The sequence below is a fragment of the Emys orbicularis genome, chromosome 9, assembly GCF_028017835.1.
Source record: "Emys orbicularis isolate rEmyOrb1 chromosome 9, rEmyOrb1.hap1, whole genome shotgun sequence".
Classification (NCBI taxonomy): Eukaryota; Metazoa; Chordata; order Testudines; family Emydidae; genus Emys; species Emys orbicularis.
Genome location: NC_088691.1, coordinates 50,221,550 through 50,293,638, shown reverse-complemented (window position 1 = coordinate 50,293,638; position 72,089 = coordinate 50,221,550). Strand labels below are relative to the sequence as shown.

At 48.1% G+C, this 72,089-nt stretch overlaps 1 protein-coding gene across 1 annotated transcript; it reads right to left on the bottom strand.

Annotated features, from left to right (window-relative positions):
• Positions 1–47,960: 47,960 nt before the first annotated feature.
• Positions 47,961–58,076, bottom strand: GAL3ST2 (galactose-3-O-sulfotransferase 2). Its single transcript, XM_065411394.1, has 3 exons — positions 58,065–58,076; positions 50,298–50,546; positions 47,961–48,785 (listed from the first exon to the last, which is right to left on the bottom strand). Exons 1-3 carry the CDS (start codon positions 58,074–58,076, stop codon positions 47,961–47,963), a joined length of 1,086 nt encoding a protein of 361 aa, XP_065267466.1.
• Between the last annotated feature and the right edge of the window lie 14,013 nt (positions 58,077–72,089).

Below are 72,089 nucleotides of genomic sequence, written 5' to 3'. Positions count from 1 at the left end.
CTTTCCTTCCCGCCTCACCCAAGCCCCCGTCCCAGTTTCATCCCCTAACTGTGTAGTTGCTAATAAAAAATACATTTCTGTTAATTACTGTTTCCATCATGTTCTTTTAGAGGAGAGTGTGTTTGAAGGGGGGGAAGGGGGTTGGTAATTGGACAGGACAGTCACCTTTACCAGGGTACAGACGCGGGGGCAGGTTCAGCAGCAGGTCACACACACATTGCAGTCACTAGGCACCCTGGTCAGTCTGGGAGGTGGTTTTCATGTTCTGTGTGGGGGAGGGCTATGTGACTTTGTGGCGGGGGAGGGCGGTTAGAGATCTTATGCAGCGGTCCTTTTCCTGGATCACAGAGCCACGCAGCAGGGGATCTGTAACCGTCCTCCCCCGCCACAAAGTCACATAGCCCCCCCACACAGAGTCCCGAAAAGGAGGGGTGGCAGGCTCCGTTGAAACAACCAGTCCACCACTGCGGACCACTCTAGGAGCAGGAGCCTGTCATTCCTCGAGTTTAGCAGCATTCTTTCCAGCACTACGCCCGCTCCCCACCACAGTCTGCGTCCCAGTTTCAACACTTTACCACTAAACCCGTAATAAAGAAAACGGTGTTCATTAACGAAGTTCCATTTATTTTATTTTTAAACGTGTGTTGGAAGGGGGGGGACGGGGTGAACGGGGTATGTAACTGGAGAGGATAGTCAACATTAACTGGGTAAAGAAACGGGGGCAGGTTCAGCTTCTCTTTAAACAAACTTAATAGTCACAGGTTACCCTGCTCACTGAGGAACCTAGCTTTCAAAGCCTCCCGGATGCACAGCGCGTCCCGCTGGGCTCTTCTAATCGCACGGCTGTCTGGCTGGGCGTAATCAGCAGCCAGGCGATTTGCCTCAACCTCCCACCCCGCCATAAAGGTCTCCCCCTTGCTCTCACAGAGATTGTGGAGCACACAGCAAGCTGCAATAACAATGGGGATATTGGTTTCGCTGAGATCAGAGTGAGTCAGTAAGCTACTCCATCTGCCCTTGAGACATCCAAAAGCACACTCCACCACCATTCTGCACTTGCTCAGACGGTAGTTGAAGAGTTCTTTTTCAGTGTCCAGGGCGCCTGTATAGGGCTTCATGAGCCAGGGCATTAGCGGGTAGGCTGGGTCCCCGAGGATCACTATAGGCATCTCCACATCCCCAACAGTTATTTTGTGGTCCGGGAAGTAAATACCTTCCTGCAGCTGTCTAAACAGACCAGAGTTCCTGAAAACACGAGCGTCATGAACCTTGCCCGGCCATTCGACGTTGATGTTGGTAAAACGTCCCCTATGGTCCACCAGTGCTTGCAGCACCATTGAAAAGTAGCCCTTTCGGTTAATGTACTGGCTGGCCTGGTTGTCCAGTCCCAGGATAGGGATGTGAGTTCCATCTATAGCCCCACCGCAGTTTGGGAATCCCATCGCGGCGAAGCCATCTATGATGACCTGCACATTTCCAAGGGTCACTACCTTTGAGAGCAGTACCTTAACGATTGCGTTGGCTACTTGCATCACAGCAACCCCCACGGTAGATTTGCCGACGCCAAAGTGGTTCGCGACTGACCGGTAGCTGTCTGGCGTTGCAAGCTTCCAGAGGGCTATGGCCACTCGCTTCTGGACAGTCAGGGCTGCTCGCATCCGGGTGTCCTTGCGCTTCAGGGCAGGGGACAGCAACTCACAAAGTTCCAGGAAAGTTCCCTTCTGCATCCGAAAGTTTCACAGCCACTGTGATTCATCCCAGACCTGCAGCACTATACGGTCCCACCAGTCCATGCTTGTTTCCCGGGCCCAGAATCGCCGTTCCACAGCATCAGCATGACCCATTGCCACCATGATGTTCACGGCGCGGGGTCCCATGCTTTGTGAGAGGTCTGTGCCACTCTCAAACTTCATGTCCTCACCGCGCTGCCGTAGCCTCCTCGCCCGATTTCTCAGCATCTGCCTCTGGAAAAGGTGGACGATAAGGTGCGAGGTGTTGACAACGGCCATAACTGCAGCGATGGTCACAGCGGGCTCCATGCTCGCAGTGCTGTGGCGTCCGCGCTGTCACTCACCAGAAAAGCGCACGAAATGAAATGATTGCCCTCCGGCGCTTTCAGGGAGGGAGGGCGGGAGTGACGGTTGGATGACGACAGTTACCCAAAACCACCCTCGACACATTTTTTTCCCCAGCAGGCATTGGGGGCTCGACCCAGAATTCCAATGGGCAGCGGGGACTGCGGGAACTGTGGGATAGCTGCCCACAGTGCACCGCTTCCAATGTCGATGCTTGCCCCGTTAGTGTGGACTCACAAAGTCGAATTACTGCCCTTAGTGTGGATACACACGTTTGACTTTGTAATATTGATGCCACATATTCGATTTAAGTAAAAGCGAACTACTCTCATAGTGTAGACATACCCTTAGATGCCTGGCTACGCCCAGCAGGCTATCAAGTGCCACACACTTCAGGTGTCCCTCCCCCCACTGCCTTGCTACTCCTGCCCTCTGCCTTGGAGCCCCTGGCCAGCTGCTCCTGGGAGCCTCCTGCTTGCTGTGCGGGAGGGGGTGCAGGAGGGAAGGAAGGACACTTATGTCAGGGTGTCCCCTCCTCCCGCCCCTGTACCCCATCTCCATAGAGCCGGGGGGACACGACAGGGGTCAGGACAGAGCTGGCTGGCAGCTGTTGCTGGGTCTGAACAAGCAGGGAGCAGGCTTCAGACTGCTGAGTGTGATCTACTTAAAAGGGCAGTCTCTCTCTCTCTCTCTCTCTCTCTCTCTCACACACACACACACACACACACAAACACAAACACACATACACACTGTGTCTGTCTCACACACAGTGTGTGTCTCAGTCTCACTCACACACGCACAAACACTCTGTCTTTCACACTCACCTCCCAACACATACTTGTATTATTGTTGTTGTTGTTACTTAATACTTCTTTCAAAGTGTGTTATTTTAGTGTTTTGACTGATCTATGCACTTCATAATTTTTATTTCTTTCTTACACTTAAATATAATTCTTTGATTAGTGAGTTCTAAAATGCCTAACCTGTCCTGGCTGGAGTACTTATCCCTATGGTAACTTTTTAAAAATATATATTATATCTAGGTTTTTTGTTTCTACTGGTGGCACACATTACCTTGATATGGTACACATAACAAAATTCATTCCACACATGGATTAGAGGGAACACTGTCTGGTTCTATTCAATATCTTCATAAATTACTTTGATAATGGCATAAAAAGCACAGTCTGTGAATGATGCCAAGCTAGGAGGAATTGAACATGCTTTGGAGGACAGGATTAGAATTCAAAGAGATCTTGACAAACTGGAGAAATGGTCTGCAATAAATAGGCAGAAATTCAATAAGGACAAATGCAAAGTACTACGCTTAGGAAAGAATAATCAATTGCACAAATACAAAATGGGAAATGACTGCCTAGAACAGAGTATTGCAGAAAGCGATCTGGGCATTATAGTGGATCACAAACTAAGTATGAGTCAACAATGTAATACTGTTGCACCAAAAGGGATGTGTTAGCAGAAGTGGTGTAAGTAAGAAACGAGAAATAATTCTTCCATTCTACTCAGCACTGATAAGGCCTCAACTGGAATATTGTGTCCAGTTCAGGGTACCATACTTCAGGAAAGATGTAAACTAATTGGAAAAAGTCCAAAGGAGAGCAACAAAAATGATTAAAGGCTTAGAAAACATGACCTATGAAATAAGATTGAAAAAATAGGTTTTGTTTAATCTGGAGAAGTGAAGACTGAGAGGGGACATGATAGTCTTCAAGCATATAAAAGGTTTTTTATAAAGAGGAGGGTGATAAATTGTTCTTCTTAACCACTGAGGACAGGACAAGAAGTAATGGGCTTATATTGAAGCAAGGGAGATTTAGGTTACATATTGGGAAAAACTTCCTAACTGTCAGGGACAGGGTAGTTAGACACTGAAACAAATTACCTAGAGAGGTGTGGAATCTCTGTCACTGGAGATTTTTAAGAATAAGTTAAACAAACACCTATCAGAGATGGTCTTGATAGTACTTAGTCCTGCCTCTGTGCAGGGGACTGGACTAGAAGTATCAAGGTCCCTTCCAGTCAGGGCCGGCTCTAGCGTTTTTGTCGCCCCAAGCAGCAAAACAAACAAAAAAAAAGCCGCAATTGCAGCGATTGGCGGCAAGTCCGCGGCAGCTCTACAGCCGCTTAATTCTACAGCGGCAATTCTGTGGCAGGTCCTTCACTCCAAGAGGGAGTGACGGCCCCGCCGCTGAATTGCCGCCGAAGGGCCGGACGTGCCACCCCTCTCTTCATTGGCCTCACCAGGCACCTGTTTGCTACGCTGGTGCCTGGAGCCGGCCCTGCTTCCAGTGCTACATTTCTATGATTCCATTTCCAGAAAAGGAATTTACAAGGTAGAGAGATTGCAGAGCAGGCTGAGCTGGAAAAATCCAAGATGGTGGCAGTCATATATTTCTTGTATACGGTAGGTTACAGGGCTGTTACTAGCAGGTCAGGCTTCTGTACCAGATATGGACAGATGCACAAAATATATCTTCCATAAGATCCTTTGATGCTCTACCAGGTATAGAAAAGTCAGAGAGGTCACTGTAGTAATTTTAGGGGGTCATAAACTACTGATCTTCCAGGATCTGGCAGCCACCACTCCAAAACACAGAAGGGAGCTAGCTGAACTCATAGCAGCGTTATGGGAAACTCAAAATACAGATGGATTTTTCCCTTTGTAATAGAATGCTAAACTGTATTATGCTGTTCAGCCACTAGGTGGCGCTGTGTGCTAAAATACCTGATTTTAAACATCAGAGGGGTAGCCGTGTTAGTCTGAATCTGTAAAAAGCAACAGAGGGTCCGGTGGCACCTTTAAGACTAACAGAAGTATTGGGAGCATAAGCTTTCGTGGGTAAGAACCTCACTTCTTCAGATGCAAGACTTCTTGCATCTGAAGAAGTGAGGTTCTTACCCACGAAAGCTTATGCTCCCAATACTTCTGTTAGTCTTAAAGGTGCCACAGGACCCTCTGTTGCTTTTTACTGATTTTAAACAAACCTCGGCTGTACCCGGCAGATCCTTAATGAACCTTATGATGAAGAGCTGAGGTGTAGAAGCTAGGTCTGTGACCAGCCCATCTCTGGTACGGGAGTATGACACCTTTTATCTCCTCTTCATCCACAAGGGATAGGCATACAAGAGACAAAAGAGAAGGGATTAGGACCCTCAAAAGAGTAAACCTTGCAGAAGGCTGTCCAGACTCTCTGGGGGACAGACATCAAACCAGCAAACCAAGATAAGGATTAGCAGTTAGTCAAACCTAGAAGAAAGAGACTGCTGTGACAGGATCCCTGGAGAACCACCTGGAACTGTGGGACTGCTGTGCCCTTAACTTTCCAGCCTGGGCTGTCTCTTACAATGCTATGCCAGTGAGAAGCCACAAAGTCCTCCAGACTCTGTGATCACTCAGCCATCAGCATGTGGAGACCCACACCCAGCTAAATAACATGAATGCTCTCTAAGCCACTCATGAATCACAGAGAGGCACCAGCCAATCACCCCAGACCCCAGCCTTGCACCCCAGAAATATATCATCTTACACTGCTCAAGACTCCTTTGGATGGTGCAAGCTCATTAATTAGTTCACTACTCCAACAAAGGATAGTGGATGTGCAACAGCCATTTTTAACCTGAGCTGAGATTCCCCAAGCACATCAACCAAAACCACACTGTTTTAGGTAAAATATGAAACAGATTTATTAACTACAGGAAGATAGATTGTAAGTGATTATAACTAGCAGACATAAAGATCAAAGTTGGTTACATAAGAAATTAAAATAAAATTGCAGTCTAGATTCTACAGACTAAGCAAGATTTGAATCAAGTAATTTCTCACCCTAATAGATGTTACAGGCAATCTACAGCTCTTAATACTCAGGCTGGATCCCAGTTCCCAGCCTGGGACCAGTCTCCCCAGTTCAAACTCTTTGTCTTCTAGCTGATCTTTCAGGTGTTGAGATGGGGGAGGAGAGAGGCCAAATGATGATGCTAGAAAGATCCTTGCTGTGACGTGGGGTTTAGGCAGCCCCCACTGTGTACATGCCCTCTCTAAGGAGTCTCTGTGAGAGTGGATTTTTCTTGATGGGCCATCAGCACATGTCTGACTGATCCTGATGTAAATCTGGCTTAGTAACTGTTCCTTTGTTGCCACTGAAGGCCTGGCTGTGGGCATCTCCCACCCTCACAACATGTTTCAGTAACACACACATAGCAAAACTTCATAACTTCACATACAATGATAGTACATAAAAATTAATATCCTGTTGAATTGTAACAGATCACAACCTTTTAAATAATAAAATATGGAGATATACCTATCTCATAGAACTGGAAGGGACCTTGAAAGGTCATTAAGCCCAGTCCTCTGCCTTCACTAGCAGGACCAATTGTTTTGCCCCCTCAAGGATTGAGCTCACAACCCTGGGTTTAGCAGGCCAATGCTCAAATCACTGAGCTACCCCCCCACCCAGCATGCATTGTACAAAACACATCATAGTTATGTCACAATGGTGAATATGGGGGCCCAGGGTGCTACTTTGAGGTACAGTGTCACAATCACCAAAAAAGCAGGAACAGGAAATTCAAGAAAAAGGTTCATAAGGAGATGGATGTCCAAGATGAATCTGAGGAAGAGGAAGGAAAGTAATGAGAGCACAAGAAACAAAGCAGTGTGTCCACTTTGCTTATGAAGCTTAGTGTCTTTCCCCCCACCGCCAGATATTGGTCCTTTTCAAAAAGGAACAGTGCCGCAGTTTCACACGGGGTGGGTCAGTGTAACATCCCCCTAGAGATAACCATAAGGAGGAGGAGCAGGCAGGTTAGCTGGATTTTTCTCCCCAGTAGAGGCTTGAGGGATTTTTTGGGGGGGTGGGGAGAAGGGATTGGGGCAATTAGACTAATGTTCTAATGTTTAACTTGATCTTTATATTGAATGTGTCACTTTTCGATGATTGAAGGGGGAGTGGACAGGCTGGTTAGCAACTGGTATCAAGGCAAAGCGGGAGGGGAGATAAAGTCATAAGGGGGAGGAAAATTGATTAGGAGTAATTAAAATAAAAAATCTTTAATTCATTCTTTAGATCCAAACAATGTTCTGAATTAAAGATTTTTTATTTTAATTACTCCTAAATTACGCCTTAATTACTCCTAATCAATTTTCCTCCCCCTTATGACTTTAAGTTGGTCATTGTTTCTATGTCTTCCTCTAGAACAAGCAGCGGGGCAAATTTTCCGCCGATCATTGCTTGGAATGACTCTACAATGTTTTAGTCTCTGAGTCTTTCTAAGTCAAACTTGGTTCTAGTGAACTTTGGCTTGATGATTTTCCTTAGCTGCAGCCAAAAATTTAGCATCACAAGGTCGTGATCACTTCCAATATCAGCACCAGGGAAGTTCCTTGTGTTAGCTCTGTTAAACCCAGAATAAAATCGGTTTTGCACCATGATGTAGTCGATCTGGCTGTGATGTAGACCATTAGGTGCGTGCCATGTTGATCGTCTGGATGCTTTATGTGCTTCTAATGTGTTTGCAAGAACCAGATTGTTATAGCTGGCAAACTCCAAAAGTCTCAATCCTCTCGTTGGTTACCGCATTACAGAAAGGGCCACAATAATCTCGCCAATCTGCCTGTACCCACTTTAGCATTCCAATCTCCTTGGTCATATGTTGGTCATAAGCTTATTCTTACCATTAAACAACTATATGCCAAGGCCAGCAGTGCAGTTCTTGTCAAGGGTACAATAAGGGAGTGGTTGCGCACCACTGTTGGAATACGGCAAGGCTGCCTTCTTTCGCCCACACTGTTCAACATCTACTTGGAGCGCATAATGACTGATGTGCGCCCTAGAAGAGCACATATGCATAGTCAGCACTGGGGGGTGAACAATCTCAAATCTTCGGTTCGCTGATGACATTGATGGCCTGGAAGGCAACGAAGATGAACTTGCCAACCTTGTGAAACGATTTGATGAAACCTCCACAAAATATGGCATGGAAATCAGTGCAGAGAAAACCAAGCTGATGACAAACAAACGTCATGGGATCAGCTCACATATCACTGTCAGTGGACAAGTGCTGGAGACAGTGAAACGGTTCAAGTATTCGGGGGCAGTCATCACTGATGAAGGAACCAAGGCAGAAATTCGGGCAAGAACTGCGCAAACGACAGCAGCAGTGGCAAAGCTAAAGCCAATTTTGAGGAATAAGAACATCTCCCTGGAATCCAAACTAAAACTGCTGCATGCATTGGTCATCTCCATTTTTCTGTACGCGTGCAAAACATGGACCCTTATGGCAGAACTTGAACAGAAAATACAGGTAGTAGAGATGAAATCCTTCTGTAAAATCCTGGGCATCTCCTACATCGACCACGTCACTAATGAAGAGGTCCACAACATTATCACCCAATGCACTGGGTCATATGAAGACCTCCTGACAACCGTGAAGAAGCACAAGCTGAAGTGATATGGCCATGTAACAAGATCATCTGGCCTATCCAATATGGTATGATGGGATAGCCTAATTTTGGCAATTAATTGGTCTTTGACTATTAGCGGTAAATATGCCCAATGGCCTGTGATGGGATGTTAGATGGGGTAGGATCTGAGTTACTACAGAGAATTCTTTCCTGGGCATCTGGCTGGTGAGTCTTGCCCACATGCTCAGGGTTTAGCTGATCACCATATTTGGGGTCGGGAAGGCATTTTCCTCCAGGGCAGATTGGCAGAGGCCCTGGGGATTTTTTGCCTTCCTCTGCAGCGTGGGGCATGGGTCACTTGCTGGAAGATTCTCTGTACCTTGAAGTCTTTAAACCATGATTTGAGGACTTCAATGGCTCAGACATAGGTTTGATACAGGAGTGGGTGGGTGAGATTCTGTGGCCTGCGTTGTGCAGGAGGTCAGACTAGATGATCATAATGGTCCCTTCTGACCTTAAAGTCTATGATTCTCCAAGGGACAGTACCGGGGAACAGAAGAAGAGGTAGACAGAAAAAGAGATAGATTGACAACATAAAAGAGTGGACAGGAATGGACTTCGCGGAGAATTGTCACAATTGTCAGGGGTGGAGACAATTGGTTGATTGCTCATCAATGATGGTGCCCCAACGACCAATGCAGTTATGGGAGTGATGATGATGATGATGATGATGATGATGATAGGGGTTTTATTTCCGAGAGTCAGCTGGCCATAAGCCAATAAAGGAATATTTAGCTAAAGCTAACATACCAGAACTAGAACACACAGACCTAGAAGCCCTGGAGGAAGATATTAAACAAGAGGAAGTCCAAGAGGCTATTAAGTCCCTTCAATAGGTAAATGGCCAGGCCCTGATTGATTTCCTCCAGAATTTTACAAATGTTTTAGGATATAACTAGGGCTCTACCAAATTCATGGTCCATGAATTCATGGCTATCCTCTGACTCTTCTTCCATTCCTACCTATAAAAAACAAAAATATTTAACCATAAATATTTATAGAACATTTGTAATTTTTCATCAATTTGTTATAAAAATGGCCTTCCTTTAAAGCCGGCAACAAATTTTTTCGCATGCTATCCTTTTCCTCTTTTACAAATGGCCATGACTCCATAAAGTCTTCTTGTTTCTTTGGTTCAATTTCAGGATGAAACGCGGAGTTCGGCAACAGGTCTGCCTCTTTAGCAAAATAAGTGTAAATGGGTCTTCTCTTCTGAACATGAGCTGGGGCACCCACGGGCAATTCCAGCTTCTTGGTGTCTGTAGGCATCTTTAAAAGGATATAGCCGTTGTGTCTAGGCTTCCAATTTTAAAACCCCCTTTTGCAAAAATATGTGGTTTTATACACAGTCAAATGCTCATTGGCAAGAGTTTTTCAAATAATCCGCCTCACAATAGTCCGTTTCTGAAAGGCTCTTGTTTTAAAATCTTGGTATGAAAGGATTGGTTCAAAAAGTGCATTCTGTGATATAGCTGTAAAACAGCTACAGATTGGTCCACCGAAAGGTGGGGCTAGCTCCCAAGGTTCACCGCCCAGAACAGCTTTCATTTCACTACCGCCAGTAGGTGGGGTAGGATGTTTCGCTCTGCATGTGTTCAGTAACACAGCCTCTCTTATTGCTTTATATTTTTTTATTCTCTAAAACTTTTTTCTTTGCTCTGTGCTTATTTTTTCCTTTCTTTCTATTATTTAAAAATCATCTCTCCTTACTAAACCTAACCAAACAATCTTTCTTCTCTTTCTTTCCTTTTTTCCTCTAAACCTTACCAAAGCTTTCTTTTTTTAATCTTTAAGCTCTCACACTCTATTCTTTCAACCTTTTTCTCTAAACAGTCAACCAAAATGTATCAAAGCACAAGCATGCAACATTCCCCTATGTAAGCAGAGTCAGGATGAGCTCTACCCTGACATCTGGTGGTGAATTATGGCGAGTGTGGAAAAGAACTTCAGGGGCTGATCTTGTTTGCATAGACACACCCACCCGCCTAGCATGAGCCCACAGCATCCAAAAGTGGTTACTTTGGCTGGTGTGGGATCCCCAGTTTCTCTGTTATTGGGGCAGGAAGAATGAAGTGTTGTTACCCTGATTATGTGAATCAAGGCCAGTGGAACTGTTGTATGACAGAGGGACTCACCATTAACTAAGTAGCACTTGCTAGACAAGGGGCATGGGTTCCAAAACCCAGTGCATTGAGAGAGGTTGGGGATGGATATTTGTTTCTGATGGCATGGGTCCCCTTTTGAGGGTCTGACATACCAATTGCACCATCTCCTCTTTCTACTGTTGAATAGTAGAGCTAATTTTGATTCTATTAAGAGTCTAGTTACAGGCTGCTATGCTGAATTCACTTTGGCCCAGTAGTGCACCAGCACTGGGGCTCACTGCTATAAGCTGAGGTCACTGGGTCCTGTGTTAACTAGTGGGAGAACCTGAAGATTTATTGCTAAGCAGCTGGCAGAGCAGAGCAGTTTGTGGGACGGTTGGTGGGGCCCATGGGACAGCGAGTGGAGCGGAGCTGTTTGTGGGACGGCGAGCGGAGTGGAGCCGTTTGTGGGATGGCTGGAGGCATGGAGTGGCTGGTGGTGAAGGCTGCAGCAGAACCCTATGGAGAGGCAGGGCAGTCAGCCTCGGACCATGTAAGGTGCCCCTTAATACCCCGTGTGCCCCTTTCTCCCCCCCCATTTCCACCCAGGGTGGAGGAGGGGTAAGACTCTGCAGATCAACTTTTGAACTCTGGGGCTGCACTGACCAGGGACAGAGACGTTTGAGGTGTTGGACTTTTGGGACTTTGGGGGTGGGTCTTTTGCTCATGGTTTGTGTTATGAATCCTGTTTGTGGTGTTTTCCCAATTTAATGCTGATGTTGTTTACCTCATGTTATTAAACATTTTCTGCTACACTCAGACTCCGTGCTTGCGAGAGGGGAAGTATTGCCTCTTAGAGGTGCCCAGGGGGTGGTATGTAATTGTCCCAGGTCACTGGGTGGGGGCTCGAGCCGGTTTTGCATTGCGTTATTGAAACGGAACTCCTAGATACTGAACCCGGCCCTTGTTGCTGCCAACTCAGATGGGCAGAAGAGTTACATTTTTGGTGGCTCGTCTGGGATCCCTGGGTCAGTACCCCTCGCAAGCACCTGTTGAGTGTTCCACTGCATTGGGAAACAATTGTGTTTATATTTTGAGGAAATTACTGATTGTATAATGGCTAATATGTCAGGTTTGTTGGGCCCCGGCCCTGCAGCCTCTAGCTCAGGGGCCGCAGCCGCAGCCTCAGCCAATGATTGGGCAAAAGCACTGGGGCAAATGTTGGAAAAGGTTGTGCTGTCCCATGCTACGTCAAACTCTTGTTGTAAGTTAAGGTTATTTGCTGGGGAAGAGGAGTTTGAACCCTGGTTGGAGCATACCACTGAAATGCTGCAGGAGTGGGCCGTACTCGATGCAGAAAAGCGAAGATGTCTAATAGAGAGCCTTAGTGGCCCAGCATTAGATGTGATTCGCACCCTGAAGCTCATTGACCCTGGGGTCAGTGTGAAGGACTGCCTAGAGGCCCTTGATCATACCTTTGGGAGCGTAGAGGGCCCTGAAGACAGTTACTGTAAGTTCCTTAATTCCCAACAGCAAAATGGTGAGAAGATTTCAGCCTATATACAGAGGCTGGAGAGACTACTTCAGAGAGCTGTCATGAGGGGAGCAGTGACTGCTGAACAGATGGATCAGACCAGACTGGCTCAAGTTGTAAGAGGGACTCAGTATCAGAACCTGATTCTACTTCATCTCCGACTAAGAGAACAACAGGAACATCCCCCAAGTTACTCCCAGCTGATAAAGGGGGTCAGAGAAGAGGAGGAAAGGCAAGCTGCCAGCGAGTTTTGGGAAGCCCAAACATTGGAGCCAGCCAGCACAACACAACTGCAAACAGCCAGTGTATTGATGGTGAGCACCACAGAGGAACTTGCCCAACAAATGCAGGTCCTGACAGAACGGATAGCTGAACTGCAATGCACCATTGACCGAGCTAAGACTTCCAGGAATAAGGAGCCTCTGACTGTGGTGATGGAGAAGTCAGCATTTAGAGCCACCATCCCACCCAGGCGAAGATGGAAAGGACAATTCTTCTGCTACCGATGTGGTCAGGATGGACACAGTGCTGCCAAGTGCCATAATGAAGAAAACCCCTCCTTAGTGTATGGAAAGCTGAGAATCAGTTGGGAGAGATCCGGTAGCTGCCAGAGGGTCTGGGGATGGGGATCACCCAGGCCTGCAGGATTTGAAGATTCCCCCAGAAAAGACCGTCCAGCTGGGATCCCCGCAGGACTGATAGGGCCTCGAGCAGAGGTCACGGTGAGGATTGAAGGGGCGGAGTGTAAAGCCGTGCTTGACACTGGATCTCAAGTGACTATTATATTTCAGTCATTCTACCAACAGATGATTAGGCACCTGCCTATACAGCCACTGACTGGCAGTGGTCTGTGTGGCCTCAGCATGGATGAATACCCCTACCAAGGGTATGTCATAGTGCACCTAGAATTCCCAGAGGTGGTTGCTGGGGTAAGGGAAGAGGTAGACACAGCTGCCTTAATATGTCCTGACCCTAAAGGGACTTCTGATGTGTCTGTGCTGATAGGGACCAACTCCAGTCTCTTCAAGGTGCTTGCGGATTACTGCAGACGACGGGCTGGGGACCAGTACCTGTATACCCTGATGATCCATACGCTTTGTGCTGAAGCCTATAGGAAGCTTGAGAGTGCTAAAAAGGAGACATCTGAGCTACCGATTGGGGCACTGAAGTACATGGGCACAACCCCCTTAGTAGTGCCTGCAAGGACGGAGCAAGAAGTGCTTGTCATGAGTACCAGGCTGAAAGGCAGTAAAGGGGCATTAGCAATGGTAGAGCAGCCGGTTGAATGAGAGCTCCCAGAAGGAGTGCTGGTCCCCAGTGGAGTCATAACCCTACCTGCTGAAGCCCAGGAAAAGGTGACTATACTGATTGCTAATGAAACAAGTCGAGATGTTGTTGTGAAGCAAGGACAAAAGATAGCAGACCTCTTCGAGCCTGAATCAATTGTAAAACCCCAGTGTGAGACTCAAGTTCAGACAATAGACCCAGCAAAGTTTGACTTTGGAGATTTACCATTGTCCGAGGAGTGGAAAGATCGCCTGAGGAGAAAAATTTGTGAAAGATCCAAGGTATTCTTATTGCATGAGTGGGATGTGGGATGTGCAAAAGGAGTAGAGCACAACATCAGACTACATGACTCTCGACCTTTCAGGGAGAGATCTAGGAGGATTGCTCTCTCCGAGGTGGAAGATGTGCAACAACATCTTCAGGAGCTGGCTGCGAATGGCATCATTACAGAGTCCCGCAGCCCATACGCCTCACCCATTGTGGTGGTCCATAAAAAGAATGGGAAAATCTGGATGTGTATTGACTACCGCACCCTAAACCGCCGTACTGTGGTTGACCAGTACACAATGCCCCGAGTCCAAGATGCCTTAGACTGTTTGCTGGGAAGCCAGTGGTTCTCTGTGTTGGATCTTCGGAGTGGATACTACCAGATCCCTCTGGGTGAAGAAGATAAGGAGAAGACAGCCTTCATCTGCCCATTAGGATTTTATCAGTTCGAACGCATGCCCCAAGGGATTTCTGGAGCACCTGCCACATTTCAACGTCTTATGGAGAAAGTTGTGGGAGACATGAATTTACTGCAAGTGTTAGTTTATTTGGATGACCTGATTGTGTTTGGAAGAACCTTGGAGGAGCATGAAGAAAGACTTCTTAAAGTGCTTGATAGGTTGGAGGATTATGGTTTGAAGCTTTCAATTGACAAATGCCAGTTCTGCAGGACCTCAGTGAAGTATGTGGGTCACATCGTGTCCCAAGAGGGTGTGAGTACTGATCCCGATAAAATGGAAGCACTCACTACATGGCCATGTCCAAGTAACTACAGAGAACTCAAGACCTTTCTTGGGTTTAGTGGCTACTACCGCAGATTTGTGAAAAACTATGCTACGATTGTAAAACCTCTGAATGATCTTACCAGGGGATACCAGTCCAGCAAGAACAAATCTAAGACCAAGAATAAGGGGAGATCCCCAAAGCCTCCTGGTGCAGAGACACTATGGCCCCTTTGAACCATTTGGGCCACGGTGGGATGAGAGATGTGAAAGGGCTTTTCGAGAATTCATTACTTGCCTAACTCATGCTCCGGTCCTAGTCTTCGCTGACCCAAGCAAGCCATTTATCCTGCATACTGATGCCAGTTTGGAGGGTCTGGGAGCAGTACTGTACCAGGAGGTGGAAGGCAAACATAAACCTGTAGCCTTTGCCGGCCGAGGACTGTCTGATAGTGAAACTCACTATCCCACCCACTAGCTGGAGTTCTTGGCCTTGAAATGGGCCATCACTGAGAAATTTCGAGACTACTTGTATGGTGCTCAGTTCCAGGTGTGGACAGACAACAACCCACTGACTTATGTGTTAACAAGTGCTAAGCTGGATGCTACAGGGCAAAGATGGGTGGCTGCTTTGGCTAGCTATGACTTCAGCATTCAATACCGATCAGGGAGAAGCAATGTAGATGCAGATGCATTGTCCAGGCGTCCACAGGCACCAGGAGTTGCTGTGATACCCACAGATGGAGTGAAAGCTATTTGCAGTGTGAGTCACCAAGATCCAGAGGCACATGAGAGCCTTCATGGATGTGCTGCAGAAGCTTTGGGCCTTCCCCCTGAATGCGTGCCTTCTGCTTTAGTGAACTATATTGCATTGGACCAATCTCCATTGCCCATGCTCAATGCGGCTGACTGGCAGGAAGCCCAGCTGTAAGATATTGACATTCGTGATACACTACTTGCCAAAAGGGAGAGGCGAAGCCCAGCTGCAGTTGTCCCACCTAACCCAGAGGGTAAACTACTGTTGAGAGAATGGACCAAACTAAAACTGATTCAGAGAGTGCTACACCGAGTGACCACCGACCCTTTACAAAAGCAATGAGCTCAACTAGTGTTGCCGAAAGAGTACAGAGCCCTGGCCATGAGGGCCCTGCATGATGACTTTGGACATTTAGGGATGGAGAGGACCCTGGAACTTATTCGTAGTAGGTTCTATTGGCCCCGAATGGCTGAAGATGTTCGCAGGAAATGTGAGACCTGTGCTCGATGTGTTCAAAGGAAAACTCTGCCCACGAGGGCTGCATATCTGAAGAACATTACCAGCAACAAACCTCTGGAGATGGTATACATTGATTTCTTGTCTTTAGAAGTAGACAAGAGGAATATTGGGAACATTCTAGTAGTGACTGACCATTATACGTGATATGCGCAGGCATATCCCACGCATGATCAGAGGGCCACCACTGTCACTTGAGTACTGTGGGGAAAATATTTCTCAGTTTATGGATTCCCAGCCCGGATACACTCGGATCAGGGGCGGGACTTTGAGAGTCACCTTCTGAAGGAGGTGCTGAGGATAGCGGGAATTAAAAAGTCTAGAACAACACCTTATCACCTGCAAGGTGATCCCCAGCCAGAGAGGTTCAACCGGCACTTTGATGGGCACTTTGTGGCCAGAGCAGAAGGCAATCTGGAGCAAACATGTCGCATTTTTGGTGCACGCCTACAATGCCACAAAGAACGATGCTACGGGAGTCACCCCATAACTCTTAATGTTTGGGCGAGAACCAAGATTACCCATAGACCTGTGCTTTGGTGTATCAGAGGATGGAGATAGCTATGAAACTCATCAGCAATATGTATCCCGACTAAGAGAAAAGCTGCGGGATGCTTATCACTTAGCTACATCTGCGGCTTGGAAGAACACAGACCGCAACAAACATCGATATGATGCTAGGGTACGTCTGCAAGAGCTCCAGCCGGGGGACAGAGTCCTGCTGTGAAATTTGGGTATTGCTGGCAAACACAAGATAGCTGACAGATGGAAGGCAATACCTTACTTGGTGATGGAAAAGCTAGGAGACCTGCCGGTCTACAAGATCAAACCTGAAGAGGGTCAAGGGCAGACAAAGACAGTGCATAGAAACCTTTTGCTCCCTGTTGGGGAATTGGTAGGCACCCCTTATGAGATGGGCCACAACAGGGCAACCGGGCAGAATGAAGGTGCTGGACCAAACCTCCAACGTGGACAGCCGGCCCCCTACAGCTAACCTACCCCTATGCAGCACATCCGAGAGTGAGTCTGAAGAGGAAGACACAACCATGGTGTATCCTGGGATGGAGACAAGATTTCAGTCTCGATCAGCTGAATCAAAAGAGAGCTCCTCCTCTTCCGCCCTAAACCCCATGGCAGAAGTATTTAGGCCCATTCCTGACAGCCCTGAGGCACTGGTGGAACCCCCGTGTGATGACACACACAGGTTATTGGACAGTGGAGACATACAGGTGGAGGATGTCCTGGGCACCTTGGACCCTCCACTGTTAGAACTAGAAATGCAGGGGCCTATGCCAGTAGCCGAGGGGCCCTCAAAGGAAACCTCTCCATCTGTCACTCAAGAGGATGTCCCCCCTACCATGGCAACAGAGATTCTCAATAGATGAGACAGGGTAATAAGACCAGTAAAACGGTTAACTTATGATGCACCTGGGGTGACTAGTGAGGAGCCAATACATTTAGCACACAGGCTTGTGGAAGCTGAAGTGGGCTATCTGAGGCCCTTTGGAGGGAACCAGTTAGTTGGTATAATAGGGAGTGTGATTTGTCGGGACGACAAATTCTCGGCTGGGGGGAGGATGTAAGCAGAGTCAGGATGAGCTCTACCCTGACATCTGGTGGTGAATTATGGCGAGTGTGGAAAAGAACTTCAGGGGCTGATCTTGTTTGCATAGGCACACCCACCCGCCTAGCATGAGCCCACAGCATCCAAAAGTGGTTACTTTGGCTGGTGTGGGATCCCCAGTTTCTCTGTTATTGGGGCAGGAAGAATAAAGTGTTGTTACCCTGATTATGTGAATCAAGGCCAGTGGAACTGTTGTATGACAGAGGGACTCACCATTAACTAAGTAGCACTTGCTAGACAAGGGGCATGGGTTCCAAAACCCAGTGCATTGTGAGAGGCTGGGGCCAGATATTTGTTTCTGATGGCATAGGTCCCTTTTGAGGGCCTGAAACATCAATTGCACCATCTTCTCTTTCCACCGTTAAATAGTAGAGCTAATTTTGATTCCATTAAGAGTCTAGTTACAGGCTACTATGCTGAATTCACTTTGGGCCAATGGTGCACCAGCACTGGGGCTCCCTACTACAAGCTGAGATTACCGAGTGCTGTGTTAACTAGTGGGAGAGCCTGAAGATTTATTGCTAAGCAGCTGGCAGAGTAGAGCAGTTTGTGGGATGGTTGGTGTGGCCTACGGGACGGTGAGCGGAGCTGAGCAGTTTGCGGGACGGTTGGTGCAGTCCATGGGACGGTGAGCGGAGCAGTTTGCGGGATGGTTGGCGTGGCCCATGGGACGGCGAGTGGAGCCGAGCGGAGCGGAGCAGTTTGTGGGATGGCTGGAGCGGCTCAGGGGATGGCTGGAGGCGTGGAGTGGCTGGTGGAGTGGAGTGGCTCGTGGTGAAGGCTGCAGCAGAACCCCATGGAGAGGCAGGGCAGTCAGCCTCGGACCATGTAAGGTGCCCCTTAATACCCCGTGTGCCCCTTTCTCCCCCCGCCCCCCATTTCCACCCAACTTTTGAACTCTGGGGCTGCACTGACCAGGGACAGAGACTTTTGGGTTGTTGGACTTTTGGGTGATTTTTGGGTTGCTGGGCTCAAGAGACCTTTGGGGTGTTGGACTTTTGGGACTTTGGGGGTGGGTCTTTTGCTCATGGTTTGTGTTATGAATCCTGTTTGTGGTGTTTTCCCAATTTAATGCTGATGTCATTTACCTCATGTTATTAAACATTTTCTGCTACACTCAGACTCTGTGCTTGCGAGAGGGGAAGTATTGCCTCTTAGAGGCACCCAGGGGGTGGTATGTAATTGTCCCAGGTTACTGGGTGGGGGCTCGAGCCGGTTTTGCATTGCGTTATTGAAACGGAACCCCTAGATACTGAACCCGGCCCTTGTTGCTGCCAACTCAGATGGGCAGAACGGTTACACCTATTCAAACGTAAAAAATAATCAGGTAAACCTCGACACCAATGGAAATAGGAACAGAGGGTGGGACATCAGGCCTAAATGGGGCATGGAAACCTGTCAAAAATACATGGTGATGAATGCTATTGAGGTATATACTACTGCCATGGTATTGCCACCCTTACTTCTGCACTGCCTACAGAGCTGGATGGCTGGAGAGTGGCAGCTGCTGGCCAGGCACGAGCTCTGAAGGCAGTGCCCCTGCAGGAGCAGTGCAGAAGTAAGGGTGGCAATACCATACCATGCCATTCTTATATCTGTGCTGCTGCCTTCAGAGCTGGGCAGCTGGAGAGTGGCGGTTGCTGGCTCAGGGCCCAGCTCTGAAGGCAGCAGCACAGAAGTAAGGGTGGCAATACCATACCATGCCATCCTTACTTCTTCACTGCTGCTGGTGGTGGCGCAGCCTTCAGAGCTGGGCTCCCGGCCAGCATCTGCTGTGCTCCAGCCGCCCAGCTCTTAAGGCAGTGCCGCCACCAGCAGCAGCAGTGCAGAAGTAAAGGTGGCAATACCATGACCCCTCTACAATAATCTTGCACCCCCAAAAAAACTGCTTTGGGGTCAGGACCCCTACAGTTACAACACTGTGAAATTTCAGTTTTAAATATCTGAAATCATTAAATTTATGATTTTTTAAATCCTATGAACATGAAATTGACCAAAATGGACCATGAATTTGGTAGGGCCCTATCCATGAGTTTATTTAGCTTAACAAAGAGAAGGTTACTTGATTAAAGACTAAATATCTACATGGGGAACAAATATTTAATAATGGGTTCTTCAATCTAGCAGACAAAGGTATAACATGATCCAATGGAAATTGAAGCTAGACAAATTCAGACTGGAAATAAAGTGCGATTTAACAGTGAGATTAATTAACCATTGGAACAATTCACCAAGGGAGGTGGTGGATGCTTTTAAACCAAGATTGGTTTTTTTTCTAAATGATCTGCTCTAGGAATTATTGTGGGGAAGTCCTATGGCCTCTGCTATACAGGAGGTCAGACAGATGGTCACAATGCTCCCTTCTGGTCTTAGAATCTAATGGAGTCAATTGATCAGAAATAATTAGAATAGGAATCAAAGAACACAAATTCCCTTATATGCAGATGATGTCATGGTATTTTTTATTAATCCAGCTCACACACAACTAGAATTGCAAGAGGAAATCTTAAAATTTGGTGACATGTCAGGATTTAAAATAAACTATGACAAGTCAGAACTTCTGCTTGTAGGTGTGGGAGAAATATCCAAAAGATAAATACAAATGGGTAACTACTTCAATCAGGTACCTGGGAATATGCATTTCTAAAAGATGGCAAGTCTTGTATCATATTAATTATACTCTTCTAATTAAGAATATCAAAACAGATCTGGAGAATTTGCCAAAATGAGATTTCATTGTTAGGCAAAATTGCAGCGATATTTTTAAAATATATATCTTACCCCTAATTAGTTTCTGTTTCTAGAGGCACTCTTGGTTTCAGATCCAGAAAGTCTTAGATCAGTGGCAATCATTTGGGGGAAATAAGAACTCCAGGGTTAACTAATCTGTTTTACCATGGCCAGGGTAAAAGGGAGGATTGACTCTACCAAACATTAACCACTGTTATTAAGCTAGTCATAACAGAAATTTGATGTACTGGGTAATACCAAACCCCGATAAGCACTGCATAAAGCCCACCTGTTGTGCAATCAAACACCACATGACCCTTTGGGTAAATAAAACATATAGGCCAAAAGTCAGTATATAATCACCCTTTTATGCAAGCAACAATAGAAATTTGGGTTATTTTATTTAGAAAGCTAAACCCATACCCATACCCAAAGTAGATAATATAGAATTAAATCGCAATAAAAGCCTGGGAAGTTTTGACATTTGGGAACTTATAGGTATATCAGAATGTAGCTAACTGTTTAGAGCCAATACATCTAGATAACTTTATGAAATACAACTTCCAAGATGCACCAAAATTCCAGTATACCTATACCTACAACTGAGATTTTTCAAAGAGGCAAACCTAAGCAGAAAATTGATAGATTTTAGAAAACTACTCACTACACCCATGAAACACAAAGCTTATGCTCTATTATATACAGAGTAATCTCTAACTGTTCCTTAGAGGAAATAACTATGTTCATGAAAAGCTGTCAAGTTGACATAGGCACAGATACCAAAACTGAGGAATGGAAGAACATATGGAGCAATGCTTCGCTCACATCAATAAACCCATTAATAAAAGAAAATGACATTAAAATTATTTATCAGTGGTACCTAACTCCCCTTAAAATTAAATTAATTTATGGTACAGGAACAGGTTAATGCAGAAGAGAATGTAATGAAATGGGAGGGTTTCTCCACATATGGTGGACGTGCCCAAAAGCTGACATTTTGGACAGCCATTGAGATTGCATAAGGGAGATAACACCGTCAGCTATCAAATAACCTCTTATTATTTTTATAGAATTGTCCTGAAAACGCTGCACCTTACAAAAGTCATAAAGATTTGCTCACTCACCTCCTAGTTGTTCCTAGAAATACCACATAGCAAGCTCGTGGAAGAAGAGTGACTCCTCTAAATCTATTGACGTATCTCAGGAAGTGTGGGAAATTCTGGTACTGGAAAACTTCACTCATGTTAATCCATCAAGTCAGAGTCTTACAGAGGAGAAGGAAAAAAGACAACTCTTTAAAAATCCAGTGGACATTTTGGAGTTTGCTGGAAGAGGTTCATCATACACCATCAATTCTGATAATTTGAGAACTTTTTTTTGAATACTAAGGAAGGGAAAAACTCCTTCAACATTAGTCAAAATTAAACTCAAATTTAAGATATTAAAAGAAGGAAAATAGAGGGTATGGGAAGAGACAAGCTTAATGTTGCATAGAGTTTTGATTGGACCGCTAACAAACAGATTATGCATCTAAATGTAAGAACAACAGAAGTTTGGACATAAACATGAGCTAATGAAACACTTGAACTGATACTATCAACTGACAAAGCAGAAGAGGAAGACAGAGTAGAAAAGCATCAATCACAATATGTGAGCAATATCACAAATTTGAAGAAAGCAACTTGTAACAGGTCTCATCAATACAGCTTTAGGGACTTCCATAGGGTAATTTATAATCAAATAATGTAAATAGAGAAACTTAGTGTCTATAATAGAAATCTTCTAACTTGTTTTATGAAAAGAGTGGATCTGTTGTGACAGAGGGCCAGGGAGTTTTTCGCCTTCCTTGCAGCCCCTTCAAGCCACAGTGGGTTAAGTAGGAACATGCATAGAACTTAACTGAAACAATGAGGAGTCTGGTGGCATTTTAAAGACTAACAGATTTATTTAAACTTATGCCCAAATAAAACTGTTAGTCTTGAAGATGCCACTGGACTCCTCATTATTTTTGTGGTTACAGACTAACACGGCTACCTCTCTGATACTTAGTACCTAACTGAGGGTATGTCTACACTACGAAATTAGGTTGAATTTATAGAAGCCGGTTTTATAGAAATCGGTTGTATACAGCCGATTGTGTGTGTCCCCACATAAAATGCTCTAAGTGCATTAAGTCGGCGGACCGCGTCCACAGTACCGAGGCTAGCGTCGACTTCCGGAGCGTTGCACTGTGGGTAGCTATCCCACAGTTCCCGCAGTCTCCGCCGCCCATTGGAATTCTGGGTTGAGATCCCAATGCCTGAATGATGCAAAACAGTGTCGCGGGGGGTTCTGGGTACATGTCGTCAGGCACCTCCCCCTCCGTCAGAGCAACGGCAGACAATCAATTCGCGCCTTTTTACCTGGGTTACCTGTGCAGACATCATACCACGCCAAGCATGGAGCCCGCTCAGCTCAGCTCAGCTCACCGTCACCATATGTCCTCTGGGTGCCGGCAGACATGGTACTGCATTGCTACACAGCAGCAGCTAATTGCCTTTTGGCAGTAGACGGTGCAGTATGACTGGTAGCCTTCATCGGCGATCTGGGTGCTGGCAGACGTGGGGCTGCATTGCACACAGCAGCAGCCCCTTGCCTTTTGGTAGAAGATGGTATATTACGACTGGTATCCGTTGTCATCGTACTGCAGTGGCTGTCAATCATGGGCACCTGGGCAGACATGCTCAGTCCTATCGAACTGTCTTGATGATGATGGCTATCAGTCGTAGTATGCTATTTTCTGCCAAGCGCCCAGTATTTTCTGCCAAGCACCCAGAAGATGCCGAGGGCTATCAGTCATGCTGCACCGTCGTCTGCCAGCTTAAGATGTAAAAAATAGATTTGTTCTGTATTCATTTGCTTCCCCCTCCCTCCGTGAAATCAACAGCCTGCTAAACCCAGGGTTTTGAGTTCAATCTTTGGGGGGGGGCCATTCTGTGTGACAGTTGTTTGTGTTTCTCCCTGATGCACAGCCACCTTTGTTGATTTTAATTCCCTGTACCTGTACGCCATGTCGTCACTCGCCCCTCCCTCCCTCCCTCCGTCCGTCAGATACTAGTTTCGCGCCTTTTTTCAGACCAGACGCCATAGCACTGGGATCATGGAGTCCGCTCAGATCACCGCAGCAATTATGAACACTATGAACACCACGCGCATTGTCCTGGAGTATATGCAGAGCCAGGACATGCCAAAGCAAAACCAGGACCAGCCGAGGAGGCGATTGCAGCGCGGCGACGAGAGTGATGAGGAAATTGACATGGACATAGACCTCTCAGAAGGCACAGGCCCCAGCAATGTACAAATCATGGTGTTACTGGGGCAGGTTCATGCCGTGGAACGCCAATTCTGGGCCCGGGAAACAAGCACAGACTGGTGGGACCGCATCGTGCTGCAGGTGCTGCAGGTGTGGGATGATTCCCAGTGGCTGCGAAACTTTCGCATGCATAAGGGCACTTTCATGGAACTTTGTGACTTGCTTTCCCCTGCCCTGAAGCGCCAGAATACCAGGATGAGAGCAGCCCTCACAGTTGAGAAGCGAGTGGCGATAGCCCTGTGGAAGCTTGCAACGCCAGACAGCTACCAGTCAGTCGGGAATCAATTTGGAGTGGGCAAATCTACTGTGGTGGCTGCTGTGATCCAAGTTGCCAGGGCAATGAAAGACCTGGTGATATCAAGGGTAGTGACTCTGGGAAAAGTGCAGGCCATAGTGGATGGCTTTGCTACAATGGGATTCCCAAACTGTGGTGGGGCCATAGACGGAACCCATATCCCTATCTTGTCACCGGAGCACCAAGCCACCGAGTACATAAACCGCAAGGGGTACTTTTCAATGCTGCTGCAAGCCCTGGTGGATCACAATGGACGTTTCACCAACATCAACGTGGGATGGCCGGGAAAGGTACATGATGCTCGCGTCTTCAGGCACTCTGCTCTGTTTCGAAAGCTGGAGGAAGGGACTTTCTTCCCAGACCAGAAAATAACCGTTGGGGATGTTGAAATGCCTATCGTGATCCTTGGGGACCCAACCTACCCCTTAATGCCATGGCTCATGAAGCCGTACACAGGCAGCCTGGACAGTAGTCAGGACCTGTTCAACTACAGGCTGAGCAAGTGCCGAATGGTGGTGGAATGTGCATTTGGACGTTTAAAAGCGCGCTGGCGCAGCTTACTGACTTGCTCAGACCTCAGCGAAAAGAATATCCCCATTGTTATTGCTGCTTGCTGTGCGCTCCACAATATCTGTGAGAGTAAGGGGGAGACATTTATGGGGGGGTGGGAGGTTGAGGCAAATCGCCTGGCCGCTGATTACGTGCAGCCAGACACCAGGGCGGTTAGAAGAGCACAGCAGGGCGCGGTGCGCATCAGAGAAGCTTTGAAAACGAGTTTTGTGACTGGCTAGGCTACGGTGTGAAATTTCTGTTTGTTTCTCCTTGATGAACCCTCCGCCCCCCCCCCACCCGGTTCACTCTACTTCCCTGTAAACCAACCACCCCACCCTCCCCTCCCCCCTTCGAGCACCACTTGCAGAGGCAATAAAGTCATTGTTACTTCACATTCATGCATTCTTTATTAATTCATCACACAACTAGGGGGATAATTGTCAAGGTAGCCCGGGATGGGTGCGGGAGGAGGGAAGGAAAAGGACACACTGCAGTTTAAAACTTTAACTCTTATTGAAGGCCAGCCTTCTGATGCTCGGGTAATCATCTGGGGTGGAGTGACTGGGTGGCCGGAGGCCCCCCCCACCGTGTTCTTGGGCGTCTGGCTGAGGAGGCTATGGAACTTGGGGAGGAGGGCTGTTGGTTACACAGGGGCTGTAGCGGCGGTCTCTGCTCCTGCTGCCTTTCCTGCAGCTCAACCATACGCTGGAGCCTATCAGTTTGATGCTCTAGCAGCCGGAGCATCGACTCTTGCCTTCTGTCTGCAAGCTGACGCCACCTATCATCTTCAGCCCGCCACTTGCTCTGTTCATCCCGCGATTCAACCCGCCACCTCTCCTCTCGTTCATACTGTGCTTTTCTGTAGTCTGACATTGACTGCCTCCACGCATTCTGCTGTGCTCTTTCAGCGTGGGAGGACATCTGGAGCTCCATGAACATATCATCCCGAGTCCGCCGTTTTCTCCTTCTAATCTTCACTAGCCTCTGTGAAGGAGAAACATTTGCAGCTGGTGGAGGAGAAGGGAGAGGTGGTTAAAAAAGACACATTTTAGAGAACAATGGGTACACTCTTTCACGTTAAATTTTGCTGTTCACATTACACAGCACATGTGCTTTCGTTACAAGGTCGCATTTTTCCTCTTATATTGAGGGCCTGCCGGTTTGGTGTGAGAGATCACTCACGCAGTGCCAGGCCACAGATTTCGGCTTGCAGGCAGCCATGGTAAGTCACAGTCTTTTGGCTTTTTTAACCTTCTTAACATGTGGGAATGGTTTCAAACAGTAGCGCCCTCATTTCCCATACCAAGCACCCGTTGGGTTGGCCATTTAAAATGGGTTTGCAATGTAAAAGGAGGGGCTGCGGTTTACGGGTTAACATGCAGTACAAACCCAACTAACCCCCCTCCCCCACACACACCCAATTATCGGGGATGATCACTTCACCCCTCCCCCCCACCGCGTGGCTAACAGCGGGGAACATTTCTGTTCAGCAGAGCAGGAAGGGGCACCTCTGAATGTCCCCTTAATAAAATCACCCCATTTCAACCAGGTGACCGTGAATGATATTACTCTCCTGAGGATAACAAAGAGCGATAAGGAATGGATGTTGTCTGCATGCCAGCAAACACCGGGACCATACGCTGCCATGCTTTGTTATGCAATGATTCCAGACTACGTGCTACTGGCCTGGCGTGGTAAAGTGTCCTACCATGGCGGACGGGATAAGGCAGCCCTCCCCAGAAACCTTTTGCAAAGGCTTTGGGAGTACATGAAGGAGAGCTTTCTGGAGATGTCCCTGGAGGATTTCCACTCCATCCCCATACACGTTAACAGACTTTTCCAGTAGCTGTACTGGCCACGATTGCCAGGGTAAATTAATCATTAATCATTAAACACGCTTGCTTTTAAACCATGTGTAATATTTACAAAGGTACACTCACCAGAGGTCCCCTGTGTGCCCTCAGGGTCTGGGAGCATACCTTGGGTGAGTTCGGGGGTTACTGGTTCCAGGTCCAGGGTGATAAACATATCCTGGCTGTTGGGGAAACCGGTTTCTCCACTTCCTTGCTGCTGTGAGCTATCTACATTATCTTCATCCTCATCTTCCTCGTACCCCGAACCCGCTTCCCTGTGTGTTTCTCCGGTGAGGGAGTCATAGCACACGGTTCGGGTAGTGGTGGCTGCACCCCCTAGCATGGCATGCAGCTCCGTGTAGAAGCGGCATGTTTGCGGCTCTGCCCCGGACCTTCCGTTTGCCTCTCTGTCTTTGTGGTAGGCTTGCCTTAGCTCCTTAATTTTCACGCGGCACTGCTGTGCGTCCCTGTTATGGCCTCTGTCCTTCATGGCCTTTGAGACCTTTTCTAATATTTTGCCATTTCGTCTACTGCTACGGAGTTCAGCTAGCACTGATTCATCTCCCCATATGGTGAGCAGATCCCGTACCTCCCGTTCAGTCCATGATGGAGCTCTTTTGCGATCCTGGGACTCCATCATGGTTACCTGTGCTGATGAGCTCTGCGTGGTCACCTGTGCTCTCCACGCTGAGCAAACAGGAAATGAAATTCAAACGTTCGCGGGGCTTTTCCTGTCTACCTGGTCAGTGCATCTGAGTTGAGAGTGCTGTCCAGAGCAGTCACAATGAAGCACTGTGGGATAGCTCCCGGAGGCCAATAACATCGAATTCCGTCCACACTACCCCAATTCCGACCCGCTAAGGCCGATTTTATTGCTAATCCCCTCGTCGGAGGTGGAGTAAAGAAACCGGTTTAAAGGGCCCTTTAAGTCGAAAGAAAGGGCTTCGTCGTGTGAACATGTCCAGGCTTAATTCGATTTAACGCTGCTAAAGTCGACCTAAACTCGTAGTGTAGAGCAGGCCTCTGGCACTTGGTTGAATTGTCATGTAAGCAGAGTCTGAATGAGCTCACCTGACATCTAGTGATGAGCTGTGGAAGAGGACTTCAGGAACTGATCTCGTTTGCATGGGCACATTCACCCTGCCTAGATGCTCAGCATGATGGGATTGCTTGCCCAAATGGTCACTTTTGGCTGGTGTGGGATCCCCAGTCTCCATGTTATTGGGGCAGGAGTAATAAAGGGTTATTATCCTTGTATTAATCAAGGGCAGCAGAACTGTACTCGGCATAGCCTGATGGAGGGACTCACCCTCAACTAAATGGCACTCACTAAGCAGGGAACATGGGTTCCAAAGCCCAGTGAGTTGAGAGGTGGTGGGGATAGGTATCTTTGTTGGGTGGTGTGGCCATGGCCTAAGGGTTTCAGGTATCATTTGACCATTTCTCTTACCACTGTGTAATGACAGAGCTAATTTAAACTCACTTGAGAGTCTTGTTACACACTGCAGAGCTGAAATCACTGATATTGAGGTCTAAGTGTTTGACCTGCTTTGGGACAGTGGCTCTGATGCAAGAGACTGCCCACTGTTTGCCAGCAGTAAGGCTCCCCCACTAACAGCTGAAATCACTGAGAGCTGTGTTAAGCAGTGGGATCTGAAGACATCCAGGTGGATTGGTGGGCGGCTGGCAGGGTGGCTAGGAGAGAGGTGTGGTGATCAGCCGGCAAGGTGACTGGTGGATAAGTGTGGTGATTGGCCAGTGAAGAGGAGCAGCGAGCGAGTGCCTGGGAAGCAGGGCAAGTGCCTTCTTACCCCCCTCCACCCAGGGCAGAAGGTGAACTCTGCAGGTGCATCTCTGGACTCTGGGTCTGCACTAACCAAGGATAACAACTGTGAGTGGGGTGCAGAGAAGGGATGGGCATGTTAAAGGGACTTTTGGTTGCTGGACTTAAGAATCTGACGGAAAAGGTCACTGCCCAACTTACTTGAGGGTTGGTCTTTTGCTCATGGTTTATATTTGTGAACCCTCTTTGTGGTGTTTTCCCAAATTGATGCTGGGTTACCTTTTATTAAAAGTTTCTTTTCTACACTCAGACTCTGTGCTTGCGAGAAGGAAAGTATTGCCTCTTAGAGGTACCCAGGGGGTGGTATGTAATTATCCCAGGTTACTGGGTGCGGGCATGAGCTGGTTTTTGTGTTGTATTGTTGAAGAAATACCCTTAGATATTGAACCCGTCACTGGTTGCTGTCCATTCCAATGGGCAGAAGGGTTACAGTTAATTCGTCACAGCTTGTGACCAGTTTCCAGGGTGGTTAAAAGGATGATATGCATGGTTCCCAGAGATAAAAGACCTAGGATTTTGTGGAGGGGCCTTGGGCTCGTGAGATTGGGTGTGACCTTGTGACTCTCATGGGCTGAGGTCACCACCCTTCTGCATCTTCTGTCCCCCTGGCTGGGCAGGAAGCATGGTAGGACTCAGAGCTGAGTCCTGGGGCACAGGCTGAGGAAAGCCTACCCCGAGTTACAGGATATCTGGTAGGAGCCTTGTAACCCCCACATTGAAACCAGTTAGATGTCTGCTATAGGAGAATATGGGTGATGGACAGGTAACGGGTATTTAAATTTAATAAGAGTTGCAGCCTGCCACTTAAAATCCATCCATGTGTGTTCTCATTTCACCACCATGTCCGCATCAATGTCCCTTTGTTGGGAGAAACAACATTAAGTGGGTTTCCCAGGAAATCTCTAGTGACAGGTGAATGCAAACGTACCACCCCGTTGTGCAAAAAACCCAGCATCTCAAAGCTATGCATTGAGAAGACAACCATTGTCTGCTGATCACCTGTTACACAAGGACAAGATCAGAGGCCCAAGTGTATAAAGAAACAGGCTGATCTACACAGTCTGGGTTCTTGTTCTGAGAAAAAGCTGTTATGAACTGGTAACCATGGAAAAAACCTTGTCTGGTATTTGAAGGATTGATCAAGGTTTGAGTTGGGTGTGATCTTATAAGAACATGAGTGGACTGATACAGTATAGCCAATGGTCCATCTAACCCATGGTACAATATGGACTGCTGAATAGCTGTGTCTCCTCAGTTGTCCAACCAGGGATGCCTTTTACACTGCTTTACTAGTGAACAACCATTCCTTGCCAGTTAACCCACAGCCTCTAGCATGTAACTTTCTCTCAGCTACACAGTATTGAGTGATACTAGCTAGCCACTCATGAATTACACTGCAGAAGACCACTAGCAGATTCTCTAGTCCAAGACTTTCCCCCAGAAATATGGCTCTTCTATTGCTCAGCACAGTTGCACAACACAAGTTCATATAAAGCCCGTCATTTCATCAATGGAAAATGACATGCACCAGCCTTGTTATTCTGCATGGAGTTTCCCCACACTCTTTAATCCATACACATGGGTTAGCTAAAATAGTGAAACAAGTTTATTAACTACAGAAAGAAAATAAAGATTTTAAGTGACTACAGGTAATGAGGCATAAAAGTCAGGATTGGTTACAAAAAAAAAAAGATAAAATGCAAGCTAAATGCCTAACTTAACAAATTAAGTGAACTTAAAAGCAAAAGTTTTTTCTCACCATAATCTTACAGCAGTCTGTATTAGATTAAAAGCATCCTAACTAGGCCTCCCACCCCAAGATCAATTCTTTAAGAGTCCTTGCTATAAACAGAGATGAAGAACAAGAGTGTCGTCAAGTGTTTTTCACCCCTCTTTATAATTCAATTCCTTGTGCTAGAAACATCCTTGCTGAGTCATGGTGACCAAAAACCTCTTGTGGACATGAGGTTTGAACCATCATTGTGATGCAATGTAAATGTCTTGTTCAGACTTCCCCCTGCCAAGGAATGGCCATTTAAGTAGGTGATGGTCCATTAACACCTGGTGGGGTGTGTGACGCTCTGTACCTTGGGGGAATACCCAGCACCCCCATGTTCATCCTTGTAAAATGATTGTGTGGTATCCAATACAAAGTTTGTCATGTCGGGTGTCTTCAGAAGGCTCACGATGCATGGTTGTTATAGTTATAGGTTATAGGTTATAATTTCATGTATATAGTTATGAGGCTGAAAATGTATCCTCGTGGCTTACAGCAAGCCCAGGCAAAAACTCTCCAAGAACAGAGAGGCAGTTCACACCTCATCAGTGCATGTATGGGACAAACCCAACCCAGCCTCACAGGAACAAAGGACACTGGCCTTGGCAGCAACAAAAGAATCTGTTAGACTCTCGAGGGAGTCACCCCCCTTCCTTTGGTCAGTTTGGAACTGTGATGAGATAATGCTCACCTGACTCTGAAGGTGGAGGGGGCAAAGCCAAGAGGGAAGAAAGGACATGATAAAAGGGAGAGACATTTGCTATGCTCTCTCTCTCTCTCTCTCTTCCACCTTCATCTACAGACACCATACCAAACGACTGAAGCGCTGATCAAAGGGGAGAGCCTGGCTGAAGAGCAACCAGCCAGGTTGTGGTGAAAAGCATCTAAGTTTGTAAGGGCATTGAAAGTCTTAAGATCAGCTTAGAATGCGTTTTGCTTTTATTTCATTTGACCAACTTTGACTTGTATGCTTTGACTTATAATCACTTAAAATCTATCTTTATAGTTAATAAATCTGTTTGTTTATTCTACCTGAAGCAATGCATTTGGTTTGAAGCGTTTCAGAGACTCCTCTTGGGATAACAAGCCTGGTATATATCAATTTCTTTGTTAAATTGACAAACTCATATAAGGTTGCAGCATCCAGCCGACATAACTGGACACTGCAAGACGGAGGTTCATAGGACTGTGTCTGGGACTAGAGATATTGGCTAATGTCATTCGGTTGCACAATCCAAGGAGCAGCTTACATGCCAGAGGCTGTGCGTGAACAACCCAGGAGTGGGAGTTCTCACAGCAGAGCAGGGTAAGGCTGGCTCGCAGAGTCAAGGATTGGAATGACCTAGCAGATCACCAGTCCAGATAACACCAAAGGGGAACGTCACAGGGTGCCAGTATGTCTTTTTCTCTGAAGAACTGGTTTGGGCCTGCTTTTCTAACTTGGAATATGTTACAGTAATGTTATACAGCAAAATCTTTTAACTTTACATACAGTGTTGGTACACACACTTTACCAGAACAATAATGTTCAGCAGATTATGAGTTTTCAAATGATACCTCTCAAGGCATACTTTGTACAAACTTTTTCATAATTCTGTAAAAGTGGTGAACATAATGGTATAGACTGTCATATCCCCACTTCCCCTTACAAAGCTGCAGGAGTGTCAACCACTGGCTTAGCCATAGGCAGTAGGCCAGGGCCCTCTTGAGTTTTGGCAACATAATTCCCAAGTGTTGCTAAACACTGCAATGCCATTCACATGTGCTCTTGCAAAGTTCTGTGAACTATTTAACACTTTGACCAGCTTTGTGATCTTCCCTGCCCTTTTCAACTGGTGTTGGCTCACTGCAGATATTAATACTTTCCAGAGTGGAGTTATCTTGGCATTTAGCCATCAAATCAATGAGATGGTGTGCCTCTGTTTCCCTTTCTACACAACAGATCATGTTTACCATGGCTTCTCTACAGTGATAAGCTTTAAGTGTGTTTACATGCACTAGCTGTGAAACAGCATTACCATGAGGCTTTTTAACATGACATGTATTCTCATTTCAAAGGGTTCTTTCCAAGAATTTTGCATCTTTTCACAGGGATTAACACCAAGTCTCCTATTGCAAAAAAGTTTTTACAAATATTTTTATTATACCACATCTTTTGTTTAGATTGATTGTCTTTGAGGTTGGTTTGGACAATACCTATTGTGTCTTTTAACTCTTTCCTGAACCTCTGCACATCTTCAGTTACTGGTTCTTCTTTTATTTCAGTGTTCTCTTCAGCACTGGTCCTTAATCCAGCCAAATTCCCGGGGCTTTGGTATCGCAGGGTCTAGTGAGCCAGGGATGCAGGGTGCTCCTGCACATTAGCAGGCCCTTTCTAGAGTTGTCCCTCAACCCCAGGGCTATGCGGATCCAAGATGCCCATCTCCCCTCGTGGGGTCAACCTGTTGCCCTTGCCCGCAGGATTGAGTACTTTCCCAGCCCCCTTTTCTGGAGGGCTATGACTTGGGCTCCCTGGTTAAGAGAGTCCTCCATGACCATGGCCACCCTCTGGCCAGGTGTATCTGTTACCAGCAGCATCCTTTCTGCTGCTTCTCCCTTCCCTGGAGCGTCTCTCACCCTTGGGCAAGGCAAGCATTTTGGCAGTTGCCCTGCCCTGCCTGTGTTTCCCCACAGTTAGCTGGGGTCTCAGCTACCACCATGCTCAGCTCTGTCTTTACTTTCCCATTGATGGTAGACAGCAAACTTGCTGCCTTGGTTACAGCATCATAGCCAATGTGACTCACACCTCCTGTGTAGAGATGGGCGGAGACCATCCCTCTGCACCACTTGGCTACAGGTGTCTGGTTACAAACTGGGATGTATCTTAGGCCATGTCTATACGTACAGCGCTGCACACATCTCGTGAAGACGCTCTATGCCAAAGGGAGAGAGCTCTCCCATCAGCATAAAAAATTCACCTCCACAAGTGGCAGAAGCTATGTCAGTGGCTCTGAACTGTAATACTCTTCATAAATAAAAGTTTTAAAAATGGCACAAATCTAGAGTGCACCTCATGGATTTAAAAGATCAGAACCTGAATGCAGCACATGTTCTGCTCCCTCGCACACTGTGCTGCTGTGACAAGCTGCAGACTGCTCCTGATCCTGCACTTACACGGATCTTTACACAGGCAGGGACACACCCAGCTGCAGTTACATGAAGGCTCTGCCAACCATTGCATGAACCAACAACAGAGAGGCTCCAGCCAAAATTCCCCCAGCCTAGGACCCCAGAGCTGTACTGTCCTGCCCTGGTCAAAAGCCTGACCAGTATGAATTTATTACCCAGTGCACCACTTCTACAAAGGAAAGTGGATGTGCACCAACTCTTGTTTCTGAGCTGATTTCCCAAGCACTTCAAGCAAACCACACAGTTTTAGGTAAAAATATAAAACAGATTTATTAATTACAGAAAGATAGATTTTAAGTGATTATAAGAGATAGCAAACAGATCAAAGTAGGTTACCTAGAAAATAAGCAAAAATGCAATCTAAGCCTAATATACTAGCTAGGATTTGTATTAAGCAGTGTCTAACTCTGTTAGATAGTATAAACAGTCCACCAAGGTTTCATACACAGGCAGGCTTCCTTCTTTCCTGCCTGGGACCAGCACTTCCCCCAGTTCAGTCCTTAGGTGTTTTCAGGTGCTGTGTTGTAAGGGGAATGAGGCCCCATGATGATGTCACTTCCCCCTTGTATAGCTTATTCCATATGGCGGGAACCCCTTTGTTCCAAGCCAAGTTCCCAGCCCAGCTTGTGGAAAAATACAGGTACTAAAATGGAGTTCAGTGTCATGTGATCTAGTCACATGGCCTTGCATGCTTTGCTAAGTCATAGCAGGGGCCATTGCCCATATCCTAGCTAGAACGTCTTCAAGAAAGTCCATCATGTGTGGATAAGCTTCTTCCATGGTCCACTGTGAGTTAAATGTTCTTTGATGGGCCATTTAACTTGAATAGTCCCTTCACAATGTACTGGCCAGACTAGAAGTAAACTGCCTCGTGGGTGTTACCCCAGGAGTAAACACATTTGAAATACAGATACATAGTCAATATTCATAACTCCACATACAAAAATGATACATGCACACAAATAGGATAATCATATTCAGCAAATCATAACCTTTCCATTGGCACCTCACATGACATATTTTGTACAAGATGCATCATAATTATGTCATAATCATACCACAATGGTGAATATGGGGTGCAGAGTGTCACACCTTCCCTTTAAAGGTGAGCTGAGATGCCTTTTTAAAAAAAAAACTGTTTATGATCACAAACCTTTTTCAGAGCATGTGGAGAGTCACAAGGCTGGGGGAATGCATGATTGTCATGCCCAGTTCATGACACCAAGGAACCTGACACTAAGATCAACACTCAGCTCATACAAAGCAGTGCACTGAAGAGCTGCTCAACGAGGGCTGGGATGAGCTCTGATGGGGCGAAGGGGAGGAACTCTGTGATCTGGCTCAGAGAGGAACTTAAACAGAATATTCTGGAGATGGCCATGAGCCACTGGCAGGTGGTCTTAGAATGAGGTGAATTACTGGAGCCCCATAGGAGCAGACTTTTGAGAACCGGGGAAGGTTTTGCTTATCTTTCCCTAAGGATCTGAGACCCCAGAGCAAGAATCTAGTCACATTAGTGTCTTTGGAAGAAAGAGGCCAAGCTGTCATTGTGAAGTGATGACTTCTTCAGCAGAGGACACACACATTTTCTTAAGCACACCTGGCAGCCTGCCTGCCTTAAAGTAGGTTCTGACAATCTCCATCAGCAAAGGACTAAGTACTTTTCCACTAGCCAGAAAGAATGAGTCCACAGAATTAACTATGGAACAGCAGCACTTCTAGAACCCCAGCAAGCAACACCAATCTAATAAAAAAAATCAAGCTGAGGAGACCTCACCTCCATCTCTTCAACATCCTGCTCTCCTTCCACAGATGTCAACAGCTCAGGCTGAATCCCAGTGATTTTTCTCTGCAAAAGACTGAGAAAATTCCTCTCAGCAGCAGGTAATTCAAATCAACTCCCAAGAAGAAACAGCCTGGAATCAGCAGCCTAGCCTAGTTTAAATTACCATTTTTTCCATACATCCTCAGCAGAATACTGTGCCCCTGTGTGGTGTCGTTCACCTCACACTAAATTGGTCGACACTGAATTGAACTTGACCATACGCATCATCATACACACCCTCCGCCCCATTCCTATCCCATGACTACCAGTTCTGAGCAACATAGCCCATCCACACATGATTCAGCACAGAGGGTCTACAGCCAGGCTGGTGGAAAAGCTACATGCCAATCCAGGTCTCCCATTGTTCATGGACATCTTTAGTCACCCTAGAGCAGTGGTTCCCAAACTTTAACAGCCCGCGAACCCCTTTCACTAAATTGTGAAATCTCGTGAACCCCCTCCTAAAAATGAATATTTTCAGGGGTTTAAGTTTAAATTTCCTCAGTGTGATGGATGCCCCAACTACCCGGCCCCGCTCTTCCTGGGGCTCGGGCTGGGGTTCGGGCTGCCGGTTCCCCCGCTGACGGGGGCAGGGCTTGGGCTGCCAGCCCCAACTGATGGCTCCGCTCTGCCTGGGGTTCGGGCTGCCAGCCCAGCGTGGAGCGCTGGGGTTCGGGCTGCTGGCACCCCCGCTGATGGGGGCGGGGCTCGGGCTACCAGCCCCAACTGCTCGGCCCCGCTCTTCCTGGGGCTCGGGCTGACGGCTCCCCCACTGACGGGGGCAGGGCTCGGGCTGCCAGCCCCAACTGCCCGGCCCCCCTCTTCCTGGGGCTCGGGCTGCCACCCCCGTGCGGATCGCTATGGTTCGGGCTGCCGGCTCCCCTGCTGATGGGGGCAGGGCTCGGGCTGCCAGTCCCAACCCCAACGCGAACCCCAGTTTGGGAACCACTGCCCTAGAGCATGACTTATGTCGATGCGTCCATTGTGGTCTCAATTGCCAGATCGGAATCTGTCAGCAGCAACCTTTTGGTACGATGAGTGGCCAGCTATAGACGTTTGCAATGGTTTTGTTGTTGCTGATCCCACCATTTGACTGCCAGGATTTGACCTGCAACGTCACCATTGGACTCTGCTGAACAGGTTCCAAACTGGCCAAAGAATATGCGCAGCCAAACTCTACCCATGGGGTCTGCGCGATGACCCACTTTGTCAGTGTGGCCTCCATCAGACAATGGCACATGTTGTTAACAAGTGTCAGCTGACTAGATTTCATGGTGGCCTTAGGGCCCTTCATTCTGTTGATGAAGCTGCTGTCGGTGACTCAGCAAGCACTGCAAATGCTAGAAGAATGCATGCCTAGAATCAAAGCATCATAAGAGATGCTACAGATTTGTAGGCCTGCTCAAAGTTTTTCAAATTGATTTTTTTGGTATAAAAACTTGAATTTTTTAAAAACACCCCTCCCCCATTAAAAATTGTGGTGACATTTTCCATCAACATTTTATCCATTTTTTGAAAAACCAGTAAAGTTTTCAGAACTTCACCTCCTTGCACTCACACACATTTTCAACCAGCCCCACAGATTTCTTGATTGCAAGGTTTCTTTGCTGAGGGTCCTCTTGCTGCTCTATTCACTTAAGGCCACTGTGCATCTGAATTTCAGATGAGTGTGATTGCCTAGGATGATGTCAGCAGCAATGTCATTTGTTACATATTTTACTCAAAGAAATGCATTCTTGTGAAAGGTCCACTTCAGAGTGATACATTTACCCAGCTACATCTGCATGTACTGTGTTATAGCAAGAAGTATATCAGCCCAATTTCCCGCTACATACCCCCATGCAAAGCTCCAGTAAATTCCCTTGATTTCAATGAAGTTACACTGATGTAACATTGCAGCAATGTAATGGGGCAGGAGGCCCTGTGTCTCCTGAACTCAGGCAGTTTTTCATAGTAGGTTAGAATTTTCTGCCTCTTAACTGGACTAATAACTCTATTTGCATTTGGTGACTAATTTAATTGTCTCCATGTGTACTAGTCACAGCTCACTGGACCATGTCCCAGTTTTCTGCTTTTAGAGAAAAAAGCCAGGAAGGGGAAAATGAAGACAAAGGGGGCTAACAAAAGAGGGGGTGCAGAAATTAAAGGAACATTAGGATACTAGAAAGAATAGAATTCCTGTCCTAACAGTAACTATGTTCAAAGAATTCAAAGCCATAAAGTTTAACGAATGACTTTACAACACTTGGGGTGGAAAATCCCTGCTATATATAAAAATGAACTGCTGTCAAATAGATGGCGAATGCCATAAAATCAGAAATGTAGGGCTGCAAGGGGCCTTGAGAGGTCATCAAGCCCAGCTCCCTGTGCTAAGGCAGGACCATTCCTGACAGGTGTTTGTCTAACACAGGGGTCGGCAACCTTTCAGAAGTGGGGTGCCGAGTCTTCATTTATTCACTCTAATTTAAGGTTTCGCGTGCCAGTAATACATTTTAATGTTTTTAGAAGGTCTCTTTCTATAAGTCTATAATATATAACTAAACTATTGTTGTATGTAAGTAAATAAGGTTTTTAAAATGTTTAAGAAGCTTCATTTAAAATTAAATTAAAATGCAGAGCCCCCCGGACTGGTGGCCAGGATCCGGGCAGTGTGAGTGCCAGTGAAAATCAGCTCGCGTGCCGCATTTGGCACGCGTGCCATAGGTTGCCTACCCCTGGTCTAACATGTTCTTAAATACCTCCAATGACAGGGATTCCACAGTCTCCCTTGGAAGTTATTCCAGTGCTTAACTATCCTTATAGCAGAGGTGAAAGTAAGCTGGTACGCCCCGGTACGGCGTACCGGCAAGAGCTGGTTTGCCATACCGGGGTGGCCCGGCTTCCCCGGGGGCAATTTAAAGGGCCTGGGGCTCCCAGCAGGGGCTGGAGCCCCAGCCCTTTAAATTGCCACCAGAGCCCCACTGCTGGAACCCTGGGGTAGAGTTGCAGGGCTCTGGGGGCTATTTAAAAAGTCCGGGGCTCCCGCTGCTTCTACCACCCCAGCCCTTTAAATAATCGCTGGAGCCCCACCGCCACTACTCCAGGGCTCCGACGGCTATTTAAAGGGCCAGGGCGGTAGAAGCAGGGGAGCCCCGGGCCCTTTAAATAGCCCCTGGAGCCCAGGCATAGCTGGGGGCTATTTAAAGGGCCCGTGGCTCCAGCTATCTTTGCTGCCCCGGTCCTTTAAATAGCTGCGGGAGCCCCACTGCTTCCCCAGGGCTCCTGCAGCTATTTAAAGGGCCAGGGCGGTAGAAGCAGGGGAGCCGCGGGCCCTTTAAATAGCCCCCAGAGCCCTGGGATAGCGGGGGATTCCAGGGACTATTTAAAGGGCCCGGGGCTCCAGCTGCCTCTGCCACCCCAGTCCTTTAAATAGCTGCTAGAACCCCACTGCTTCCCCAGGGCTCCCGTGGCTATTTACAGGGCGGGGCGGTAGAAGCAGGGGAGCCCCAGGCCTTTTAAATAGCCCCCGGAGCCCCGGGCTGCTGCTGCTACCCGGGGGGGGGGGGCACTTACCTTACAGGGTGGGCTGGGGCTGGCTCTGACTCCCTCAGCCATGCCCCTTCCGCCTTAGGCCCCACCCCTTCTGGGGGCCAGAGCTGGCCCCAGCGTACCGGTAAGTCACTGGACTTACTTTCACCCCTGCCTTATATCTTCCTAAATAGCTAACCTAGATCTCCCTTGCTGTAGGCTACATCAAATACTTCTTGTCAACCCTTCAGTGGACATGAAGAACAATTGATCAGTCTTCTTTATAGCAGGCCTCAACATATCTGAAGTCTGTTATCCGGTCCCTCAGTCCTCGTAGTCATCTTTTCTCAAGACTAAACATGCTCAGTTTCCACTATGTCAAGTTTTCTACACCTTTGTCTTTTTTGTTGCTCTCCTCTGGACTCTCCAATTTGTCTTAAAGTGTGACACCAGAACTGAAAGTGTCTTAAAGTGCAGCACCAGAACTGAACACAATATGCCAACTGAGGCCTCATCAGTACTGAGTGGAACATCACCTCCTGTGTCTTACATGTGACACCCCTGTTAATACACCGCAGAATGATATTAGCCTTTTTTGCAATTGTCACACTGTTGAATCATGTTCAATTTGCAATCCACTATACCCCCAAGATCCTTTGTTGCAGTAACAGCTCAGGCCAGTGCTTTCTGGGGGCAGCGTTATCAGTGCTGGAAGGCCAGTCTGGAGTCCTGTGTTATTTAAACAATATTAGACTGTGTAGAGAGACCACAGCGCCACAGGGGCAGTGGCAAAGCTGTGCTTGAACAAACAAAGCAAGCTGGTTTGGAACTGATTTAGTTCAAGTGCCCTTAGACAGACAGAACATTACCCAGTTTCTCATGGTGTAAATCAGTATAGCACCATTAAAGTCAACAGGCCAGATCCCCAGCTGGTATAAGTTAGCATGGCTCCATTGAGATCAATGGCACAGATTACCAGCTGGTGTAAATCCATGGAGTTTCATTACAGTCAATGTAGCTAGCTTGATTTGGCTCGTTCTCTTTTGGGACACATGATCTCAGAGGAAGGTAGGCACAAACTCCAACCTGGACCAACCTGCAGTATCCACTCATACACACAGACCAGAAGACATAACCACTTCAGCTTCTTCTCTTGGACTCAGTGTGCCAAGTTTATTCCAAATTATGCAACAGCTGGAGAACCCTTCCTGGCACTATTATGTTAACTCCAGGTTTCACTCAGGCAAATGCTGCTCAGACTAGTTCTGAAGCAGATTGTTAAAAAGCCCAGAACTTACCTTGTTCAGTTCTGCTTTGCCTGAAATTATAGTTACAGCTTGCATCAGACTTTAGACTGAGTGAGGCATGCTCACAGATCCATAAAGATAAGGGTTGGGTTTATGTCAAAGAACTCAATGAGGGTGAATAAAAATGTCTTGTTGTGTCAAACACAGCATCTAATGAAAAAAAAAATCTGCTTTAATAGATGCAAGTTCCCCAGACTCCTGTGCTAGCTGGTCAACCTAATATCTACCTTTGAAATGACTGCAAGTCCCCCCAGTTGCTGCCACCTCATGACCAGAGCCAGGGACTTTTTCCATACTTGAGGCTTTCTGCATGCCTAACTCTTTTTCCTCCTTTAGTGACCAGGGCATTGGTGGCCAAGGCAGTAGTGTCTGCTGGACCAGGATCAGAGGCAGGAGTTAGGCCCAATTCCCAAGCCAAGTCAGGAAATGGGTACCAAGGTCAAGCCTGGCCAGGGCCAAAGGCAGAACCAAGACAGGGCAAAAGACAAGTAGCAAGCCAGAGCCTGCATGGTTATTCAGACAGCTCCCTAGCCCAACTTCCTGATTTAAATAGTTGGTGAGGACCAATCAGATGGGTGCAGGGTTCTCTCACCCTCGTCTTTTTGGGCAGTACTTCCTGTAGGGCCTAACCCTCTAGTAATTGTAAGGTGTAAGTTGGTGTGGCTCCCTTCTAGTGATGTGGTGTTATTGTTCCTAGCACCTTGGATTCTAGACCCCCAACTACTTATACCTCCCCTTTTTTGATGGGCCCCATGCTGATGCAGGTGTAGTTTTTACTCCTGGGGGAATTCTGCATCACTGCACATGTGCAGAATTCATGCTCCCCGCAGATTTCTTTGCTTCCCTGAAGAAAAATCACTTTCTGATGGGGAAGCAAAAGGAAGCCACAAGAGCGGTCACTTGCCCCTCCCTGGCAGCGCAGGCAGGTCAGACACTGCGGGGGGGGGGGGAGGGAGCTACAGTGTTCCTGGCAGCTGCAGTTCCCAGCATGCCCTGAGGGAAGGAGAGGGCAGCGCGCATGAAACTCCATACAGGCCTGGTACCCAGCATCAGGCTGTTTCTCCCTCTGGATCCCTGGGCTCTGGGGGAGGGAAAGGGGCAGGTATCTGGGCTGGGGGGGCATGGCTGGGCTCTGGGGGGGGAGAGGGTGCAGGTATGTGGGCAAGGGGGTCCTGTGGCTGGGCTCTGGGAAGGAGAGGGTTTGAGTGTATTGGCTGGGGGCGTGGCTGTGCTCTGGGGGGGAGTGTCTGCCACCCCCAGCTGGGCTCTGGTGGGGAAGGGGGCAGAGAAACAGGAACTGGATTGTCATAGGGGTTTCTTTAACTCTCTACTCCTGGGAATTTCTGTGTGTGTCTGTATTGCTATAGACATACTTGCTGACAGGTATTTTGAAATAAATTACCAAAATAATTGAAACTGACATGATTATGTATTGTTACTTTGACAAATAAAATTTGCAGAATTTTAAAAGTATTCTGTGCAGAATTTTTAATGTTTTGGCGCAGAATTTTTTATTTTTTGGTGCAGAATGCCTTCACGAGTAAGTTTTGCAGTGGTGAAGCAGGCAGTGGAGCATGGAAAGGCCAGTTTGGTTACAAGAAAGCTGAGTGTGAAGCTGGGCAAATCTTTTTCAACTGTTTTTTCCCCAAAAAATGAATTTTTCCAGGTTCAAAATTATTCACCCATCCTGGGTCAAATTTGAGGTACAGTTTTGTTTGGAAAAAACAATTTTTAAAGAGTCAAAATGACATTTTGATTTTAAATGTGGCCAGTTTAAAACAAAAAACAATACAGACACACACAAAAGGAATGAAAATCACCTGAGGCAGCTGAATCAATAGAAAAACTCGGGGGGGGGGGGGGAATTGTTTGAATCAACCAAAATGTTTTGATTGACTCAAAACTAATTAAAAAATTGTTTTGGGTTGGCTCAGAACATTCCAGTCAATACTAACAAATGTTGTTTTGTTTTTCGATTTGACAAAAAAAAATTGAAAAAAGTTGTTTCCGTTCAGTTGGAAATGGCTTTTTGTTTATTCAGATCAGCCCCTGAACTGAGAGATGCATCCTGCACTCTGCTCTAGGTAAGTGCTTTATTAACACTAACCTGAGCGTCCGACACACGCTCTCCAGTCACTAGCACATTCTTTCCTGCTCCCTAAGTCCCACTCACATACTTGATCTTGTTCCCCAAATCATATACTCCTGGCCCTATTCCTTTAAGTCATACTCACACCTACTCTGTCTCTCTTTCCCTCCCTCCCCCAAATCACCCGTGCACACACACTAGTACTTCTTCAGCCCTACCGATGCCCCAGCCCCTCCTCCTGTTGGGGTCTGCAGTGTGGTGAGGGGAAGTCAGTAGGAAAGGGAGGGCACAGCATACCAACGCTTCTCACAGTGCCTAGAGCAGAGGAGAAAAGGTCCCTTCCCATCCCCGCAGATGGCTGTGACCATGTGCTGCCCTGGTAGCAGGGCCTCCATTAAACATTACTCAGAACTCTGTCCTGGTCTCTTGCCCTGTTTCTCTGTCTGAGCCTCAAGTGTTTCCACAAAGTGGAAACCCCAGGGCATTCTGGGAGATTAAGAACACGTGGCCTTTGACATTAAGAGTGGGTAGTTCTGTTTGTATGAGGGGACTAATGGGAATGTTTTCCCACCATACTATAGTATCGAAGGAATTACAGCGATTTATGTTTCTCACCCTTGGGTCACATCTTCCTAATCCCCTTGTTGTTTTAGCTGCCACCCTTTCTCTCCACCCTCCCCAACCTTTACAGGGCCACAAGCTAGTACAGCAGAGAGGTCCCTCTTCTTTGGTGCCATGTAGAAGGCATCTCTGTGGAACTGGTGTCTCCTAGTCTCCAGTCCTGGACTCCCTGTTGGATCTCCTGTGCCCTGTGTTTGCCTGCTCATACATGATTATGACTTGGAAGATGGTACGGTACCTTCCGGCAGGGGTTGTATTTGTGTATTCTGTGTCCCTCCCCTCTGCGAATCAGGACATCCAGGTTCACTTTAGATAGTACATGTCCCTTATTCATTTTAGCTATCACACCCCCTACAAAGGCAGGCACAGACACCAGATTTGTAGAAAAGGGTCTTCAAATCCTTCTTGTCACCAGGTTTAGGGAGACAAGGAATAGCCCATTGGATTAGGAGCACCAGTCCTGGCTAGAGGTTGGCGGGAGGGTCACAGTCCCTCTAGTGCAGATTCAAAAGGGACAGAGAATAGCTACCTCAGCTGTAGGAAAACAACATGGCAGGTCTCCTTGGCTACAGGAAGTAAAGCAAATGCAAGCAGCTTCCTTCAGCCTAGCCCTAGGGTCCATGCTAAACAGACAAAGGGGAAGGTGATCAAAGGGACTTGCCTTCCCTGTAAGGGGCAAGGAGAGAGCTAGTGATGGGAGCTGTTCTTGGACTGGGAGTTGAAGAGAGAGCTGAGGCTTGGAGTGATCCTCCCCGGACCGGATGCAGAAGGACTCATTGCTGGGAACTCCACTCCTGAGGGAGTAAAGATGAAGGCAGGAAACCCGTCCCACCAGGGGTGGGGGCAGGGGGAAGCCAATGTTGCTCTCTGGCAAAAGACAGCCTGAGTGTGTCCTCTGGAAGTGAAGGAAGAGCCTCTGTTTTCCTCTCTTGTGGAGGACGGATAACAAGGTCTGCAGACTCCACAGAGCCCCCAGCAGGGAGAGAGCCCCATTCGGCCCCTGGGAGAGCACTCTCCAGGTGTGGAGATGAGAGGTGTTTGTTCTGTGCTGACCTCATTCCTTTGCTCCAGCTCTGGGTTTCTCAGCCTAGTCAGGCTGGTCACCCCTTACTCAAAGACAAGAATGTTTGCACCCCTCCCCCGACATTTACTATAAAAGTAAAATCTGTCTCTGTGGTAACAGTGATCAGCCAGTGTAATGTACGAGTGTGTGCATGAGTTAGGGATACCAGGCCTTGAAGGATACAGGATGTGTGGAGAGTGGGGCAGCGAGATTTTCTTTGCCTTAGGCTGTAGTAACATTTCCACCACCTCGTGACTCCTCTGATTGCTAATGCCCCAGGCATCACAACCCACTGGCACAGTGGCACTGTTCCAGATTATAGATTCTGGAGTTTGTTGGTAGCTACTGCATGCACTCCTAGCCCCGCATCAGCATGGGTTGTAATGGAGACTCGCACTTGTGCTTGCACTGTGTTTTTATTTAATTTGTAAAGCTCAGCAATCACCCTTTTCCCTTCCCCAGACTAATTCCCTTTCCACCACCTCTATGCTCTCTCTTTATGCCCAATTAACCAAGGCATCCACAGTGGTTTTAGTTTTAGGCCAGGTCTACACAGGGCTGACTCTAGGCACCAGCGCTCCAATCATGTGCTTGGGGCGGCACTTTCCAAGGGGCGGCACTCCTTCTCCTTTTTTTTTTTGCTTGGGGCGCAAAAAGCCGGAAGCCGGCCCTGAGCGGAGGTGAGCTGCGGCGGTGGGGGAGGCAGCGGAGGTGAGCTGGGGAGGGAGCGGTTCCTCTACCCCCCCGGGTTACTTCCTACAGCCTGCCCCGTGCCCCCCACCACCGCAGCTCACCTCCACTCCGCCTGCTCCCCAGAGTGCGCCGCCACTGCTCTGCTTCTCCCCCCTCCCTCCCAGGCTTGCTGCGCGAATCAGCTGTTTTGTGGCAAGCCTGGGAGGGAGCGGGGAGAAACGGAGCAGCAGCGGTGCACTCTGGGGAGCAGGTGGAGCGGAGGTGAGCTGCGGCGGTGGGGGGCACGGGGAGGGCCACAGGAAGTAACCCTGGGGTGGGGCAGAGGAACTGCTCCCCCCCAGCTCACCTCCTCCTCCTCCCCCGAGCGCGCCGCTGCTCCGCTTCTCCCCCCTCCCTCCCAGGAAAGCCTGGGAGGGAGGGGTAGAAGGGGAAATGCGGCACACCCGGGGGAGGAGGCGGGGCAGGGGATTTGGGGAATGGGTTGGAATGGGGCGGGGAAGGGGCGGAGTTGGGGTGGGGCCGGGGGGGGGCGTGCGGGAAATTTTTTTTGCTTGGGGCGGCAAAAAACTTGGAGCCGTCCCTGGGTCTACACCAGAAACTTTTGTTAGTATAACAATGTCACTTAGGAGTGTGATTTCCTGTGATATTGCTATACCAGCAAAAGCCCTACGGTGGACCCGTTATCTCAACCTAAAAGTGCTATCGGGGGAATAGTTTATTTTACTTGGGTGCCCAGGATAATAGCAAAGGCACATTTATGCCAGTATAGCTACAGCTATGCAAGGAGGGCTTGCCAGCATCTCTGTACCGGTATAGTTACACCAGCAAACATGGAGCCCACTGCACTGTAGTTATTAACCCTCTCCATTATACGCACTGCAGTGCTGCTGAGTGGGAAAGGACACATGGCACACATGGAAGAGTTCTGGCTCACAGGTGGAATAAGACCTAGCAGCCATAGTGCACCAGGGAAGGAACGGGTGTCACCTGTTTTCAATGGGTTTATTGTGTAATCAATGTTTATACAGTAACTGAGGTAGGAAACAGTTGATGAACTATATCACCCTTATTGATTTACTGCACACTTAAAATTCCTGCCCTTGACATGGGACAGATAAGGGAGAGGGGTGTCTTATTTACCATTCTAAGCACTGTAGCAATGCCGTTGCACTGGAAGAGTTGTACTACTTGAACGCTGTGTCCTGTCACAAAGTGTTTGCACACGTACCAATGCCCAAGACAAAAGGAATGTAACCCCTACCCTGGAAACTGACCAGAACAGCAGAAGTAAGACCTTCTCTCCTGCAAAAGAAGCTGGGGGGGTGTTACATTTTAATGCCTTCATTTGATACCAAAGACAGTTGGGCAGATTCCCAGCTGGGGTAAATGTCACTGATCCATTGAACTCCCTAGAGCTGTGACAAGTGAGTATCTACCCCAGCTCCTCTAGCAGTGCCGTGCTCCTTCACAACTCGGTGGGGGGCTGATTCAGCACTGAGTCAATATGGGGAAGAGTGTAACCTACTGAAACCCCAATGCCCTGTCCTGAAGCAACGATATTTTCCTTGGCGGCCTCTCATTCAAATATTGCCTAAGCCTGAACTTGATAATGGGTGGATCCAGCATGCTCAGAGCCCAGAGTGGGCTGGCTGCCAGCTGGTTTTGTTACCAAATTGATCAACGGGGTTCATCTTTAATTAGTAGTGTAATTTCTATTACAGTAGCAGCTAGAAGCCTCAGCTGAGGCGGGGGTCCCACTGAATAAACACATAATCAAGGACAGGCCCTGTCACAGGGAACTTTCAATTTGAATAGACAAGTCAGACAAAGTACGGGGGAGGGAGAAGTGACTAGCCCAAGGTTGCACAGCAGGTCAGTGGCAGAGCTGGGTATCCGGATGCCCAGTTGTATGACTTGACAGAACAAGGAGCAATGGTCTCAAGTTGCAGTGGAGGAGGGTTGGATATTAGGAAACACTATTTCACTAGGAGGGTGGTGAAGCACTGGAATGGGCTATCTAGGGAGGTGGTGGAATCTCCATCCTTAGAGGTTTTTAAGGCCCGGCTTGACAAAGCCCTGGCTGGGATGATTTAGTTGGTGCTGGTCCTGCTTTGAGCAGGGTGTTGGACTAGATGACCTTCTGAGGTCTCTTTCAACCCTAATCTTCTATGATTCTATGATTTATTCATTAGACCACGCTGCCTCCTCAAAAGGAACATTTCATAATCTCACATCTTTCCTTAAATCTCCAGTGGTGGATAATGACATTGACGTCTGTCTCCCCAGCTGATGGTAATACTCTGCCTCACTGTGCTCTGTACTACCTGACACACGTAACTGGAGGATGACAGCTGCTGTGTAAAATCACGTTGCCCTCTGGTCTCATTTGGCAGGAAAAGGCGAGTCCAGCTTGAAGCATCTTCTGCTGACTGAAATCACAGTGGTCTATTGGCTTCTCTGAGTTGGGCTGACGTTTGGGGCTTGGCTTGGTCTGTCTGTGGAGGTTCTAATTCTGAGTACGAAAGCCTGGCTTAGTGCCTGTGTGTGGTCATGTTCTTGTCTTCACTGAGCGGCACAGCCTGCAACTTAGCGATGGCTCATGGCATAACTCCTTTACCTCCGCTAGGTGGGGCTTGTGCTTTTGATTCTGAAGGTCCCAGGTTGTAGCCCTGCTAATGATCACACTGCCTCTACATCATAGATACAACCTATTACCCGCCCAGAGCCCTTGAATAGTCTGTTCTCTGCAGCTACTACATGGAGGGGTGGGATGGAGGATGGGAACCATTATTGGAAAGGAAAGGCAGGGAGAGACAGTTCATGGAGATTCTCAAGGAGACAGTGAGGCCTTACAGAGGGAAGGCTTTGATTTGATTTGAGTTAAACATAATGGAGTGTGTCTAAAGAGAAGAGCTCCTCATGTAACCATGCTATTTAAACTGCTGACACAATGATGATTCCCATGGAAGCCTTTTGTCTCTTATATGAGGTAAAATGGGACAAAACTATGTGGCCAAAATATTTTACATCGTTAGTGGGAGTTCTGAAGCCTGTGTCTCATTCTGATTGACCATTCCACTTCCTGTCGAATAGCCAGGACAGAGGGGCATGGCTGGCGAGTTCTGTCTGACTTCTCTTAGAGCAGAGGGCTAATATATTCCAGACTCAAAGGGATGTTGTATCTCAGGAATCTGTTCCTGTGTTTCCAACAACCAGCATGTTACATCCTGTGAGCTCAGTTCCACTGACTTGTGATATAAAGTACAATCAAATAAACTGAAATATAAAGCTTTCTCTCAGGCCTGTTAAGCATGCTGTCAGTCTTTGCAATGTCTGCATGCATGAAACTGACCTGTACTGCACTGGCAATCCCTGCGTTAGCCTAGTATGGGAAAGGGGAATTTCCTGCAGAGTCACTTCTCTGCAGCATTTTCCATTTACAACAAGATCAATGCAGGCATTTGTACTAAACCTGATGCTGTGATTTAAATTAGTATTTCACCCACAGAGGAAAGGCCGGTATCTGCTCGGTGCAGCAGAGATAGTAGGCGGTCAGGGAACAAATCACAGCTCCCTGGTTCTTTAGCCAACTTCACTCCAGCCCAGCCCCTGGTGTAGGCTGGAGCAAGCAAAGACGTCCAGGGAACCATATGCCAGATATCAGAGGAGTAGCCGTGTTAGTCTATAAGGTGCCACAGGACTCTTTGTCCCATATGCCAGATGGAGTCAGCTGGGGAGTGCTGTGTTCCTGCCACACACGCTCTGTCTCCCCACCCCACTCACGGATCTGAAATCTCTGTAAGGAAATTTCATGGGTTAACTCCACTGGGCCACAAAAATGTAAACACACATCTCTGGGAGGTACATGAACAAGGTGATAGGAATGTTATAAGCATTATTGCTCTGTGAGTGATATTAACAATCCACCAACACTATCACCTCCGCCACAAGGAAAAGGCTGTGCTCTTCCTCTTCTTCTCTGGAAACTGACGAGCATACAGATATGACATATACTGAAGCTCAGGTGTGATCAATCTCAGGCAGGTTCTCAGAGTCTCATTAGCCATGTCTTCTTTAAGATTATAGCCCACAATATTTGCACGCCCTGATTGGAAGGGCTGAAGTTTTTTGTCTTTGATCTTGGTCTTATCTATCGGCACTGGGTCCAAGAGACACAGCTCCATAAGTTCCTTTTGTCTCATTCTCAAGAGATTCACCTCCTGATCCAATTTTTCTAGCCCTATTGTCTCCTGAATTCTCCTCCAGAAGGTCCTGTTGAAGTGTTGGTAGAGCTTCCAGTCCAATGAGCACCATTCTTTTACCTTTTCCTTGCTCTCAGGGGTCATGCTTTCGATAGTGTCCTGGCTTCGGGAATTCAGCTTGAAGTAAACCACATCATCCAGCTCCCAGCCCAAAGTGTCCTTCAGCAGGACCATGGACTCATCAAAGTAATCGGTTAGCAGCATCAGCTGAAAAGCCTGTTCAATCTCCGCTATGACACGCTGAACATAGTCCTCAGTGTCCATTGCGTTGTTATCATAGCCAAAGTCAAACCACATGTAGTTCCTTGCATGAACATTATTTGTGTATTCACTCATATTGTAATATGTCCATGGAGATGCCAGAAACTCATTCACATCCTTTGACCTTCTAAATGCTGGTGTAAAAAATTTATTATAGGCATAGGAGGACTCCATCAGTGAAACTGGGTTTCTCAGGATGGAAAAGTGGGTGGTGGTGTTTGGCATTACTTTTCGGACCTGTTTATAAGGAGACAGCACAATGTGGCCATTAATGTATCTCTTGCTTATGCACAGGAGAGGTTTTGTGGTACAAAAATGGCTCCTACTTGATTTTAAGGGTAAACAGGCTATAAGAACAAGCATAGTGTAGATCATTTGCAGGGGGTTAAAACATAGTCACGGTGGGAAAGTCTAAGTACAAGCACTGTACTGAAAGGTTGTAGGCAACTGGTCCAGTTCTCTCTCTATGCTAGGAAGGCTTGCCATCACTGCTGTACTGGTATAGCTAAACCAGCACACATGGCCCTTGGCCACTCACTATAGTAAGCATATGGAAGTGGAGTTTTCTCATTCCTGTTAGGGCTGAGTGAATAGTTTGGCATGTTATGCTGGGCTGCATGAGGGGTTTTCTGGCTGAACAATCACAGAGGGATATGGTACTCTGGGTACCTGTGCACCCCTAAACACCATGGATGTGGGCTCAAGGCCAGCCCCACTTGGCTGATGCTGAAGGACACATTGGGTTCAGGCCAGTGGTGGGGTGAAGATCCACATTTATGAAGACCCAACTGCTACAGTGAGACTGTGGCTGTTATTCCAGACCATTGGCTGGATCAGCAGCTGTGGGAAGAGGGCTGTGCAACAAACCCTGCACCCTGGCCCTTGGTGAAGGGTGGATTTCATCTCCCAAATCGCTCCTTGTGCCCTCCACATAGAGTCTGAATGCTTGGGATTTATGAGCATGGAGTGGATTTCACCCCCAGTTACTCCATCAAGAAGAGAGAGAAAGACAGAGAGATCATGGCCAGGCCTAGAAGTTGACTCTCTATTTTCCAAAGCAAAGGGTCCTCCCTGCGCCAAACAAGGTAACTCCAGTCTTTTTTGTTTGTTTGTTTGTTTTATAAATAATTGTCAGTCCTAAGATTCTTAGAGGGATTGCCAGCTAACTATGGTCATTCCCCAGTACTAGTGATCTTTGTGACTGAAGGCAGATGTACTAATTCCTAACTCAGAAAACATTTTACATGCCAATTGCAATGCGCTTCATGAAGGGAAAGGCCTCTGCAGAGTGATATTTAGTGCTAGCTAATAACCAGGGATCCTAGAAATCGGTTTGCCACGGAAAAACGTGAAATTTGCATTTTTACAGAGAATCTTTAGTTTTTACATTTGTGAGAAAATAAAAACATATACAGTGGAACCCTGATTATCCAATCTAATTGGGACCAAGGCCAGATCGGATCATAAAAAATTCAGATAATCAGGAGAATGGCCAGGGCTCTGACTGCAAGCCTGCTTTAAAATTGTAAATATATCAATAAAACACCCTGTTCAACTGATACCTATATATATTGTGGTCAGGGTAACTAAAGTTCAGAATTTCATTTTAATCACGGAAAAAACATGGATTTCTGTTTTTTTATTGGAGAATTTTGGGTTTTTATCATGGAAAACTAGGATCCCTGATAATAACGGCACCACAGTCATTTCACAGGATGCATACCCAACTGCTACTTTCCAGGATCTCACCTCTGTGAGGTTAAACCTCATGTGGTTGCACATGATGTTGTAGCTTTGTCCCATGGTTTTAAATCCCTCTACAAACTGGGCCATGAAGCGATGAGGATAGCCCAGGTGGTAGTTCTGGCCAGCAGGAAGGGCTAAGGTCAGATTGTGCTTCTCTGCAAACCGGAATAGGATGTTCATGACGGTGCTGCTGGCAGTTTTGTGGGTCTTGAGAAACATCACGTTCGTCTGGGGGTGACTGGGTCTCAGGTGCTTGGTGGAAAACCCCCACACTCTGTATGAACTTAAAGCACATGGGAAATGTTTTCTCTAGTGTTGTAATCCATTTCTTCCACCTGACAGTGCTGCTTTCCCCTGCCATTTCCTACCTCCTGCCCCCCTCACTTTACTTTTCCAAAGAGCCACCAAAGTTTAACCTGAACTACCTTTCCTTAGGATAACTGGGGCCAGCTCCACACCTGGCATAAATCAGCATCACTCCATTGAACTCAATGGATCCATTCCCCAGGTGGCATAAATCAGCATAGCCTCATTGAAGTCAATGGACCACATCCCCTACTGGTGTAAATTGGCCATAGCTCTATTGAAGACCAGATCCCCAGCTGGTGTAAATCGGCATAGCTCCCTTGCAGTCAATGGGGCTATGACAATTGACACCAGCTAAAGATCCAGCACTTTGTCTGTAGTTCTAGAAACCACAGATGAGCCACACCCCTCTTCTGCCCTCATTAGCTCCGAATGCCAGTCTGCATGGCTCTTTCAGCTCCACACAATAATCAGCTTATTTGTTACTGAGGGGGTTGGGAGGGGCTCTGGCTTCTCCTGCTCACTCCCCTTGCTGTGTTAGTATTGTTGCAGCTACTCCCAGCTGCTGGGCGCTCTACACTGTTGATAGATCACTTATTTAGGTGCTAGATATAGATTTAGGAGCCCAACTTCAGGGCCCCAGACTTGAAAATCCTAGCCCTAGTCTCTGCTGAGGGCTACATTTAGCAATCCAAAAATATAAGATATGATGGATCATCTTGCTGCCCCTGCACAGACAGGGCACATGGCAAGTTCTCCTTACTCGTTCTATCACAGTAGAAAGTGGACTTACGAGGTGATGTTTACATTCATATGGAAGAACCCAGCTAGAAAAATGACTCCCAGCCAAAGAGTAACAAACCCCAGGAGTCTGGAATGCCTGCAAAAGAAACAGAGATCCAGTGAGTCCAAAATAAAATGTAATGTCCTCCCAATTCGAACCACACCAAATTTCCGGCCACTCTTTGTAATTGAGGGCTTGTCTACATAAACATTTCGTTTGTGGCAAGCTGGGTGTAAATCTGTCCCCCTAGCCTGCTGCATGCAACTGTCTGTGTGGACCCTGCTGACACACATTAAAGTTCCATTGTGCAATCTGATAAGAACAGCCAGAGTCGGTCAGCGCAATGGTTCATTAGCCCAGTGTCCTGTCTCCGCCAGTGGCCAGTGCCAGGTGCTTCAGATGGACTGAATAGAACAGGACAATTTCCAGTGATTCATCCCCTGTCGTCCATTCCCAGTGTCTGGCAATCAGAGGAGCTACCCCACTTTGAAAAGGGAGTTGATTGAAGTGCACTAGGGAACTGCTAGTTCACGTCAGCAGGGTCCACACGGCCAGTTAGTGCATGGAAGGCCAGAGAGGGGTAGATTTACAGCCCAGCTTGTCACAAGCTAAATGTTTGTGCAGACAATCCCTTAATGGCTGTTACAGCTGCCTCCTTTCTGGCTTCTCCATGTTGTTAGATAGCGTAAGTACGGCGATCAGCATCTGCCTCTCCTGCCCTGGTGATAACTCTTGTTCTCTGCAGTAAAGCAGGAGCACTTGTGTTTTAACAGTTACATTCTTTTAATTTAAACCTCACATAACTCGAACACAACAGCAACTAGAGCCTGCTGTAATAAGCTGCAGCCAGCTGCTCTCTGACCTGCCCATGCAGGCTACAGAAGTGCCAGCCCAGAGCACTCAAAAATACAGAGTCAAGCCCCAAAAATCATGCGATTGGCTTAAAAATCAAGAGGTATTTATGAAAAATACTAAACGTTGGTTATTTTTCTTTGCTTACTGGGTCCTGAGCCATAGAGTTCTCTCGCTTCACGTTTTCAAGCTTTTCTCTGCAACCCCCAGGATGCAAAACTTCCTTTTTTACAAAAGAAAGCAGAGCATCTCAGGTAAGCATGACCCCAGGAGCTGGGGCTTTAAGAAAAACACTCATGATCAAATCACAACATTTGGCAATGGAAAGCTGATTAGAATTCCACCTTCCAAAATGGAGATGACAGACCTTTGATCTCTGCAGCTGCACCCACAACCCTCGACAACAAGGGCAGCTCCTCCACCCAGTAACTATGCTCACAAGGGCTGTGTCCCTGCCACTTGGTTTATTTTGCCCTTCCACACCCTCTATACATGTCATAATTTTTTTCTGTCTTTGGAGAGAAGACCAGCTCCATCGCCTCCCCTCCCATTTGATCAGTGAACCTGCCCAGATGCCCCTTTTTCTCAGCCCAGCTGAACCTGTAGGGCAATGTTCCCTCTAATGTTTCCCACCCATGTGCGGAATGAATTTTGTTATGTGCACCAATATGGAGGTGATGTGTCCATCACCTTCATATTGGTGCACATAACAAAATTCATTCCGCACATGGGTGGGGCTGAGGGGTTTGGAGTGTGGGAGGGGGCTCAGGTCTGGGGCAAAGGGTTGGAGTGCGGGGTGGTAAGGGCTCCGGCTGGGAGTGCGGGCTCTAGGGTGGGGCTAGGGATGAGGGGCTCAGGGATGGGGCAGAGGGTTGAGGTGCAGGGGGGTGAGGGCTCCAGCTGGGGGGTGCGGGTTCTGGGGTGGGCTGGGGATGAGGGGGTTGGGGTGCAGTGGGGTTCCTCGGGGCTACGGTGGGGAGAGAGGACTCCCCCGCAGCTCTCTCTCCCTGCAGCAGCACTTGGGCTGCGGGATAGAGGCGCCTCTCCCCCGGCCACAACAGGTCCAGGCCGGGCTGGGTGGGGCCGAGGGAGGGGCGCCTGGCCACGGCAGGGCCGGGTCTGGGTTGAGGCTGGGGGAGGGGCGCCTGTCCCCCGGCCCCAGCAGGTTCGGGGCCGGGCTGGGTTGGGGCCAGGAGAGGGGCTCCGTGGCAGGCCCAGGGCTTGGGGAGAGGCATCCCTCCCCGCCACAGCCCTGAACGCCTGCATGGCACTTAATAGGCAGCAGTGCAGCTGTGCAGCTTAGAGGGAACTTAGCTAGGGGATATCATCCCCACAAGCCCGCTCACAAGGGACTCATTCAGTGCTGACACACACTGCCTGAAGTCAATGAATCCTTTGAAGTCAGCTGGGTAGCACATGGGAAGTAAGGGAGCTCTAGGTTGGTCTCCAGGATGGAGAACCACTGCTGTTCAGGAACTGTGGGGAGTGAGGGAAGTACCTCACAATGCTCTGGGGAAACTGCTGAAGCCAAGGTCAGGGATCCAAGAGGAGCATATGTGCCTGCTGAAAATCCTGCGGCTTGTTCCCCTGCAGGGACGGGGTGAGCGGGTGCGTGGAGCTGCCAGCGACCCAGAACTTCACCTCGGAGCTCTGGCAGTCACCTTATGGCAGTAGGCTGGCTGGGGGAGAGACTGCGTTCTAACCTAAACTATAGGGCCAAATCCTCCAATGGTACAAACTGACACAGCTCTCCTGAAGTCACCTGGACAGTCTCCCCTGGTGTCAAAGGGACTGTGCTAACTTACACCAACTGAAGATCCAGCCTGTTGCAAATAATATGTGACTAATTTTGTCTGGTTGTTGGCAAATCGCTATGACAAACTTTACACTTTAGGTACAAGTTATTCCTGTGTTCCCGTTTCAGCGTAGGCACATCAAATAGACTGTTATTCTGAAACACGTGGGTCCAGACCCATCCCTGGTGTAGCGCTGCTTACTTCAGTGGAGTAACATCAGGAATGTATTGGCCCTGACTGCATCAAACTACGTATGATTACAAGGCAGTGTGTAGGTTTGGATCTCCATACCTCTGGAGGCTGCTTAGAATTTTTCTGTCTTATACCAGGCTCCTTCAAAACAGGCCCAAGGCTTGAGAATCAAACCATGGTAAATTGAAGTTTTAATAGAAACCAACTGAGCTATCAGAGCACAAAAACGTGGTGAAATTCTTCATTGTGGTCGTTTATGAGATAACCAAACTCAGGCAAACCTAACACCCAAGACCATCTCTGGGCTGAGAACAAGCAGGAGAAATGTCAAAAAGGCCATCTCAATTGTTTCCAATTACTGAACCCCAGACCTCCAGAGCTATGCCAAGAAATGTGGACAAATGGCGAGAGTCCAGAGAAGAGCTACAAAAATGATCAGAGGTTTAGAAAACATGACCATTGAGGAAATGTTAAAAGAACTGGACATGATTAGTCCAGAGAAGAGAAGGCTGGGGTGGGAGAACTGGGCGGGGGGAAGAGGGGACCCTGACAACAGTCTTCAACTATGTAAAAAGTTGTTATAAAGAAGACTGTGATCGTGGCCATTCAGCACTATGGACCTCCACTGTCTACACGTATTATTGTTGCTCAATTGTCCTCCATGTCCACTGAAGGTAGGACACAAATGTGACACTGGCCTAGCAGGCACCAGCTCATGCCAAGGTCCCCGTGGCTCAGCTGAATACTGCCAGATACATAGCTGGAATCTGTCTGGTTCACCTGGGGTTTGCATTGGTAGGACAGGTATTAGAATGATAAGAAAGTGTTTCTTGTCTGGACTCTATCGAATGCTTGTGAGTTGCTGCCTACATTAAGCTCACTTGTAATATCTGTAATGTAATATTTGTGCAGGTGTAGCATGAGTAGGGTTGTAATTTTGGTTCGACGTATTGCTGGAGATTTCATCACAAAACATACTCTTTAATTCCTGAGACTCCAAGACAATCCTGGAGGACTTGCATGAGCCTCTGTGACCAAATGAATCACCACACAAGAGAGGACATTAATTAGCGTGAAGAGCTGCTCTTCTGTAGAAACTGTTACGCCCCTTCCAAAAGAGGAGACCCAGCAATACCAGACCAGCTCTGGGTGGATCTTACAACTGGAAACTCCCTACATCTGGATTGTGAAATTGTCAACAAAAGGACTAAAAGCTCATTGTTCTGCTCCCCTCCCCATGAAGATGAATCACAGGAATGGACTCTTCCCATCAGCTGAGAGCACATGGCAGAAGGGGGATGAAACCCCCCAACAAAAGGACCTAAGGATCTCTATGCTGCTTGGACTCTGGGGGTATGTCTAAACTGCAAAGATAAACCCACAGCTGGCCCGTGCCAGCTGACTCAGGCTCACAGGACTCAGGCTAAAGGGCTGTTTCATTGCTGTATAGACTTATGGGCTTGGGCTGGATCCCGGGCAGTGCTTCTATATCCTGGGAAATTTCCCAAAATCTGGGAATTTTTAACAGCATGTGCTCTGCAGTTTCCCAGTTTGCCCTGCAATTTCCCAAGGTGAAACATTTTACTAAAAAATTCCCAGGATATAGAGGCACTAGCTAGCGTCAAAAATTTCCCAAACTGGTAAAAAATTCCCAGAGTCTGGGAATTTTTCACCAGATTTGGGAAATTTTTAGCACTAGGTTGGGAAAAATTGGCATCACGATATAGAAGCAATGATCCCGGGCTCTAGGACCCTGTGAAGTGTACACTGCAATTAAACAGCCTGAGCCCTGCTAGCTGAGTCAGCTGGTACAGGCGAGCCGTGGGGTTTTCTTTGCAGTGTAGACAGACCCTAGGGGGACAAGGAGTTTCCTAGGCATAAGAAAGAGATCGTGAATCCATATTCATTTGCTTTAACCTCATAAATAACTCTCTATTTTCCTTTTGCTATTTAATTAATCTTCATATAATTTATTATAGGATTTGCTGCAAGTATTGTCTTGATGTGAGACCTAAGGCGCAATTGACCTGGGGTAAGTGACTAGTCTTTTGGGATTGGGAGTAACCTGAATATTGCTGTGATTCTTTGCCTTAAGGGCCATCTATCACAGAGACACGGTGACAAGACAGACCGGAGTATCCAAGAGGGCAGTCTGTGACTGTGTTTAAGGCTGTTAATGCACCTGAGGAGTTTGCACTTGGTGCAGTTGGTTGGTGAAATCTAAGTTTAGAACTCATGACCAGTTTGGGGTTTGTGCTCTATTATTTTTAACAGTTTGCCCAGAGGTTGGGTACTCCTGGTCTTGTGCCACCTTGGAAGCCTCACAATTAAGTAATCAGCTTAGTTTGCAGCAAGGGAGATTTAGGCTACCTGTTAGGAAAAACTTTCTAACTAGAAGGATAATTAAGCAGTGGAACAGGTTACCTAGGGAGGCTGTGGAAACCCTGTTATTGCAGGTTTTTAAGAACAGGCTAGACAAACACCTATAGGGATGGTCTAGGTATATTTAATCCTACCTCAGCACAGAGTAGGGTGACCAGACGTCCCAATTTTATCGGGACAGTCCCGATTTTAGGGGACTTGTCCTGCGTCCCGACCTTACATTGGTCGGGACGCACTTTGTCCCGATATCGGGGGACCGTCTGGTGGAGGACGCAAGCCGGCACTGCCGGCGCCGCTCACCTCTTCTTCCTGGGCCCTGAGGCAGCTCAGCTGAACTCCCAGCGCCTGCCTGCCTGCCGGCCAGCAGGAGCCTGCAGAGTGCTGCAGCCCCACTCCCCAGGCACGCACAGAGACGGCGAGGAGGTCTCCACTGTGTGCTGCAGGGGCGGGGGGGCTTGTAGGCGCCGGCAGCAAGCCCCCCACCCCTGTCCCCGCCCCCCCCGACCCAACCCGAGCGACCTTAGGAGCCAGAGGGACAGGACCTGCCTGCTGGATGCTCCCTGGGAGCCGCTCCAGGTAAGGTTAGCACTGCCTGGGACTCACCTGGCCCCCTGGCAGGTCCCTCTGGCGTGGGGGGGGGCTCTGCATGCTGCCCCCCTCCCTTCCCGAGGGGGGAGGTGGAGACGGAGCGGAGGCAAGCTGGTGGGGGCGGGGTGTGGAGCTGCCGGTGGGTTCTCAGTTTTTCCTGTGCTCCGGCAGTTTTTTTTGTTTTTTTATTTTGCTCCGCTGCCCGCTTTTTTTTTTTTTTTTTTTGCCCCGTTCCCCCCCCGCGTCCCGATATTTGACCTCTGTCATCTGGTCACCCTAGCACAGAGAAATGGACTAGATGATCTCTTGAGCTCCCTTCCAGCCCTACTTTTCTATGAGCTTCTGCAGCATGAACTAAAGGATCCTCCAGCTGGGTGCTGTATAAGATTCAAGTCATTGCTGGATCAATCCCAGAGAGGCCACACAACACTGAGCGATGGGCTATAAAAGCACTTGAAAACAGGGGTCTAGCTGAAAGTGCCTTCTCTGCCAAAACTATAGCACCAAGCTCTGATATTCTGATAGTTCAAATGTTATATGCAAATGTTATAAAAAGAATTTGGACAAACTTTTGACCCTTTGGATCAAAGTGGAAGGAAACAGCAGCTTCAAAGACTTGCCAAAATTACACTGTGATTTAATTTAAAATATTCCTTAAAGGCTGCTTTCCCAGCTTTGCACCCACACCTGGATCCCAGCAAGGAACAGCCAGTTCACAATTAATGTCTGGACCTGGATCAAGCCAGGGCTGAGCTCAGAGACATATGAACTATTTACACAGCTTAGCCAACATGTTCACTACAGCTTCCTATGAAACTATTTCTTGATCATACCCCCATGATGACTTCTTTGCCCCTTGCTTCTTCTTACCTCCAAGAGCATCCTAGGCTTTTCATGCTGTCTCCAACTTCACCACAGTGAGCTTGAATGAGTGTCCTTTGCAAACCAGCCAAATACACTTCCCTCTCGTTCCAGCTCCCCCAGTGTCTCGTGTTAGTGCCACTATTTCTAGCAGTCAATCACATTTATAAAAGGCTGGGACAGGCTGGGACAAAGGGAGTGGCTTGCACCACTGGGTGCAAGTGCAACTTATTTTATAAGATAAGAGGAGCTTTGAGATGACACTGCCGATACACAGGAGAACAAGAGACAGGTGCAAACCCTCGTCCCATCCCTGGGAGTTCATGCATCAGGAGGCAGATATGGGAAAACCATCAGTGAGGGTCTCATGATTTTTGTAATCTTGAGGGGAAGCCACACACACGCACATAGCTCAGAGTGGGAGAATTATGCCTCCATCTTCTTCCTGACAGTGAAGAGAAAGGCTCCAGTCCTGGCACTGGAGGAGAGGGAGGGAATTGCCATTGTTGCCCGTTGATGGCTGTATATTACCTCTGTATATTTTTGTACACAGCCATAGGCGGCGAGTTATATGGGCCCATGGTGCCCATGCTCCACCAATATTCATAAAGGTGGGCCCAGCTCCACCAATGTTTGGGCTCCAGGCCCCGCACTTTGGGGGGCCCCACACCATGGGTCGGCTTTGAGCAGGGGGTTGGACTGGATGACCTCTTGTGGTCCCTTCCAAGCCTGATATTCTATTAAAAAAAAAAAAAAGTGGGGCACTCTCACCTTGGGGGCAGCTCCCCCGCCTCCCCCAGGCAGCTCTCCCCATCCCCAGAGTCTCTGCGTACTGCGGAGAGGCCCCAGCGCTGACCTGGCTCCCAGACCATTGGCCGGGAACCCCAGCCAATAGGAGCTGCAGGGGCCGGCGCCAGAGCTGCCTGGCCATGTCTCCACAGCAGGGCGGGGGAGGGAGCCACAGGCAGAGAGAGCCCCAGGAGTCTGTCCCTGTCAGAGACACACAGACACAGCCGGGGGTTCTGGGGACAGACAGATAGAGCCATGGGCGGGGAAAGGAGCAGCGATGGGCACCCTGGGGCTGACATAAAATACACAGTACAGAGGCGGCTTCCTGAGGGGGCTATAGCAACACCCCTCGCCCCCCCCCCCCCCGCAGAGCAGACCCGAGCTGCGGCTGGCTCCGTCCATCACTCCCCCCTGCCCCACAGAGACCCACACAACCCTCTGCCCCCCGCCGAGAGACCTCCAACGGCCCCTGTGCCCCTGTCACCCCTCTCCAGAGAGCCCCCACTTTGTGCCAGACAACTCCCCTCCCCCACTGCCTCCCCTGCTCCAGAGCTCCCTACAATCTCCCCCTTTGCCTCCCCCCCCCCCCCAGCCCACTGACCGGGAGGCTCCCAGTCTATTGGCCTGCGCGGCCAATGGGAGCTGCACCTGAGGCAGGGCACCTGCTTGCAGATGCAGACCTGCCTGGTGGTGCCTCCACAGCACAGGGAGGGGGAGCCACAGGTGAGCAAGCCCCAGTCTTCATCATCACAGGCACAGCAATTCTCTGGGTATTTAATTTCACTGAGGCAAGTAATTCAATCTACTCTTCCTTTCCAGACAGTTTGTGGCTTTTCCTGTAAGAAAACTTACAATTTCTTTGCAAAGAAGTCCATTTATAGTTTTTTCACTTGAGAAGTATATTTTCTGGTTGTTCATAAGCTCATTTATTTTGTTAACTCGGTTTCATAGGCAATTTTAAAAGTCACTTGAATTGTACCTGTTTTTTTCCATTGGTCCAAAAACACATGGAAGATGTGCAGCTTTTTATTTCTGTGAGCCAAACCACCCTGTGTAGAAATGTAAATGTTGGAGCTAGAAAAGCTCTGCAAGGGTAAGGGTCCCTTCAGGAAATCGTCCTTAAGTCATTCATTCTTCTGGGCATTCCACTCTACTGTTCCCTCCTATAGTGATAATGATCAGTGTTTCCACCCATAGGGGAGAGGCAGAAGACTGGGTCAGCCCTGCAGTGACTCTGCCTCTACCCTTGTTCTCTGTCTGCTCCCTCTACCAGCCCCTTTGGTCTCCCTAGGATTGCCCCTACCATTACTCCCTCTGGGTCTTCTTTCTCTAGGGCTTCTCATGAAGTAAAGTCTGTCATTACAGGTTCTTATCTCTGTAATGTATTTAATTTTGATGTATTTATTAAGTGTTAATTAATGCACTATGGGAGTCCCCTTCAGCCCTCTGTATAAATTGATTGTCTGCTTTCCATATGTTTTGCCCATAGGGCTTTCTGCAGCCCTAGGGCAGCCAGCAATAACCCCTGTGCCTTTGCAATGGGGTGAGGGAAGGAGATCATGGGTTCCCTATTTATGTGATTTGCAAGAAGTGTTATCATTACACAGGGTACCAAACGTGTTTAAATGATATAAGTGCCTTGTAAAATCCCAAAGCAAGCTCATTTTCATTTCTCATATAATCTCATATGCAGTATACACACATTTTTCATTAATTATATGAGTTGAAATTATTATTAATTATTAGTATTATTATTAGCTAGGTTTCTGGGGTTTTTTCAGTGTGGCAAAATGTGTGCTATTTTATGGGTTGAATGATTGAATGACATAATACCTCCCCCCCCCCGTCGCTGCCCCCAATGTCCGTCACTAAGTCCGGTAATTTGTCAAGTGTTCGTCGCACAACATGGTGGTGCCTACCCCTGCCTTGTGCTTCAGGGGGTGACGGGGTCCAGGGTGGCCTGGGGAGTTAGCGGGGGGCCTGGTTCTGGCAGCAGCGAGTGACCTGGCCCCAGCCCACTCCACTCCACCTCGCCGGCTTCCGGCATTGCTCAGGGGTGGGGGCTTCGGGGAAGAGGTGGAGTGGGAAGAGGTGGGGTGGAGCAGGGTTGCTTGTATGTAACCCTTCTGCCAGGTGATGTTGGCAGCAAAAAGGGCCATGTTCAAACACCTAGGGGTTCCTCTTAAAATTAACAAACTGTACCAGCCTGAACTTCCACCCAGAAACCTGGGGGAAAAACATCTTGCCACAAGGTAGAAGGTTTTTTTCCCCTTCCCCTTTATCTGACTTGTGTCCAAAGAGTGAATCCTCGCTGGTAAGGACCTGTATGCCATTGGCCTCCCACTACAGGCAGCTCTTTGCTAAATGAAAGCAGGGGATGGTCCCGCTATTGAGGGGAACTTTCCTGACTTCTGCACTACTCTGTTGGAATGGGCTAGTGAAAGGATCTGAGTCCTTGCTCCCACTCCCATTACCCAGAGGCCTGCCTGACCTTGAGGACTCCCCTTCTGCTCTCCCGAGTGGCGAGGTCCTTGTAACCCCAATAAGGCTGGGCCCAGGATTCCTGGGAGGCTGAACCCCAAGTTTCATCATGGTCACTTAGGATTCAGGCCAGTGGTGGGATGAAGATCCACATTTATGAAGACCCAGTTGTGACATTGCAGTCTATATAATTTTATAAAAATATGCTAATGAGTGAATATAATGTAACTGGAATATGCTTCATGCAAAAGGTCTCTTGTAAGGTATCATTACAAAGCTTATAATCTACCGAGTGTGATCATCCTATTTGTATAAATGTACCACTCTTGTAACTGAAACTAGAAATATGAAATATAACTCTGAGGGCCTATTGTAATTATGCAAAGTGTGGGCCATTAATGGTGGTTTGGAATCTTGATGACTCCCATTAACCAGGACAATTGTCTGCAGATGGGTGTGTTTTACCTGTAAGTCTTCCTGTATACGTGTGTGCTGGCAAGTGGACAATGAAGTCTTGCAGTGACATGCGATCATGTCACCTGAACTGGAATCCATCTTTAACCTGGTGTCTTTCCATTGAGAAGGAGGGAGTGGGAACCCAGAGAGGGACAAAAGGATACCCCCCCTTATGCAAAAGATATATAAAGGGGTGGAACAGAACAAAGGGAGGAGAGGAGCCATCATGAAGAATCCCCTAGCTACCACCTGAGCTGGAACAAGAGCTGTACCAGGGGAAAGAATTGTGCCCAGGCCTGGAAGGTGTCCAGTCTGAGGAAAAAACTTACTGAAGCATCTCTGAGGGTGAGATTATCTGTATTCAGTTTGATTAGAACAAAGTAAGTCACCAAGCAAAATAAAATAAAATGCGCAAATCTATGTCTGTCTGTTACTACTTGGAACCACTTAAATCCTACTTTCTGTATTTAATAAAATCACTTTTTACTTATTAATTGACCCAGAGTATGTATTAATACCTGGGGGAGCAAACAGCCGTGCATATCTCTCTATCAGTGTTATAAAGGGCAAACAATTTATGAGTTTACCCTGCATAAGCTTTATACAGGGTAAAACGGATTTATTTGGGTTTAGACCCCATTGGGAGTTGGGCATCTGTGTGTTAAAGACAGGAGCACTTCTGTTAGCTGCTTTCAGGTAAACCTGCAGCATTGGGGCAAGTAATTCAGACCCTGGGTTTGTGTTGGAGCAGACGGGAGTGTCTGGCTCAGCAAAACAGGGTGCTGGGGTCTCAAGCTGGCAGGGAAGGCGGGGGTAGAAGCAGGGGCGGCTCTATGTATTTTGCAGCCCCAAGCACGGCAGTCAGGCAGCTTTTGACAGCATGCCTGCAGGCGGTCCGCTGGTAACGCGGATTTGGCGTCATGCCTGCGGGAGGTCTGCTGGTCCCGCACCTTCGGCGTACCCACCGCCAAATTGCCGCCGAAGCCGCGGGACCAGCGGACCTCCTGCAGGCATGACACTGAAGGCAGCCTGACTGCTGCCCTCACGGCGACTGGCACACCGCTCCCCACGGCTTGCCACCCCAGGCACGTGCTTGGTGCGCTGGTGCCTGGAGCCGCCCCGGGTAGAAGTAGTCTTGGCACATCGGGTGGCAGCTCCCAAGGGAGTTTCTGTGATCCAACCCGTAACACCAGTGACTTGCCCAACTGCTACAGTGAGACTGTGGCTGTTATTCCACACCATTGGCTGGAGCAGCAGCTGTGGGAAGAGTGCTGTGCAACAAACCCTGCACCTTGGCCCTTGGTGAAGGGTGGATTTCACCTCCCAAATCACTCTTTGTGCCCTCCACAGCAAGAAACAGTGAAAAAAATAAGGAAAAAATGGGAAATGTTAAAGCAGTGGCTCTCAACCTTCCCAAACTACTGTACCCCTTTCTGGAGTCTGATTTGTCTTGCTTACCCCAAGTTTCACCTCACTTAAAACCACTTGCTTACAAAATCAGACATAAAAATACAAAAGTGTCACAACACACTAATACTGAAACATTGCTACTGCCTCATTTTAGCATATAATTATCAGATAAATCAATTGGAATATAAATATTGTACTAACATGTCAGTATGATACTTGAGCCTGTTTTTCACTTGTGAGCCTTGTCTGAAGCCCAAGCCCTGCTGCCCAGGGCTGAAGCAGGTAACTTAGCTTTGTGGAGACTCTGTGGCATGTGGACCGGGGTAACTGCCCTGCTTGCAGGGCCGGCTTTAGGCTGATATTGGGCCCCGCGCTAAGAGGGCCCCGCGCCGCAGCTCTCCACCCAGCCCTCAGCTCACTTCCCCCTCCTCCCCTCCCCTGAACGCTCCGCCCCCTGCTCCTCCCCCTCCCCTGCTTCCCGCGAATCAGAGGTTCGCGGGAAGTCTGAAAAGAAGCAGGGGCGGGCAGGCAGCACCAGGTAAGCTGGGGGGGCGGGGGGCGCGAGAAGGGCTCCGGGGAGGCGCGGTCCAGTCCGGCCCCAGTTCCGGCCGAGCACACTGGCCCCAGCGGCTCTGGCCCGGCTTGGCTCCGGCCCGGCCCCCGCGGCGCGGCTCGGGTCCCGCGGCTTGGCTCGGGTCCGGCGCGGCTCCGGCCCAGTGTGGCCCCCGCGGCGCGGCTCGGGTCCGGCCTGGCCTGGCCCCCGCGGCGCAGCTCCGGCCCGGCCCGGCCCCCGCGGCGCGGCTCCGGGCCGGACCCAAGCCCGGCAACCCCGGCCGGAGCACGGCTCGATTCCTGGGGGCGGGGCTTGCAGCAAGCCCCGCCCCCAGGAAGCGGGCCCCGCTCTTGCTAAAGCCGGCCCTGCCTGCTTGCCACCCCCTATGGCCAACCCTGCACTTGTGACACCCCTAAACCTGTCCTGTGACCCCCACTCAGGGTCGCAATCCCAGATTGAGAAACACCGATCTAGATGAGTTGAGTACCCACTGGAAGACCTCTGCATACCCCAAGGGTTACGCGTACCCATGGTTGAGAACCACTGGGTTAAAGTAAACAAGGACCCCGCCTGCGGGGACACCACAACCAGCCATCTCTGGACGTAAGGGAAGGTCACAGTCTGTTCCTCACCCATCCCAGGCCTCCCCCCAGACCCCGGCTATGCTGCAGTGACACCATGAGTCAGACCCCGTTCTGGCGGTGGTCAGACACCCTCAGGCGCTAGGTGGCAGTGACCCCTCTCCCCAGTGTCTCCCCTCTTATTGGGATCACGTCCCCCCTCTGAGTCCAGCCTGCAGGGCTGGCTCCAGCTGTTTTGCCACCCCAAGTGGCGAAGCGAGGAAAAAAAAAAAAGATAAAGCCGATCGGCGGCAGCTCAATCACGCCGCTTCATTCTTTGGTGGCAATTCGGCGGTAGCTCAAAGAGGAAGAGAGGGACTGAGGGGCCGAATTGCCGCCGAAGACCCAGACATGCCGCCCCTTTCCATTGGCCGCCCCAAGCACCTGCTTCCTTCGCTGGTGCCTGGAGCCAGCCCTGCCAGCCTGCAAGGCCTCTTGTCCAGCGACTTCTCCCTGTGCTGAGCCCTCTGCCAAGGGCCCCCCTCACTCTCTGCAGCTGCTAGCCATGCTCGGCTCCGGTGTTACTTGTGGCACAGCCGGTGTCTGCTCCCCAGCTCTGGGCCCGCAGCTCCCGCTGTAGCTCAACCCTAGCTCCCCGTCAGCACGGCTGGTCTGTGCTGCACCAGCTCCTGGCTCTGGGCCCTGGTCTGCTCCAGCTCCACCTCCTCTGGCTCAGTGCTGCTGCTCTGCCCCCAGCTCAGCCCTGGCTGCTGCTCTCCCCTTAGCTCTGCCCTACTCTGGCTCAGTCAGCTCCCACTCACACATAGGACAGGCCCTGGGCTCCTGACTTCCTCATTGGTCTACCTGCCATGTCAATTGTGCTGACCTGGAACGTTGGCCTCTCCGAATTGGCCCTGGAGACTGTCAGTCTCAGGATCTTGATTGTTATTCATCCCTTCCCCTTTCTTTTGGTACTGGGAGAGAGCCCCACTAAGTTTCCAGCAGCCCGCTGACATAAAGGCATAGAGTGCAAGGCCAGAGCTGAGTGACCTCTGGAAAGGATCACCTTAGCCAGCCCACTAGAGCTGAACTCACAACATCGGGGTTAAGTGGTGGTAGGGTGACCAGATCACACAGGTGAAATATCGGGACGCGGGGCGGGGGGGGCAAAAACAAAAAAAAACAAAAAAAATGGCCGCCGGAGTCTCCACCTCCCCCCCAGCGCTTGCGCTGCCATACAGCTGATCAGCGCAAGCCTGGGAGGGAGGGGGGAGGAGGAGGAATGCGGGGTGCTTGGGGAAGAGGTAGGGCCAGGGTGGGGATTTGGGGAGGGATCCAATGGGGCAGTGAGGGGCAGGGCTGGAGGCGGGTCCAGGGCGAGGATTTGGGGAGGGATCCAATGGGGGAAGGAGGGGGCGGAGTCGGGGCGGAGGGGCGCGAGCGCGCTCCGCCTGTGAACGGAGGTAAAATATCGGGACAATTCGCGTCCCAACCAAAGGTAGGTCGGGACGCGGGACAAATAAGCAAATATCGGGACAGTCCCGATAAAATCGGGACGTCTGGTCACCCTAAGTGGTGGAGCCTCTGGACTGGCCCCAGACCCTGGTGAGGGGGGGCAGGGACAGCATCAATGTGAGAAGTGATGCTATAGCGGTTCTTCACTGCAGTTTCAGAGGGCAACAACAGCGGAGTGAACGGGGGGACAGCAAGAGTTACCACAGAGATGAAAGATGATGCAGCAGTAGCAGCCAGGTGTCTCTTCGTGGAAACCAGTGGCACTTCCCCGAGGGGCTGGAGCCAGGCCTACCTGAGCTCACTCCTGGACTCTGGGACTTTGCTACCCTTTGAGAACAAACCGTGAGTAGGGGGCAACAGAGGAGGAAAGGGAAAAGTGACATGTTCAAGGGACATTTGTTCCTCAGCCGTTCACACCAACAGGTGAGGAAACTGAGTCAAATGAGTACTGCCCTAGATACTGTGGGGATGGGTGTTCTACTTATTATTCATATCATCATATTCTTGATGTATTGTTGCTGTGTTTTCCCACATTCATGCTGTGTCGCTTAATACATATACAGATTCCGTGCTTGTGAGAGGGTTAAGGATGCCCAGGGAAGATATTTAGTTTTCCCAGGTTTCTGGGCTGGGACTGAAGCAGGTGCTGTTTGTTGATTTCAAGAGGATCCCTTAGATATTTGAACCTGTACCTTTTTGCTGCCCACACCTGGCAGAAGAGTTGTACATGGATGTTTCTAATTTGTTGCTTATTTGTTTGGAGACTGTTACAGACCATGACTCAAGAAATCCTGGACTTTATTCTTTTCATTGATATATTCTGGGTTAATGCACAAGAATTATCCCTTCTTTCAGAGTTGTGGCCGTCCCCATGCACTTTTCCATGAGTCCACTTTTTAAGTCTGTCACAGGAATAATTGCATTATAACCTTCAGTAACAGCTTTAGTTACCTCAGATGGTGCATGCAGCAAGAAGTATTCTATCCTGTGAGCGAAGGGCGGTGTATTCAGAGACCCAAAACCGGCGGTGTATTCAGAGACCCAAAGACACACCCAAAACTGTGAGTCTTGACAAAAACTTGTATTAGGAAGATAAAACTGGGGGTTGAATTGCTGAATCGTAATCCTCTAGCAATTCCTTCCTCTCTCTTCCTAGCCCAGGGCAAGCTGTACATCCATTCTGCCACTGAGCTCTACAATCAGACACAGGCAGAAAAGCACTGCTCACTGCATGCACCATTAGCCTTGCAAATCTGTGCAAAATTCCTGCAGCCCCGAAGTCTGTGGTGGATCTCTGCCAGCCAGGTTTGCTCCTCACCCTTCTCTAAGGGCTTCATGTTTACACTTAATTGGAAAGAACAGTCAGCGTGAGAAGCTATTTCTGTATATACCCTGCACCAGGCATTGATATCTTTTAAAAAGGCCACAAAACAGAATTTTAAACCTTAAGTCTCACAGGGTGAGAAAAAGGGAGGTGGGAGTGAGTGGAGAAAACAAAAAATCTGCTCTGGAAAGAAGAGACAACAACTAAAAAGCAAAGCAGGGTGGCTTCTTGTCATTGCACTATCACAGGCTTTTCACAGCTCTGCATTATGTGATATTGAGCTGTTATGTCTCTGTAACACCCAGGCAAAGCAATGTTATAATCTGTCTGTTTGTTTCTATCATGACAATGAGTGAGTCACTTTTTCTCTTCCTCATGACATTTCACAGATTCTCAGTTCAACCAGTGCTTTTATACCAAAGGCCCTGTTTGTTGCAGAGGCAGTACTCTACAGACAGCACATGTAATGTGGCCAGACCCATCACTGGTGTAAATCAGCACAGCTCAATGGCAGAGCCGTGCCAATCTCGCTCACAATCTGACCCCACGGTCCACCCTTGGTTAAAAATTATATGCTGGTCTGGTTACTAGAATGCCTTAGTGGTGGTGATTGAGTTTGAGTCTTGAGTAGGTTTAACATGAATTTTCAAGGAATAGACATTTCCTCCAAGACTATTGTCTTTCAAATTCCCCAATTCCTGTCTCAAGAGTTTGACTAAATATTTCACCTTCCAAAGGGGTCACTGCCACCAGCATGGATGAAAGCAGACCTGAGGCTACTTTAACTGGCCAAGAGGAGGGAAGCAGAGATGGTATAATGCCCATCTTTGCCCACCCGACTGCGCAGGTCCTGCTCCAGAAAGTGAAGATCTGAACCAACAAGTTTAGAGGCAGGAAAGTTCATAAGAACCTCCAGTTTTCAATGACTATTAGAGATTATCTGCAGGAAGCAAATTTGGAGCTTGTCAATGACAGTATTACACTGGCGAGCTGATTAATGGGCCAGCTGGGTGCATGGGCCAGCGCTGCTTGCTGGAGGTGATAAAGACTGTAGGAGATCCCACCTTTGAAGGAATCTAACGTGGCAAGAATCCCAACATATATTTCTATGAAAATCGGCCCCCTTGGTAAAAGGAATGTGCCTTACAGGATTGGTGAAAAAATCCTGAAGAACAAGAATAGACTTGGTCTTCTCCTAGTTTACACAGAAACCTGTAAGATTAATGTATATGCACATGATGTCTTACTCCACGTAACTGTTGCAGAGATCATTGCTGGCCATAACAGACCCAGTTTCTGCCACTCTTGAGCTGCAAGGTTAAATTCGCTATATCTCATTAACAGGTACATTTTCAAAGACAATGAACCAAATATTTACCTTTTGCTTAGCACCATCTGGCTCTCTATTTACCTTCTGTAGTTTATAAGTAGGCTTGTCACCTTATCAGGGCCATCCTTAGGATTTATGGGACCCTATGCAATATTATTAAACTGGTGCCCCTGTACCAGGAAATGTCAGCAAACCAGTAAAGGGCCTGAACCCACTATTGCTTATTGCTAAAAGCAGCCAAGTCAGCAGGCTTAGCTTATCCAAGGAAGGGGGGAGGGGGGGGGTTGGGTGCCACAGAAAGGGCAGCTTGACCCCATGTCTTTCCTGATAAGAATTGTGTTGAAGTTGTTGATACATGCATTTTAGAAGAGCAGGATGTGCCCTCAGGAATGTGTCTAACAGTGTCTCAAGGCTGCAAACTCTGGGAAAAAAACACACCCGGTTAATCAATAATCAGAAGAAAACCTCCTGCTTGACCATTGAAACTGCTTGCGTAAGTTTTCTTTAAGGGACATGTCATTGTGTTACTAATGTATAAAATAAGGGGGGAAAGTTTGAGGTAGTGGGACTCTTCGGTACTGGACTCTCCCTCTGGATGCAACTTGTGTTCCCCACCGGCAGACAGGCTGCAGCTGTGCCACTTGAAAGCCATACTCTGCTTTGGTAATTATCAAGGGTTGGGGGTGTTTTATTAACCTGTTGCGGACGTGTGTAAGTGCTTGAGACTAAGTAAAGTTTAGCTTTAAGTGAAAGCACTCATGTTGTCCTGTTTGTGCCAGCCATCTATGGGTTGGATGGCCATGTCTTCCCTGATTTATTTCCTGACACCACCTTGCACAGAGGAAAAGTTACCAAGAGCTTTGGGTTGAAAGAAAGGGGTAACACCCCTATGGCTGACGGCAGCCCGGGCTCGCATGTGTATTTTAGATAAGGGTGGTCTTTTGAAGGATTACTTTAAAAAACTATATGTCTGAAGATCCAAGCATTTAAGGCTAAAGATGAATACTCAGACTTTGATCTAAAAATCTATGCAAGGGTTTTTTTAGAGATGTGATTTTATAATCTTCAGCAACACACTAATAAAATATTTTTAAAGCAAATTTTAAACTAAGGTCCTGTAGACTAACATGTTCTGAGTAAATATTACAGTAATGCACACTTGTTTTTGTCAGTAAATTCAGAAACTGAGGCTGTGTCTACACTGCCACTTTCAGCGCTAAAACTTTAGTCATTCAGAAGTGTGAAAAAACACCCCCTGAGCGACAAAAGTTTCAGTGCTGAAAAGTGCCAGTATAGACAGTGCTTTATTGCCAGGAGCCGCGCTAAGACCCAGGGGTGCCCCAAATTTTCAGGTGCCCTACACATCTGTGTATGCTGCGGTATGCCTAAGGACGGCCCTGCACCTGAGGATCTAAGCCCTTAAATACAGCCACTGAGATTCACATAGCATTGTTCATGGAGGGTATTACAGGAGAGCCTCCTAAATCCCTGGAAACATTTATTTGCCTCATTTTGTCTGTACGTGAGCATTAAGAATGCCTTGTCTTTCCTTATGGGGGGAGACGGTGGCAAACAGATGGGTGTTCAGCATGTTCTAAAGATGGCCAGGCCTCCTCTCCTCTAGTAGCGTGTCCCACAGTCAGACTCTCAACAGAGAATACTTTACAGTATCTCCAGCTCCTACCAGCCTCATGGTGGCCCTGTGAGGGGCAAGCTGGGGACAGGAGAATGGGGAGGAGCTGGGGGAGAGACAGGAGAGTGCACTGGGGAGCTGGAGAGGAAGTTGTAAGGAGTCTGGTGAATGTGGAAGGAGAAGGAGGCAGACTGGGGAAAAGGGAAGGAAATATGGGAAGAGGGCCCAGGGAATGTAGGAGGCAGTTAGGGGCAGGAGGCTGTGGAGGAGCATAGAGGGACAATAGATAGCTGCCCAGGCTGTCTCGGGAGAAAGGGGGATGGAGAAGGATAGAACGTCAGCCCCCAACTTCAGGAGAGAGTGAGTGGTACTTCCTCTGTGCAATGAGCAGAGGCTGCATTTTTATGATAAAGGGCTGTGCCAAAGGATGCAGTATCCTGATTCCACAGGGGACTCCACTAGGATGCTGTCCACACTCCACAACAGGCAGCTGTAGAGCATCAACTGTGAACAACACACTAGCCCTGCCACTGGCCCTGAGTGGGGTGGAGTCTGTGAGGCAAGGGACCCTTGTAGCCACAGCACTCTTTGAACTGGGCCCCTCTGTGGCCAGCTCCTTGGGAAGCTGGGGTCCCCCTGAACTCTGTAGCACAGGCTAGTGTGGTAACAAGGACCCCCGAGGATGCTGTGTGTTGAGCAATGAATTTCCCAGTAAACTTCACTGCCATTAAATATGAAGCCTGATGAATACCATGTATCCAATTACACTGGTCTACAATTTTTGAGAAGTCGTCTGCTTCAGAGATAAAATGTGCTATTTATTATGTATTTTGATGTGCTGAATTCAAATATGACAATTAAAACAACTGATTGGCTACTGTTTCTAAGATATTTAAGTTTTTACATTTTATGTCTATGTATATTGTGTAGATAGTAGAGTTTTAATCATAAATTGTAAACCTAGGTCTTTTCATGTGTTTATGGTTGCTTTACAGGATAATATTTCACCTGTCCTGTTTATGTAACACTTTAAAAATCAGCCAAAGGGTTATATAAATAAAATTTATTATGAAACAAAAGGCAAAAAACTATTATGTACATAGTTTAGTCCTATTCAGTGTCTACTCGGCGCTTCTTGGCTTGTCTCTTGTATTCATTAAATGGAGCATCTCTTGTCACTGTCCAGCAATAGTCTGCAAGCATTGATGGGCTCCATTTGCACTGATAGCGTTTCTCCATTGTTGCAATGTCCTGGTGAAATCGCTCGCCGTGCTCGTCGCTCACTGCTCCGCAGTTCGATGGAAAAAAATCTAGATGAGAGTGCAAAAAAATGTATCTTTAGTGACATGTTGCAACCAAGGCTTTTGTATGCCTTGAGGAGGTTTTCCACCAACAACCTGTAGTTGTCTGCCTTGTTGTTTCCGAGAAAATTTATTGCCACTAACTGGAAGGCTTTCTATGCCGTCTTTTCCTTGCCACGCAGTGCATGGTCAAATGCATCATCTCGAAGAAGTTCACGAATCTGAGGACCAACAAAGACACCTTCCTTTATCTTAGCTTCACTTAACCTTGGAAATTTTCCACGGAGGTACTTGAAAGCTGCTTGTGTTTTATCAATGGCCTTGACAAAGTTCTTCATCAGACCCAGCTTGATGTGTAAGGGTGGTAACAAAATCTTCCTTGATTCAACAAGTGGTGGATGCTGAACACTTTTCCTCCCAGGCTCCAATGACTGTCGGAGTGGCCAATCTTTCTTGATGTAGTGGGAATCTCTTGCACGACTATCCCATTCGCAGAGAAAACAGCAGTACTTTGTGTATCCAGTCTGCAGACCAAGCAAGAGAGCAACAACCTTCAAATCGCCACAAAGCTGCCACTGATGTTGGTCATAGTTTATGCACCTCAAAAGTTGTTTCATGTTGTCATAGGTTTCCTTCATATGGACTGCATGACCAACTGGAATTGATGGCAAAACATTGCCAT

Coding starts and splice junctions, on each gene's coding strand:
- GAL3ST2 (XM_065411394.1), bottom strand. Junction 48,786..50,297: donor TGAGGTTTAACCTCACAGAG/GTGAGATCCTGG, acceptor CCTTATAAACAG/GTCCGAAAAGTAATGCCAAA.